At 38.9% G+C, this 72,089-nt stretch overlaps 1 protein-coding gene across 1 annotated transcript; it reads left to right on the top strand.

Moving 5' to 3' along the window:
• Window positions 1-47,476: 47,476 nt before the first annotated feature.
• On the top strand, window positions 47,477-48,247 carry LOC149168569 (uncharacterized). Its single transcript, XM_089424924.1, has one exon. The coding sequence runs from the start codon at window positions 47,477-47,479 to the stop codon at window positions 48,245-48,247; it is 771 nt and encodes a 256-aa protein (XP_089281050.1).
• Window positions 48,248-72,089: the final 23,842 nt, after the last annotated feature.

Below are 72,089 nucleotides of genomic sequence, written 5' to 3'. Positions count from 1 at the left end.
ACAGAATAATCCATACATGCATGCATAAGAAAACATATACATATACCATTTAGAGTAAACAAGATAGATGGAATACAATATGACACATGCATGAAAAGTCTTGGCTCTGTTATATTAAGAAGTGTAAGTTTAAGTCATACAATACATCCATTTCCAACCACTAGTTCCGATAGAGGAATGTTACAGCCACAACTTCCTACTCTTCCAAAGAGATATACTAGCTCTGCGCGGTGGAGAAGCCAAGGTGTGTTACACTATTGTCCAAGATTTCTCTAAGATACTCCTATCGAATCTTGGCTGACCAAAAGCCTATCCAATGAGTTGTGAGGGACTACTTATAGAAAAGGCTTGGGTGGCCCTTGACATTCCCCCTTGTGATAATTCATATACCCTCATGACTCTTCATCTACTTTATGACTGTTACATCCAACTATCGACACTTGAACTTACACTTGACAAGAAGTTATATTACAATGCACATGTACCCATGTGAGACAAAATGGCTTGAGCAAGCCATGCAAGACATCAATATGACTCGAACAACTGTTGGAAGACCAGCTCTTCGACATCCTCACGGTGGTTGATAGTAGTGAACTGATGCCAAGTTCGGTAGTCTGCGATGGTGTTTGTGTACTCTAAGGTGACATCTCTCTAGAACCTGACTCTTGCCTCCATAACATCTAGGTACACTGCTCAGGCTCCTCTGTCCAACTCGTCAGATAACATGTGCATCTTTGTCTTGAGTGCGGCTAGACCAACAACATACTTGTGCATGGTGTCTGCACTAATGGACAAGTCTGGGTTGGTGGCTATGTGCATCAACTGGTCAAAGTACGAGTCAAGCTCTAGTCGGACCTGTGCCTTTGTCTTTACCTGGGTGAGAGTCCCAAAAGAGGGGATCACATGTGCGTGCACAAAAACATCCATACTCTTGAATACACATGCATGGGAAGCCTGTAAACTAGTGATGAGCTGTGGGATCTCTTCGTAGTTCCAGATCTGACTCTGCATGCGTGCCTTCAACTCGACAGCTCTGGGCTTCATCATCTTAGGCAAGTGAAGTGGGGCTCCCTTGTATCTCATCGTCCATGTTTTCTTGTAATTTACAAGATACAAGCTCTTCTAACACATTTTTGCTGCCATCCATTGAGATGGACGACTACCTTATGCATGGTACCAAACTTGGAATACAACGCTCGCATAACTGTGTCAAGGGACAATACTTCATCTAGTATCTCCTTCTTCAATTCTACTCGAGCGGATGTTGTAGCCAATTATCCTCCCTGCTTGGCCATCTATATCTCCTTTGCCATTAGCTCGTTCTCAGCTATCAGAAAGCAAACACTCGAGCTAGTGACTTCGGCATATGCTCTGGTAGCATAGGCTAATGCTGCTAGATGTTTGAGCACGTCAGACACGATCACTCGTTCCTCGAACTACGCAGGATATGTATGATCATCAAGAGTTGACACTCTGCAAGATTAAACAACTATATGTTGAGACTCGTCGAATGAGATGTTGTGCATATCTCCTTCCAGTTGATCTCCAAGGATCTCAGTGTCTCCTTGGTTGCTTGGGATTTGCTCATCTTTTGGATGTGGTGAAGCTGGTGGGTTGATCTCTTGGTGGTGAGGCATGAGTTTGATGTCTTGCTCTAACTCTTGCTGCTCCATATCCATATCCATCTGTTCAAGTGCTCGCTCTATCTCATGAGTGAAGTCCTGCTCTTGCGATGGTTCACCCTGTATTCCTAATGCCAACTGTTCTAATGTGTCTACTACCTATAAAGGCGCAGTTTCATCTATCTGCACAATTTGTGCCCCCTGCTGTACTTGTTCTTGCTACGCTTCCTTCTCCTGTCTGTGCAGCTCCTGTTCCTTCCAGAGGTTCTCTTTCAACTCATGCAACTCATTCTCTATTTCATCCATTCTCCATTTCTCTCTCTACCTTTGTGTGTTTCTCTTGTTGCGTTGTTTCCTCTTCGCCTCTATTGCTTAAGCTTCTTTTTGCACAAGTGGATTTACTTGGAACTTGCATCTTTGCTCTTCCTCCATTCAATCGACAATATTCATTTTTCCCTTTTCACACACAGGTATGTTCACCTATGTTGTTGTTGCTGCTTCTGGTTCTCTTCAAAATGCTGCTTCACGTTGCTTTGCTATCCATTCCACTGTGAGGCTAACTGATTCATTGAGTCTGGAGGAGTTGTAACAATATCTCCATGGGTCTTCCTCCGCCCAATGACATGCCCCGTGGATCCAGTTGAACTGTACTCTCGCGTAGTGATCTTTCACAAGACAATGCGGGTCATACAGATTGTAACTTCAGAGGTCAAATGGATACTTCTTCATCTACTCTGCTTCGACATCCACATGCTTGAAACTCCGTATCTCGTATAACCCAATCTGAAATAGAAGAGCAGGCCAAGCTTCCTTCTTCTTCCAGTGCAGCCTAGCTGTTAATCCTGCCAAGATGTGATATGATACTTCCTGCATGACGAGTTTGTCCAAGGCAAACTTCGGTAGAACATGAGGAGGTTTCTCCATGCTGTACATCTGTATGAAGTTGTCGGATGGTGAGGCATACCAATCAGCTACGTCAATCAATGCCTCCATTGCTGCCTTCAACATGGAGGGTGGATCTTGTTCGAAGATCATTCTGTAAACCGGGGTGAGAAAATGATCAAACAGCTGTGTAATAACTCCTCTGAAGCTACATTTGGACAACATCTTACAATAAGTGTTCACAGAAGTCTTTGTTGGTGTCCATGCCCACTTCAATCCCGGTAACTCCTAACAGGCACAGATTGCATCCAATATGTAAGAAGACATGTAGATTTTTTCTTTCATACCTTTGGGCAGTTATCGAGCCCTTTCTACTTGTTCCTTCAGTTGGTGAGCCAACACGTCGAACTAGTTTTGAGCTTTGCCTTCTAGCCAGTTGGTCCAACGTGATCACCCAACTCCGTGGGAAGGTTTCAGTGCTTTCTTGGCCATACAATTGACATACAAAGATGACCAAGTATTGATACGGCTTCCTCATTATCTTCATCTTGTAGACTTGGTTGGGTGTCATCCCGGCTCATTCACCCAGTTCTTCAAAATGTCTCTGGAGTTGGAATTACTACTGAGTATGCTGAAGGGAGTCTCCATGATGATCATGGGCTCTAACATATGATACATCTCATCATAATCTTATGCCCTAAAGGTAGCAATCTCCACCCCACTTACATTGATCAATGTCATCATCTCAGGATCAGTGTGCGAGATGATCCAACGTATCATGTCGATGCATGGGAGCACAAGATATCTGCATCCAATCTAGTACAAGCCAGACTTGTGGATGTTCACATAGACTTGGCAGTCTTCGAGGTCTTCCCCAAATGTTCCTACAAATGCATCATTGACCTATTTCCATTTCAACTTGATTTCCTTATCTACAATTAGTTTGGTATCTTCATAGATCGACAGACTTGTAGATACTCGCTCAACTATTGCTCTAGTTGTACTTCCATCATTGTCCTCTGATCCTACTCTCTTGGAGGCCATTGATCCTGAACTACTAAGAGGTGAACAAGCTCCTGCTATATCTGGAGACAAAGAAACATGCATGACAAGAAATCTGTCAGTGAAAACCAAAGAAAATTTGAGAACGGCATGCAACATACCTGGGAATTGACTGGAAAGGATTGCACAATTTCTTCTGGGAGGCTGGCTGACTGGTTGCCAGAACTGTGCAAAAGGTAGTCTGGGCTATTTAGGGAGGCTGGCTAGCTATTGGATTTGTGCAATGTGCAATCCAGGCTAGCCTGCTGGCTACTAGAATTGCGCAATGTGCAATTTCAGCTGACAGTGGTTGTAGGTCCAGTGACTGCATTGCACAATTTTTTGGGCAAGTAGTCACTGTCCCTCAGAATTATGCAATGAAATACTGGAGGACAATCACTGGGCATAAATGCACATTTCCTGAGGGGAAGACAGAACCTTCCTTCTCAATATTGCGCAATGTTGTCTTGGTGAGGCAAGGTCTGGACCAAGGCTGCGCAAACCCGCCAACGGGAAATTGAAAGAAAATGTGAACATGAATGCATGTTGATACTGAATGTAAGAAAGAGTGAATGCTCATACATGCAAAAAATGAATGAAATATTAAGAAAACGAAACAACATGCATGTGGGTGAAGTGAGTCGCTGAATTGGCAATCGTTCGTGCAAAACAGTTTCATGCATGCGACAGCAATGAGATGCTAATGAAAACTGAAATTGTGCTAGTACAAGCTAGTATGCATGTAAACAACAACAAGCATTCACAGAAATCAAGAAAACAACACTCTCACAAGAGAAAACACAAAAAGAGACAGAAATGCTACAAAAGACAAGTTAAGTCGACTTACCCATGAATTGTTGAGCTGGATGTGTCGAAGACTCTTATATGTGTTGTGGGATGTCAGAGCTCCAAGATCTACATGAAGAAATGAGCTCTGATGTGTCGAATAAATACATTTGAAGCTCATGACGGGCATGCCACAAATCTAGGAAAAAACAACACTTGGAGGAAAGATTTTAAAACGATCTTTGCATGTAACCTCCAGCTGCTAAAAATAGCTCCTGAAAATCTAGGGATTCTTTTTGCATGTTTCTTTTTCTATTTCAGGAAAAATCATCCCATGCATGCAAGTCAAGTTTTCTTTGTCCTGGGAGGAAACGGTAAACTCAACTACCCATGCAACAATCTGCTCAGTTGGCAGGAAAAAATCTGCATTTCTGGGAGCGAGCTGAGCTAGTTTCCCAGAAGATTTGCACAATTTCTGGGCAGAGCAGTTAATTTCCGCCCAGGATTATGCAATTCCTAGGCTAAACAACCTTGCTGGGAGGAATTGCGCAATTTTCTCAAAGAAGCTTGACAGGCAGATTTACACAATTTTGGAGCCCAGTAGGCTGCCAGACAGAATTGCGCAATTTCTTGAGGGAGCTGATCAACCTAGGTGAAGGTGTACTTTGGCTAAAAATTCAAGGACCTCTTTTTATCATGTAACAATTTCTCAATTATCTTCATGGAAATTTTATTTGATGATTCAACTAGATCGTTTCGTTTTAGAGTGTCCTAACATTATTTTATGTCTCTAACAAAATGAAATTATAGCAATAGAGGAAAATCCTTTACAATAATAGTTGTGATATTCTTAGGATAACATAATCTTATCGTGATATTTTCCTCCAAAAACTCTATAACTACAATATCATTTGCATTCCTTATAGGAATTGCTTCTTCCCATTTACTAAAATGCTATATGGTTGTCAATATCCATCTGTATGTCAACTAAAAAGAGGATGAATTTCTCCAATTAAGTTTAAATCATTTAAATCCCACTATTGAAATCAAGACTAAACTTTAATGGGATTTAAAGGTAGGTATGCTTTCTACTTTCCAACAAATAATTGACATTGTATACATGTCCTTACATTTTTATTCACTTGGGTAAATAATGTAAGATAATAAAAACCAATACACATAATCTTTTGACTTGTAACTCTCCATGCATAATGACCTCCACATTATCCTTAGTGATATAATTCAATAGTTATAGCATCAATTTCCTCTTTGGTAATATAATTAACAAAAAAATTCCAATAAAAAAGTACTATCAAGGATAGAATACATGATAGATTTTAATGTCGAAGACCTGGCTTGATATTTCACTAAATGTGTAGGACATTGAAGGTTTTAAAAATAATAAGCAATAGCAACATACTATGATGACTTATTAAAATTTTTATCAATCTATTAAGAAGATCCAAGGGAATTGGTCAGTTTTAACTAGGAAATTTGGCCCTAAGGTTGACCAATGTATTGAAGGGAAACCTCAACCATTTCATTTATTCCCAAATTTTTACAGTTAGATCAATTTCACGAAACGTAACATTTGATAAGCTTAGTCATCTTAATTGCTAGGTCAAATTCTTAAAATTTTACAATACACTTTCCCCCTTCTTCCATCACATTCTTATTGTCTAAAAATATATTTAACAACAATGTGAGGGACAAAAGCTATCACATTAGAATGTAAAATATAATGACAAAAAAATTTCAATTATTTTACTAGAGAAAATTATAGTTTTTCCAACATATTATACTTCAATTATGCATCTCCTAATGCTCTACTAAAAAATGTGAAAGGTTTCTCAAAATCTTCTTTGTTTTTTTGTAAGACAAGTGCAACAATATTCTCTAAGGAAAATTAAGATACCATGAAATATTTGGTATAGTCGGGACTCACTAGCACTAGTGCCTCTCCTAAGGATATCTTAATTAGATGAAAAGAAGGCCCAGTGGCCTTTGACTGGTTAGCTTCATTTCACTTCTTCAACATATTGGTAATACCCCTAATGATTTTAGCAAAATAGGAGGCCAATCCTCTTAGGAAATTAATCTTACCAAGAAATTATTGTTCCTATGACTTCTAGAAATTTCAAGCATAAATAGAGTTCTACCATGATCTAAGGCCCATGCATGAATGACCAAGTGTTGATTTTTCAATAGTCCTCTAAGCTGATAATTGTTTCTTATGATATTTGTTATATTGATATTTTATCACATTTATTATTCATCATAAAAAAAAAAAAAAAAAACATAGAACTTCAACAATATAACAAAATGCTATAAGATCATAAAGAGACAACCAAAAAAGAACACAAGAGTTTGTCATGGGAAAATCCATATAACCTTTCCTTATATAAACAAGTCAAAAAGAGAGACATCCAAGTCAAGATAATAGACAAACTGACCAACAAGATGACAAGACAAACTTCCACCAAGAATCCGAGTCAACCCTCCAAAAACAACTGCTTGAAATCTAAATCAAACTTGGTCAAGATATGAAATCAAGTCTACAATTTCAGCCTTTCTCTTTCATAGAAAACTTAGACTTCACCACAAAATTTACCCACGGAAAAATTTGGACTTTTCTATCACACATGCAAGCAACAACAGAGAAAATATTTCACACGTGTGAGGTCTTCTCTCTCTTTTGACTTCCTTCTAGTCTTTGGCCTTCTTCTTTTGACTTTCCTCACTTAAGGGTGCAAAAATATACTTTATTTGATGAGTTGTGAGTTGCCTCTTGGAGGGAGGTTGAATGACCTACTTATAGACTTCTTGAAGGGTCTGAATAGTGCCTATTGGGGAAGAGATGACTTGATCATGGGAGAGCCAACTTGGCCATCTTGTGGAGCCAAAAATAAAAATCTAAAATTAATTTATCTTTTGGAAGGACTTGAAGAACAAGCCTTCTAATTTTCTTTGACAAATACAAATAATATCATTTTTCTTTTGAGCATGAAGAACATGCTTATAATAAATACATAACTAATGAAAATATACATTATGAAGACCAACAATAGTTAAAAAAATTCAATACTCCCTCTTAACTAGGGAGGTATTCATAATGATTATCAAGATGTTCTCAAGTTAACAATTCTATAAGGAAAAATCAATATGAAGATACGGATAATCATCAATAACATAATCACCATCATCAACATATTCAAGTTCACCATCAAACAACTATAGACATTGTCTAGGTGAAACACCTGAGGCCTCATCAAAGATAAAAAATAAATAAATAAATAAAAATTAAAAATTAAAAAAAAAAAATCTCACTCGAAAAAGAGATGTGAGCGTGATGTTGGGAGGCTCTTTCTCATCAAAGTGGCCTATAGGACTCTTCTCCAACCAAGGTGAAACTGACACAGGGAGAATATCCTCTACCGGACCATTCCTCAACGAAGGTTAGAGTGATATAGGGAGAACGGCTTCTACTGGATCATTCTGCTATCAAGGTCAAAGTGACACAGGAAGAATGTTAGTACTTCGTACCATTCTTCAACGAAGGTCATAAAGAAACAGGAAGAATGTTAGTCCATGATGCTATCTAATCTATCAAACCATTTTCCAACCAAGGTCATAATGACACAAGGAACTTCTCCAAACTATTGAATTTTGTAGCTATGGTCAATCTTCATAATTTATATTTTAGCCCTTGTAATGTATAAAGAATTTGCAAGACATGTTCTTCCTATCATTTTGGCTTTATATATCCCTTGAAATAATTTTTGTAAGACATGTTCTTCATGTCATTTTTGTTTTATTTATCCCTTGAAAGAATTTTTGTAAGACATGTTCTTCATGTCATATTTAAAAGAGAAAATTTTGAATTTTGAATTTTGAAAATTTGGCTCCAAAATAGTCAAGTCGGCCCTCCCTCAAGTTAATTCAGCCCCAGTGAAGAGACACACCCATTTGAGAAGGCAAAACACTATATAAAGGCATTCGATCTCCTCCACAAAGGTACCATTTGACCTCTCACAAGCAAGACAGTTTATGGGCAACCAAACAAAGGAAAAGAAAGACAAGAAGAGAAAAAAGAAGAATGAAGATCATCTTTCTCTCTCTCTAACTCACATCTCACTTTCTCTAGCTCGCACATGTAGTTTTGTGCATTTTTTCTAAGAAACATATTTTGGGCAGGCCGAATTTTTGGGCAGATTGGAATGCCAATTTTTGGGAAATAGAATTTTGGCCTAGGGACAATCAGATCAAGTTGAGTTGGAGGGCATATTGAAGGCTTGACTTGAGGGTTGGTGACTAGGTTTGACCATAAGATTTGTTGGTCAATTTGACCTCATGTTTGACTAGGCGAATTAGTTGTATCTCTTGTTTAATTGAATAAGTTCTCTAAGAAAAAGGTTGTTCCATTTTTCCCCTAAGTGGGTTTTCCCAGGGTAAATATTGTGTTATCTTTGTGCATTGTGATCTATATTGTTCTTATGGTTTTATGGTTGAATGCTTGAAGTGTAATTATTTAATGTTAATCTAGAATTGTTAAAAGAATATCTATATCATTAGAAGTAATTACTAGTATTTCAAAAATATTGTTCTTATATGTATTACACTTGAAAAGTCAACATGGTATCAGAGCTTTGATGACAAAAATTCATATCACTCTTGAAGAAGCCTTGGTAAGAGACCGCTCTTGAAGAAAACCCTATATCTACAACTTATATGCTTGTCCATGATTGTGGGTTCCCATATGAAGGTTGAAAACAAATTAGGAACTACAAACTTTAGGGCTTCAAAAACAAGGATTGATTTTCTTCTTGCAAAAGAGGATCTCTTGGGTATTGTGAAGGGCAATGTCACTAAACCTGAAAAAGATGAATATAAATTAAAATTTTAGAAAGATGATACTACAAGTAGAAATATCTTTGTAGACTCTATCATAGATCATTTGATCCCATATATTGCAATCTTGACTCTTCGAAGAAAATGTACGATGACCTAAATGGTTTGTACACTATCAACAATATTGATCAAGCAATGAGTTTGAAGAATGAGCCTTGTTATGTTAGAATGGCAAGGAATGATCTTATAGCCTCATATTTTATGAGGATTTCTCAATAAGAGATAAACTTTAAGTAACTGATGAAATCATTCTTGAAAAAGAACCAGTGACTAGAACACTTAATGGTCTAACTAAATCATGGGACTCATTTGCAAATATGTGCTAGAAAATATGTTCCAAAATTTGATGAACAATGGACTATGTGTACTCAATAAGAATAAAGACTCATATCAAGAGGTAAGATTCAGAGATATGAAGAAGGTGACTCTCAAGCATGTGCAACACGTATCAAGAAGGGTGGAGGAAGAAATAAGTTTGGCTTTCAAAAAATAAATGAAGGAAGAAGAGCTAAAGGAAAAAATCTACTCCTCAAGGAAAGAGAGACATGTCAAAAGTTCAATGCTATCATTGTCATAAATTTGGTCATTATAGAAGTGATTGTCTTGAAAGATTGAATGATAGGAGGAGGAAAGGAAACCAACATGCTACCACAGTAGACTTGGATAAACTTATAAAGAATCATAGGAATGATGATCTAGGTAATAAATGATTCTTCTATTTTTCTAGACTCACTGGTTCTATTGCAGATAGTGAAATCTTATGGCTAGTAGATAGCAGTGCCTCAAGGCACATGATAGGAGATAGATATAACCTCAAAAATATGATGGAAAGAAGATTATCACAAAAGGTGGAACTTGGAGACAAAAAAAATATACATTCAAAGGAATTCGAAAGACATCCATTGAGCTAGAATAAGGTGTTCCAGACTTGCAAGTAGAACATGATGAAGTATGAAAAGGATGTATGCTTAGGAAGAACATCAAGAAACCTTTTCCAAGTGGTAAAATTATATCTAAGGAAATCCTAGATCTAGTCCATTTTGATGTATGTGGTCTGATGTTAGTAAAATTCCTTGGAGGATCTTTATACTATGTGATATTTATAGATGATTTCTTCTGCAAAACATGGATTTACTTCATGACGACAAAGGATGAAGCCTTTGAAAAATTCCATGAATTGAAGGCTGAAGTATAAAACTTGAAGGGAAAGAAGATCAAGGTCCCGAGATATGATAATGGACAAGAATACACCTCCAAGGAGCTCGTTTCCTTTTGTAAAGAAGTTGGGATCGAGAGGGAGTTAATAGTCACTTACAATCCATAACAAAATGGAGTTATTGATTAGAAAGAAGAAATATATTGAAGAATTTGTGAAGGAAATGATGCACGATCAATATCTTCCTATGTTTCATGTAGTGGAGCATTGATGAAAACTACCTACATTCAAAATAGAATGTCATTGAATTTTGGAAGACAAGACTCCTGAAGAAGCATTCACCAGACAAAAACCTCAAGTTGGTTATTTGAAAATTTTTGGTTGCCTTGTTTATAATCATGTACCTAAAGATAAGAGAAGGAATTTAGAGCCTTCAAGAAAGAAAGGGATATTCATTGATATTAGAGAGTCATCAAAGGCCTATATAATATATGTTCCGGGATAAAAACTGGTTGAAGTTAGCAGGGATGTGACCTTTGATGAAAATGTGGCCTAATGAAAATCCAAAGAAGTTCCCATGGACTATTATGAGGATGAAGAACATGAATATACCAAGGAAGAAGAAGGTTTTGGCCCATCAAATACTTCAAAAATATTATTGATCATAAATAAGAGCCAGAAGGGCTTAATGATCCAGTCAACCTGATTGTTGCTCCTGAAATCATAAAGAGGCATGCTTGACTAAGATCCACTTTGCAGGAAGCAAAACGACATGCAACACCATGTGACACCTTCAAGGAATGCAAGAGGCCAAAGAGGTATTCTAGATATGTAGCTTTAATGATTAATCTTATTGATGCTAAGCCTTCCACCTTTGAAGGAGAAGCTAGCCAACAAGTTTGGAAGGATGTGATGTTGGAAGAATACTAATCGATTATGAAGAATGATATATGGGAAATTGTGCCTACACTTGAAAGAATATTTGAGGTGTCCTCCAAATGGATACACAAGATCAAGTATGTTGTGGATGGAAATTTTGACAAATATAAGGTGAGATTTGTGGCTAGAGGGTTCTCCCAAAAAGAGGGAGAAGACTATGATGATACTTTTGCTCTGGTTACCAAGTACACTACCATTACATCTATTATTTCCATTGCTTCATTTATGGGTTGGATTTTATATCAGAAGGATGTAAATATTGTCTTTCTTAATAGCGTGATTGAGGAGGAACTATACATTAAACAACCTCAAGGTTTTAAGGTTCATGGAAGAGAGTCTCACATACGTAGATTGCAGAAAGCCTTGTATGGAATTAAGCAAGCACCAAGAACCTAGTATACATGAATTGATTGTTATCTGACAAGACTTGTTTTCTCCAAGGGTGATGTTGATCCAAAATTGTACTTCAAGATTAAAAATGAACCTGTGATTCCATTACTATATGTTGATGACTTATTTTTGACAAATGTGGAGCATCTCATTATTTGGTGTAAAAGGGAGTTGGATTCTGAAATTGATATGAATGACCTTGGATTAATGCACTACTATTTGGGGCTAGAAGTATGGAAGAAGCTCGGTTAAGTCTTACTTGGTCAAGGAAAATATATTATCAAAGATCCAACAAAAGTTTGGAATGATGGACTATAAGTCTATGCCAAATCCCATGATTACAAATTTGAGAAAGCTGAGAGACTCTGAGTCTCATTTGGTAGATCCATGCATGTACTAGAAGTTGGTTGGTTCGCTGATGTATTTGGTTAATACTAGGTTAAACATTTTCTTTGTAGTGAACAAATTAATCCAGTTACAGGTGGAACCGAGACATGATCACCAGATTGCAACCAAGAACATATCGAGATATTTGTGTCATACATTTGATTATGGTTTGAGATATGTCTCAACTGATAATATATAAATGTAGGGATATACAAATGAATATTGGGCAGGGAGTGCTGAAGACAGAAAGAGTACCTATGGAGACTACTTTAGTTTGGGCTCTACTATGATTTTGTGGATTAGAAGGAAGTATTTGTTGCACTCAGCATTGCCAAAACAGGATATATGACAGCTAGTTTAGCAAGTTCTGAAACAACGTGGCTTTGGAAGCTACTCGCAGGACTGTTTGATCATGTGCTAAACTAATTGCCATATATTGTGATGGTTAGAGTTATATGAAGCTGATAGAGAATCCAATTTTCCATGATAGGTCAAAGCACATTCAGAGATCAAGTACGAATTCATTTGTAACATGGTGTATAAGGGAGTTGTGAAGCTCCAGTATGTTTCTATTGTTGAGCATATTGTTGATATTTACAAAGCCTCTGTCTAATGCGAAGTTTATATACTTCAAGGACAAGATTGGACTTGTTGAGAATACCTCTCTCATTGAGAAGGAGCATTGATCAGATAACATCATGGAATGACATTCTTCATATATCATATATGACCAGAATTAGGGAGAATGGTCTGGCAAAGGACAAACATTATTCTCGTGTCAAGTATATTGACCATAATTAGGAAGAATGGTCCTAGAGGCCCAAAATTACTCATATAGCATGTGGCCTTTCAGCATCAATTTCATTAGCATCAAGCCCAAAATTACTCAAATGCATTGTGGCCTTTTGAGATTCACCATGTGTCAGGTACTGATCAAAATAATGGTGAACCGAGATTAGTCTGTATATCACGTGATAGATAGAACAGAGTTGTGGTCACTAGTTGAAGATTAATGAAGTACCATGTGTCATAGTTATCAACCAAAGTTATTCTCGATCCACCATGTGTTAAGAGTACCAACCATAATTATGGTGAGAATGCACCATGTGTCAGAGGTACTGACCAGAATGTTGGTAGCCTATTGATGCTAATAAATCTACCATGTGTCAAACTTATTGACCATAATTATGGTAATTGAATGATGCTGATACTATTGATGATTTGTTATAACCTTTTCTTAGAGATTTTTTTTCACAAGAAGAACATATGTCTAGTCATTATGAATACCCCCTTAGCTAAGAGGGAGTGTTGAATTTTGTAGCTATGGTCAGCCTTCATAATTTATGTTTTAGCCCTCGTAATGTATAAATAATTTGTAATACATGTCATTCATGGAATTTTGAATATATATCCCTTGAAAGAATTATTGTAAGACATGTTCTTCCTTTCAAATTTAAAAGAGAAAACTTTGAAATTTGAATTTTGATTTTTGGCTCCAAAATAGTCAAGTCAGTCCTCCATCAAGTCAAATCGGTCCTAGTGAAGAGACACACCCATTCACAAAGGAAGAACACTATATAAAGGTATTTGACCTCCTTCACAAAGGTACCATTTGACTTCTCACAAGAAAGACAATTTCTTGGCATCCAAGCAAAGGACAAGAGGGACTGTAGAAATTAATGTGTAGATGCTAAACTACTTATTAAATTCACTAAATCACAAGGCTAGAAGCTAATCTACTAATCTGCAGAAGAAAATTCATGATCGAGAACACAAATCATTAGCATGCATCAAGATTTAACACACATACATGGATATTTATCAAGGGTAAAGAAACTGCTCAAAACCCCTTATTATATGTATTGCATTAATCAAAGAATTTGGATGAATACAATATGCTCTGACCGATATTGAGCTCAACGTACACCTGTATCTTCTATTCTATTCCTGACTAGTTGACCTTGGCCAATAATTATCCAAAATTTTGAGCCTCCAAGCCCCTATTTCCTTGCGCAGTTCCCTTGGGAGTTAGGCCCCTATTAATTAGGAAATTCCTCATTTTGGATTACACAATGCCTATAGGTCCTTCTCTAACGGAATGCATGACCTGTACAACTTGGAATGGTTTACAACTGATATTACACTGCCCTTGAACTACAATCTCAACTGGGTAACTCAAATTCTCTACATGCATGAGTTAATTTAGGTTGATTATTAATCAGTTAACTGGATGATCACTCAATGTGGAAAAAGTTACACACCCTTGTCACTCAATGTGAAAAAAGTTACACACCCTTAACTAAACCTCCACTAGTTCTATTAAGAGTGAGAACTAGTTACACTGACAATAACTCAAATTACCTAAAATATATTGCTACAAATTAGCAATGAATCATGTAGAATTGAACTCAAGTGTCTCCAACTCAAATTGACTAAGTTAACTAAGTGACAAGAGCCATGTCACCTTAATTAACTACCACCAAGTTTTCTGCTCAAATTGAAATTTGAATTTCTCATAATTTAATCAAGAAAATATTAAATTACGAATTTCTTGTTGCATTTTCAACATTCCCTCTCAGCAAGAAAAGGATTATCAGATACCTCAATCTAGCTTCTATGGAAATCGATTTTTCATCTTGACAAGGCCTCTGTCAAAATATTTGCATCTTGTTCCTCTGTTGGAATGTACTGCAACAACATAATCCACCTCTGCACATAATCTCGAAGATGGTGATATCAAATTTCGATATGCTTGGATCGATCAAGAAATATTGGATTCTCATAGAATTTGATAAAACTATGATTGTCACAATAAAACACTGTAGGATCCATCTTCTAACCAAATAAACCAATAATAATCTTTCTCATCTAGATAGCCTCACATGCTCCTTGACTTACATCCATGTACTTCACTTCTGCTGAGCTGAGTGCCACAGATCTTTACTTCCTACTGTACCAAGAAACTGTTGCTAACCCAACACTAAAAATTCCTCCTGAAGTGCTCTTCATGCCTGATGGACTCCCGACCCAATTTTCATCTGTGAAGCCTTGTAGCTTCACTCCCTCTATTCGTATGTACCTAAGACCAAACTGAGTAATGCCTCTGAGATATCTCAACACATCCTTTGTTTCCTTCCAACTCATTTTCCTTGGCTTAACCGTGGCTTGAATAAGTTGGTTAACTACATAACACTTGTCTAGTCATGTGTTCACCAAATATATGAGTGAACCCACAAGCTGTCTGTAAATGGTAGCCTCTACTTCTTCACCTGAAGTGACATCCTCTTTCCTCCAGTTACCTGCTAGAGGAGTGTCTATGGGTTTACTACTCTCCATGCAGAACTTCTTCAGTATCTCATTGGTATACTTGCCTTGATAGACAAAAAATTCTCCATCTCCTTTCCATACTTCTAAATTGAGGAACTAATGCATGAGTCCCATGTCCTTCATCTCGAACTCTCTTGTGAGGTCCTCCTTGCAAGATCTGATCAGTTGTTCATCACCAGTAAGGATCAAATCATCGACATATGAAAAAAATAATCAATAATTTACCTTCCACCATAATGTGATAATGGTTTTCGTCTGTTTTTATTTTGGTGAATCCCATATCGATGAGATAGCTATCGATCTTGGTATACCAAGCATGGGGTGCTTGCTTGAGTCTGCACACATGTCAAAATTCTCAAACCCCTCTTTCTACTCAATATTCCATTGAGGAATGATGCCTTCACATCCATCCGGTGGATCTTCCACCCCATATGCGCTGACAGTGCTAGAATTGACCTGATGGATGAGTACCTTGCTACAAGAGAAAAATTCTCCTCATAGTTAATTCCCTCCACCTAAGAGTACCCCTTGGCCACAAATCTGGGCTTTTGTTTCTCTATGCTCTCGGTTGCTACATGTTTTACCTTGTAAATCCATCTCGAACCAACTAGTGATTCATCTGTCGGTCTTGGGACCACTTCCCAAACATTGCTTCTAACAATGTGTTGACACCTAATCCTCATGATTGGGTGAATTCATGTAAATAATTAAATCAGGAATGTGGACAGTCATCAGAAGATGAACTGAACTGTCACATCCTTTTGTATATAACAATAACATGCCTGATGGAATAAGATGAATCAGTTTTCTGCCAAACTGGAGTTACTCCTGGCCTGACATGGTATCAGAGCCAGCTCCTTGTTTTAGCTATTATGCTCCTGTAACTCCTCTGTCCTGGCCTCTGCCTCTGCCTTATTCCCCTCTGTCCTGAAATAACCTAACTCTGCCAGCGCTGCCTCATAACGCATCTGTCCATTCCTGGAAGAGATTCTTTCTATGGTGGCATTAAATTATACATGGCGAGCATTTACAGTGTTTCCTTGCATTGTCTCTGTCCAAGATTTGTCTATTGAGACATAATGTCTGCGTCTGGTGCCCTTAGGTATGGTGATTTTCACTAAAGAAAAGTGTACTCAGAATAACTCCTCTGCAAATCCTCTGCCAGCTCTGCCCTTTCCACGCCAGTTTTCACTGTCTGTTTGCTTGTCTTGCTCATTACTCTGACGTGCCCTTTCCATGCCAATCTTGCCCGTTACTTTGCCACGCTCTTTCCACGACAGTCTCGCTTGTTGCTATGAATCGCTGACCTAGAACATGAAATTTGCAGCTTGACTCCTTCTCCTTGAATGATCCATCGAGCATTATTGTTAAGCCTCCTCCTAGAATGCTTGAATGTGGAAGGGTCTCTGTGTTTCTTCCTGATATCGACATTTGAATGTGGAAGGGTCTCTGCGTTTCTTCTTGGTATTAGATTCGGACCAGCATTGAATGTGGTATTGAAGGGCAACATTTTAACAATGTCCCATATTTAAATCATATCGATTGGTATGTGGTATCAATTGGTATCGATTGGTATATGGTATCGATTGGACAGCGCATTTTTAGTGTGTCTTTAAAATGTCTTTAATGTTGTCCCATATTTCAAACATTGTCCAGCACTTTAGCGCTGCCATATTTTTTAATACTGACTTTAACACAGCCATATTTTTTATTACTGGATTCTAGGTCTAGAGAATCAAAGGGATTTATGGTGTTTTTCTTTTCAGTGAGCTTTGAAATTGTGATGTCGTTGCTGCTCCAACTTTGTAGATCTTGCGGTTGATGTCGTTGCTGCTCCAACTTTGTAGAGCTCACGGAGAATGATTGATTATTGACGGTGATATGAATTAAACAACCAAAATTATTTCCCACAGAAATTTTTGAGTACATTGTTACTGTATATTGGCAGAAGTATTCTTTTCTATCAGCAAATTTTTTTTTACAGAATGCATTCAATCATATCCATGGTAGGAATAGTTCTCACTGGCAAGGAGAACTATCCTGAATGGTCCCGGATGATAAAACACACCCTCATCTTCAATGAGTTGTGGAAAGGAGTGTGTGTTAGAGAAGGAGACAATGACCCAGTACAGCCTACCTCAGACAAAGAGCTCGTCATTTGGGAAAACAAGAACACCAAAGCCTATGCATTATTCGCAGCATCTGTAAATGAAGAGGTGAGTCGCCATATTTCATCATATTCAACTGCCTTTGAAGATTTACAAAAGCTGAAAGAACTCTATGACTCACATTTTGCACTTGAAGTTGCCCAACTCATGATTAAACTCTTCACTCTTGAACTGCAAAATAATGATCCTCTTGCTCTTGCATCTGAAGCAAACTCTATAATGCATGATATCAAATCCACTAAGGTTGAGCTGGATATCCCTCTTATTGCTTTTTTCAAAGCACTTTATCCTACTTACTCCAATTATCTTGAGTCTTTGCAAGCAAATGGAAATCTCAAAGATATAACCTTTGACTCTCTTGTGAAAAAGTTTGCTGAAAGAGAGAAAGCTTTTGGAAAGAAGACAACCCCTGAGTCTTCTGAAGAGACTGTGTGCCTTGCTCATAAAGAAAAGCATCCTGCTCAAGATTCTACAAGAGGAAGAGGTGGATGAAGAGGAAGAGGAAGATATTTCAGAGGCAGGGGGGCAGACATTCTCAAGGAGAAAAGGCAGATTTACACTGTATTCGCTGCAAAAGAAATGGATCACATGATGCCTCTACATGCAAGCTACCATGGGAGAAAATTGAGCAGAAAAGAAACCAGCAGAAAGGTAAAACTAATGATACAGACAAAGGTAAAGCACCTGAATCCTCTCACTATATTGAGGCACAATGTAACATTGGAGTAAATGAAGATTTGTTTAATTCTTCACTTTCTTCTTGGAAAAATGATTGGTTGCTTGATTCAGGAGCAACCTGTCACATGACTCATAGAAAATATTTTTTTGAAGATTTCACTGACAATGTTGATGGAGCAGTATACTTTGCAGATCAATCAAAAATCAAGCCATCAGGGCTTGGCACAATCAAGCTTAAACTGCCTGGTCTTCCAAACTTTCTTCTGGATCATGTTCTATATCTCCCACAGCTCAAAAGAAACTTGTTGTCCTTGGTCCACATCTGCCAGCAAGGTCACTCCATTCATATGTTTGATGGCAAGCTTGAGGTAAGAAAAGCATCTGACCACTCACTTGTCATGAGGGGAATAGAAGAAGAAAGGCTTCTCAAACTACAAAGAACCTCTGCTCATGCACAACATTTCTCATATATTTCTCATCATGAAGAAGGTACACTTCCATCAAGTTTATTATGGCATGATAGATTTGGACATTTAAACTATGACAGTCTCCGCTTATTGAAGAAAAATGGTGTTGCTAGTTTTCCTACAATTCCTAGAAAACTTAATCAATGTGATGCTTGCATTCTAGGAAAGCATAGCAAACAATCTTTCCATGATTCACATTCAAGAGCACATAGGAAGCTTGAACTTATTCATTCAGATTTATGTGGTCCAATGCCTGTTCCTTCTACAAATGGAAATAAATATATCATGACATTTATTGATGACTACACCAGAATGTGTTGGGTTTATTTATTGAAGAACAAATCTGATGCTTTCCAAACATTCGAGAATTTTCATAAATGGATTGAAAATGATGCACAATCTCATATTGGGTCTATTCGCACTAATAATGGAAAAGAATATACATCAAATGAATTTGAAAACTATCTTCGCCAACATGGGATCAAACATCAAACAACTGTGCCTTATAATCCCCAACAGAATGGTGTAGCTGAAAGAATGAATAGAACAATCTTGAATATGGTACGATCCATGCTTTTCTTCAAAAATGTAAAGAGAATGTTTTGGGCTGATGTTGTTCTATGTGCTGCATATATAAAGAATAGATGTCCATCTAATGCTATAAGAAACAAGACTCCTTATGAATTGTGGTATGGACATGTTCCTTCGGTAAAACATCTCAGGGTCTTTGGTTCCACCTATTATGCTTTGATACCAAAGGTACATAGAAACAAACTTGGTGCTAGAAGTCGTAAGTGTATCTTCCTGTGGTATTCAAACACCTCCAAAGCATACCGCCTCTATGATGAAGTAAATAAAAAGTTTGTTGTATCTAGAGATGTAATTTTTCTTGAATCATCCAAATCTGACAATGTTGTTGAGCGGCAACTTGATCGCTTGGATAGATTCGCAAAAATGAAATCATTTCAAGAATTTGATAATCAGATTCCACATCTTGAAGGGGGGATTCCTATTCTAGATCAACATGTGGAATCTTCTTCTGAAGAACACTAACCCCCGAATGAAACTCCAACAACGGATGATGCTTTAAGTGATGTAATTGATAGAATTGGGAGACTCAATCTTGATTCAGTCCCAACTCAATCAACAGAACAGCCTGGACCATCTCAGAAAGGTCCCCCACAGTGGCTAACAAAGACACTTGAAAGTGTTCATCCTGATGAAATTGGAAAAACAGGAACCAGAAATTCAAACCGGCAAAATGGAGGTGATGTAGATGACTCTAATTCACCTGTTGATATGGATGTTTCTTATGATAGTGAATTGAACTTGTCTACAGATTTTGAACCAACTGCCTTTAAAGAAGTTGCTTCTCATGATGAATGGAAAGAAGTGATGCAAAAGGAGTATGATGCCCTCATAAAGAATGGCACTTGGAAGTTGGTTGATCCTCCATTTGGAACCAAACCAATTGGCTGCAAGTGGGTCTACAAGAACAAGTACAAAGCTGATGGCTCACTTGACAAGCACAAAGCTAGGCTTATAGCAGCACTGTTGGAAATACTGAGAGGGTGGTGAATCAGTATTTCTTTTTCTCACTATTGTTTTACTAGTTAAAACATATATGTTCAGAACACAAAATGAACAGCAGGAATAAATGCTTTTATTAATATAACTATGCAGTAAAATAAATACAATAAATAGATTGTCACAATTGGTTGCCAAGCTCCAACTTGGACTTTGGTGAGGCTCCAACCTCCTGAGCACCAACTCTATTTTGCCAAGACACCAATCTTGGACTTAGGAGCACCAACTCCCAAGGACTTCAATCCTGTTCAATTCTAAGGCTCCAACCTCTTTGGTATACACTGGTGTGCTGCTGCGCTCTTTTCAGATTCCACTGCTTCTGCTACCCCCTTTTCTTCTGCTGCTTTCACTATCTCATGCTCAAGTTATACCGTTCACAAACAACCACAACAGTTCTCTATTTTTTCTGCTTTTATATGCTCCATGCCCCTGTCCATTCGTTTCCTCTTACATGCTAGCTCTTTGGCTTCCTCCTCACTTGATCGCTTGACACTTCGGCTTCCATTCCTTTGCTTCTTCTGTCTATACAAGTGTTCCAAAATCTGAGTAGAAAAAAAAACCCAAACTCCCCTTTCTTAAATAAAACTCGGCCCTTGACCTGTGGTTAATACCTTACAGGCTTTATCGGAGGCGTTTAATCACCCATCGGAAGCCACCACCCGAGCGTTTTAATCAACCATCGGAAGCCACCACCCGAGCATTTTAATCACCCATCGGAAGCCACCACCTGAGCGTTTTATCAACCATCGGAAGCCACCAACCGAGCCTTTAATCAACCATCACCGAGCGCTTTAATCAACCATCACCAAGCGCTTTAATTGACCATCGGAAGCCACCTTTTATTCGGCGCTTTCTATCAATAATCAACCATCACACAGGTTTTAATATATATACCTTAACCCCGCGGCCATGTATCATATAATACACGGAAAACATTATAAACCCCCGCTCTAATTCAGATGTCGGACTTCAATTATTATGCACCCGCCTTTACAATTATCGACGGGTCTGGATTTCGACGGTCGCAATAACTCTTAAGCCCAGACCTCCGACGAGGTGCAGACCCGATATGGCTTTAGACTCCCTTTAATATTGTTTCGGGTCCGATGAACATCGGCGTTCGCTGTAAACAATAGACCCATTCCTCCGATGTAACGCGGACCCGATGCCTCCTTACATTTCTTCCTAAACTGAATTCGGATCCGTCATATCGGCGGATTCCTTATCGGTGAGTCTTGATGGGTTGCGGACCCGATCTCCTTTAGGCTGCTCCAAATATAATTTCAGCTCCGGATGATTTCGGCGATCGCTACCTCCGCTGCTCCGATGCGATACAAGAGTTCTGCGGACCCGATATGATTTTACACTTCACTTGATAATAGTTTCAGCTCCGGATTTCGCTGATGTGATAAGGATTCTCTGCTCCGTGGACCCAATATGCTTTCTATTTTGCTTGATAAGAGTTTCGGCTCCGGATTTCGGAGGTTGCACCTTGAACAGTTCCGACATTCTGGATGCGATATATTATAGACTGTTTTTAATAAGTCCATCGGGTCCATGCCTCTATCGCAATCGGCAGATTATAGCGCCATCCCTTATGACTTGCGATCACTGCGAATGCGATATGATATTAAGACACAGTCTATATTCCCGTCGGGTCCACAACCGTATATCGCAATCGGGGGTTTCGGGAGTGACTCCCGATAGTTCTTCCTTTGGCATTGTTGTTTGTAATATGTGCCCGCCGATATTGTTAAGGCATATATATATGGGTTTTCTCCTCCGATGGCCCTATTTGCTTGTAATATATATATGGATCCTCTTGGCTCCTCTTGCTCCATCTGCTCCTCTTGCTCCATCTGCTCCTCTCAGTCCACTCTGTTTGCTCCTATAGCTCCTCCGATGGCTCCTCTTGCTCTGACACTCCTTCGATATGGCTCCTCTTGGTCTGGAACTCCTCCGATATATGTGGCTCCTCTGGCTTGGTCCGCTCCTCTTGGCTCCTTTTGCTCCTCTTGGCTCCGATATGCTCTGTCTCCTCCTCTTGAATATTGCCATATTGACATCAATGACAATCTGTGTCCAACAATCTCCCCCTTTGTTATTGATGGCAATATTCTTCTGCTTTCTCCCCCTTTGACATCAATGGCAAAGGAATGCATACGAACTCCCCCTGTCGAACTGCTCCCCCTGTCCTGTTGCATCTTTATGAATGAACTTGAGTGATGATAAAGACATAACCCCCATCTTTTGTCGCAGATGTTCGAATGCTTCCCGAGGAAGAGGTTTTGTGAAAATATCAGCTATCTGCTCCTTAGTATTGATATATTCCAGGGCGATGTTTTGTTCAGCTACTTGCTCACGGAGGAAATGATACTTGATTGGTATGTGTTTGGTTCTTGAGTGCATCACTGGATTTTTGCTGAGACTGATAGCACTAGTGTTGTCACAATAGATGATAATCGGTTGATTTGTACATATGTCGAGATCTTTTAGCGCTTCCTTCATCCAAAGTATCTGAGAGCAACAGTCTGCTACAGCAATATACTCGGCTTCGGTTGTGGATAATGATATGGATGATTGTTTTTTGCTGAGCCAGGATACCAAACAGTCTCCTAGGAAGAATGCATTCCCACTAGTACTTTTCCGATCATCTATGTTTCCAGCCCAATCAGCATCGGTGTATGCAGTTACAGTCAATGTTGAACTCTTTGGGTACCAGAGACCAAAATCAGAAGTTCCCTTCAAATATCTGAGAATTCTTTTTACAACTAATAAATGAGATTGTTTGGGAGCCGATTGAAATCTTCCCACCATTCCTACTGCTTGCATTATGTCTGGTCGTGTGGCTGTTAAGTATAGAAGGGCTCCAATCATTGACCTGTAATGAGTTGCATCTACTAGAGGGGATTCATCATCTTTGCTCAGTTTGCAGTTTGTGGTCATGGGAGTGCTCATGGGTGCACAGTCCTCCATTCCATATTTTTTGAGCATGTCTTTTAGATATTTGGCTTGAGATATACACAATCCTGCTCTGGTTTGAGATACTTGAAGTCCAAGGAAGTGGGACCGTTCACCTATCATTGACATCTCAAATTCTTTTGCCATGCTTTGAGAAAATTCATGGCTCATTTCATCATTATTACTAGCAAAAATCAGATCATCGACATAAACAAGAGCAACTAGTAACTTACCTTGATCTGTCTTTATGTATAGATTGCTTCCAGCCACTCCCTTTTTGAAGCCTTGTTGTTGGAGATAGTTATCCAGTCTTGCATACCAAGCTCTAGGAGCTTGTTTCAACCCATACAAAGCCTTTTTCGACTTACAGACTAGGTCCTTTCCTACTGTTAGATCAAAACCTTCTGGCTACTCCATGTAGATTTCCTCCTTGAGTTCACCATTTAGAAATGCTGATTTCACGTCCATTTGATAGATTTTGAATCCTTTCGAGCAAGCAAATGCTAAGAACATCCTGATAGCTTCCATACGGGCCACTGGTGCAAATGTCTCTTCAAAGTCAACTCCTTCAATTTGTGAATAGCCTTTGCAGACAAGTCTTGCCTTGTTTCTGATAACCTGTCCTTCCTCATTCATTTTATTTTTAAACACCCATTTGGTTCCTATTATGTTTTTGTCCTTTGGATGAGGTACCAACTCCCATGTCTTGTTCTTCTCAATTTGGGACATTTCTTCTTCCATTGCTTTTACCCAATGAGGATCCTTACTTGCTTCTATGAATGTTTCTGGTTCTATCATAGATAGGAGGGCAATGGCTTTTCTCTTGGGTGAGGTTGTTATCCTTCTTCTAGTCTGCACACCTTCATCTTTATCGCCAATGATCTGTTCTTCTGGATGATATCTTTCTACATACTTCATCTTTGAAGGGGTATGAGGTGGTTCTCTTTCATCTTCTTCTTCGTCATCATCTATCTCTTCTTCTTTAGATTCTTCTTCTTCAATGAGAAAGTCATCTTCTTGTTCTTCAATTTCCTTTTCTGGAAGATCTTCATCAACCTTTACATCGATGCTTTCCACTATTTTCTTCAGTCGAAAATTGTAGCACTTGTAAGCCTTGCTCCGTGGAGAATATCCAAGAAATATCCCCTCATCAACCCGAGAATCAAATTTTCCAGGTGAACCATCATTTATTTTTATGAAGCACTTGCTTCCAAATATTTTGAAATACTTCACTGAAGCAGGTCTCCCTTTCCATAGCTCATAAGGAGTTTTGTCACAATTTGGTCTCAATTGAGTCCGATTCAATGTATAGACAGCTGTCCCTACTGCTTCCCTCCAGAATTTAGGTTGTAGGTTTGCTGCTAACAGCATGGTTCTTGCCATTTCTTGGACAGTTCGGTTTCGTCTTTCAACTACCCCATTTTGCTGAGGTGTTCTGGCAACCGAGTATTCCCTTCTAATTCCATGAATATTGCAGAACTCTCTGAACTCGTTTGATGTGAATTCTCCTCCTCGTTCTGTTCTGAGACACTTAATTTTTGAATCTTTTTCATTTTCTACAAGGGCTTTTAGATTCTTAAAACACTCAAAAGTTTTAGATTTATACTTTATGAAATATATCCACATCATTCTAGTATAATCATCAACAAATAATACAAAGTACCTTTCTCCTTGGAGTGCTTGATTTCTAGTTGGCCCACACACATCAGCATGTATGATCTCCAAGGGCTTTGATGTATAGTGTTCCTTTGTCTTGTGGCTGGTTCTGGTCTATTTTCCATGTTGACATGGACCACACACTGCTTGATTTGGTTTGGAAAACCTTGGGATGTCTTGTACAGCTTTGATCTTGCTGATATTGACACGATTTTTGAAGCTGGTATGTCCAAGTCTCTTGTGCCACAACCAACTCTCATTTGCCTGACTCAAGTAGCATTTGTTTTCCTGAATCTTGTTCAGAACATAAATGTTGTCTGGTGTTCTCACTCCTTTTTCCACAAGTTTCCCTGAGGCAGAGTTCCTTATTTCACAATCTTTGGTGTTGAAAACAACCTTATGTCCCTTATCACAAATTTGGCTGACACTCAGAAGGTTGTGTTTGAGTCCGTCAACCAGCAGAGCATCTTGAGCTTTTCCTTTTCCATTGATCAGAGTAACTGTTCCTCTTCCTGCAATTTTGCCTGTTCCGCTTCCAAAGGACACATTCCCTTCCTTTTTGCTCAGTGAGATAAATTTCCTTCTGTCTCCTGTCATGTGTCTGGAGCACCCACTATCCACAAACCACTGGTTTCCATTATTTTGCGCAAATAGAGCCAGGTCGCATTTGTCCATTGTAGAGATCTTGTTGCTCGTCTTTCTTCCTTTGAGTGGGAAGCTTTGTTCATAGTGTCCATTATTGTAGCAAAAAGAGCAAGTCAGATCAAATTTAGTCAAGGGATTGAATGAATTGAAGGTTTTGATTTGTCCCTGTCTTTTGGGAGCATATGAGTTGATTACTCGGTCCTTTTGCATTGTCTTCTCACTTCTGCGAGCCATACAGTGTCTAGCTTGGTGACCGAAGTTTTTACAGTTAAAACAGTGTCCAAGAAATATGGTTTTGAAGTAACCACGGTTTAATTCGCTTTCCTTTCTGAGAATTACTCCTCCCTCGTCCTTTGGATTTTTGATGGGCCCTTAGTGGGGTACAGATTTGTATTTGCTGTAGTTTCCATGATTCGACTCCACATCTTCTTTGGAGTAACTCTTTCTTTATTCTTGGAATCTGGGATGCACTTTTGATAAGATACTTTTTCATCTTTTGGGTTGCAGGAAAGTGCATCGGCATAGCTTTTCGCACTATTCTTAGTGCTTGAGGATTCTCCCTTGAAACCTATTCCAGACTTATCATGTTGAGGTTTTTGATTTTTCAGAATAGTATCAAGTATTTGAGAGCTTTTACAACCCTTTTTAATTTGCTCCAACTCCTTTCTCAAAGATACTACTTCGGCCTCACGTTCTTCACAAGTCTCTTCTTTTTCCTTAAGCTTTGTTTCCAAGAGATCTTCTCTCCTTCTTATTTCCTCGTTTTCCACTTTGAGAGAGATAATTTTGTTCCATAGTTTCTCGTTCTCTTCAATGGCACTTATTAACAGTTCATCCACATTTCCTTCTGGCCCCGAGTCATCATCATCTGTGAGTGCCATGAATAATGCTTCTTGGCTTTCATCATGATCGCTTTCCTCATCTGATTTCTTTTTGATGACCATAAACTCATCCTCATCAGACTCACCTTGCTTGGAGAGAAGGTTTTTCTTATTGAACCCTTTCTTTTTGTATGTCATTATTTTAGAATTTCTTTCATCATCACTGTCTTGTTTATGAGGACATTTTGCTGCATAATGACCTATTTTACCACATTTAAAACAGATAAGAGGATACTTGCCTTTAAGCTTAGATCCTCTCTTTAGCTTTCGTACATATTGAGCCAATTCGGATTCCACATCTGACTCATCACTACAGTCATTCCTTTCTTTCCCTTTCTTTGACTTTGAGGCCTTGAATGCTGCATCTTTGGAGCTAGGTCCACCTTTCCTCATTTCATAGGCAGTGAGAATTCCATGGAGTTCATACATTTTGAGGGTGTCAAGATCCTTTGATTCTTCTATAGCACTTATTTTGGAGTCAAATATGTCTGGAAGGGACCTTAATACCTTTTGTACAATAGTACTTTCTTCAACCTTTTCGTCCAATCCTTTCAGGGAATTTACCACTTCAGCTACTCGGAGGAGGTATGCTGCAATATCTTCTTCCTCTTCCATCTTCAAACTTTCAAATTGTCTTCTGTGAGTTTGAAGCTTTACCTTTTTGACTTTTGAGTCTCCATCGTACAAGCTAACTAGCTTCTCCCACATTTCTCTAGCAGAGTTACAGTGCATGATTTTTGTAAACTCGGAATCAGTGATTCCACTGGTGATAGAGTTCATGGCTTTTGAATTTGCAATGTAGGCTTTCCTCTCGTCTTGGTCTGTTGGAAGAGTGGAAGTCGCTCGGTATTCAGTTTGACAAAAATGCCAGACTTCAGGTCCAAGGGACATTAAATAGTAAGTCATTCTTTTCTTCCAAAACCCAAATTTAGTGCCATCAAATAGAGGAGGTTTTCCTGATGCTTCATGATTTCTCATCATGGTTGCTGATCCTTCTTCAAGCTGTTAGGCTAGAATGAAGAAGCCGGCTCTGATACCAATTGTTGGAAATACTGAGAGGGGGGTGAATCAGTATTTCTTTTTCTCACTATTGTTTTACTAGTTAAAACATATATGTTCAGAACACAAAATGAACAACAGGAATAAATGCTTTTATTAATATAACTGTGCGGTAAAATAAATACAATAAATAGATTGTCACAATTGGTTGCCAAGCTCCAACTTGGACTTTGGTGAGGCTCCAACCTCCTGAGCACCAACTCTATTTTGCCAAGACACCAATCTTGGACTTAGGAGCACCAACTCCCAAGGACTTCAATCCTGTTCAATTCTGAGGCTCCAACCTCTTTGGTATACACTAGTGTGCTTCTGCGCTCTTTTCAGCTTCCACTGCTTCTGTTGTTCCCTTTTCTTCTGCAGCTTTCACTATCTCATGCTCAGGTTATACCGTTCACGAACAACCACAACAGTTCTCTATTTTTGCTGCTTTTATATGCTCCATGCCCCTGTCCATTCGTTTCCTCTTACATGTTGGCTCTTTGGCTTCCTCCTCACTTGATCGCTTGACACTTCGGCTTCCATTCCTTTACTTCTTCTGTCTATACAAGTGTTCCAAAATCTGAGTAGAAAAAAAAACCCAAACTCCCCTTTCTTAAATAAAACTTGGCCCTTGACCTGTGGTTAATACCTTACAAGCTTTATCGGAGGCGTTTAATCACCCATCGGAAGCCACCACCCGAGCGTTTTAATCAACCATCGGAAGCCACCACCCGAGCGTTTTAATCACCCATCAGAAGCCACCACCCGAGCGTTTTATCAACCATCGGAAGCCACCAATCGAGCCTTTAATCAACCATCACCGAGCGCTTTAATCAACCATCACCGAGCGCTTTAATCGACCATCGGAAGCCACCTTTTATTCGGCGCTTTCTATCAATAATCAACCATCACACAGGTTTTAATATATATACCTTAACCCCACGGCCATGTATCATATAATACACGGAAAAAATTATAAACCCCCACTCTAATTCAAATGCCGGACTTCAATTATTATGCACCCGCCTTTACAATTATCGGCGGGTCCGGATTTTGGCGGTCGCAATAACTCTTAAGCCCAGACCTCCGATGAGGTGCGGACCCGATATGGCTTTAGACTCCCTTTAATATTGTTTCGGGTCCGATGAACATCGGCGTTCGCTGTAAACAATAGACCCATTCCTCCGATGTAACGCGGACCCAATGCCTCCTTACATTTCTTCCTAAACTGAATTTGGATCCGTCATATCGGCAGATTCCTTATCGGCGAGTCTTGATGGGTTGCAGACCCGATCTCCTTTAGGCTGCTCCAAATATAATTTCTGCTCCAGATGATTTCGGCTATCGCTACCTCCGCTGCTCCGATGTGATACAAGTGTTCTGCGGACCCGATATGATTTTACACTTCACTTGATAATAGTTTCGGCTCCGGATTTCGCTGATGCGATAAGGATTCTCTGCTCCGCGGACCCGATATTCTTTCTATTTTGCTTGATAAGAGTTTCAGCTCCGGATTTCGGAGGTTGCACCTTGAACAGTTCCGACATTCTGGATGCGATATATTATAGACTGTTTTTAATAATTCCATCGGGTCCATGCCTGTATCACAATCGGCAGATTATAGCGCCATCCCTTATGACTTGCGATCACTGCGGATGCGATATGATATTAAGCCACAGTCTATATTCCCGTCGGGTCCACAACCGTATATCGCAATCGGGGGTTTCGGGAGTGACTCCCGATAGTTCTTCCTTTGGCATTGTTGTTTGTAATATGTGCCCGCCGATATTGTTAAGGCATATATATATGGGTTTTCTCCTCCGATGGCCCTATTTGCTTGTAATATATATATGGCTCCTCTTGGCTCCTCTTGCTCCATCTGCTCCTCTCGGTCCATTTTCTCCATTTGCTCCATATATATTGCTCCTCTTGGCTCCTCTTGCTCCATCTGCTCCTCTCGGTCCACTCTGTTTGCTCCTGTAGCTCCTCCGATGGCTCCTCTTACTCTGACACTCCTTCGATATGGCTCCTCTTGCTCTGGCACTCCTCCAATATATGTGGCTCCTCTGGCTTGGTCCGCTCCTCTTGGCTCCTTTTGCTCCTCTTGGCTCCGATATGCTCTGTCTCCTCCTCTTGAATATTGCCATATTGACATCAATGACAATCTGTGTCCAACAAGCACAGAAATAAGGGGTCGATTATGAGGAGACTTTTGCCCCCACAGCAAAATGGGCCACGATTCGGACACTCTTTGCACTAGCAGCTCATAACAGTTGGAAAGTCCATCAAATGGATGTAAAAACTGCTTTCTTGAATGGAGAGCTAAAAGAGAATGTTTTTATGTCCCAGCCTGAAGGATTTGCTGCGAAAGGACATGAAAATAAAGTATGCAAACTTTTGAAGTCCTTGTATGGCCTCAAACAAGCACCACGAGCCTGGTATGAAAAACTAACTGAGCATCTTCTGAAACTCAATTTCAATCATTTTGATCTTGATGATGCAACTTTATTTGTCAAGAAAGTTGGAAAACAGTTGTATATCTTGTGGTATATGTAGATGATCTTTTAATGACAGGGAACAATGAAAGCTACATTGCATCCATAAAGAAGGAATTGGGAAAAAGTTTTGAAATGACTGATTTGGGCTATGTTCATTACTATCTTGTCATTGAAGTAACCCAACATCCAAAGTCCATATTTCTTTCTCAAAAGAAATACATTGGAGATTTTTTGAATAGGTTTGGCATGACAGAATGCAATCCTCTTACTACTCCAACGGAACAAAACTTGAAGCTCACGTCTATTGAAGGAAAGGAATTTGAGGATGCAACAAAGTATAGACAGCTTGTAGGAAGTCTCAACTACCTAACTACCACCAGACCAGACATTTCATTTGATGTTGGAATCCTCTCCAGGTTTATGCAAAAGCCTTGTGAGGGACATTGGTCTGCTGCAAAAAGAGTTCTAAAGTACTTGAAGGGAACTCAAGACTTTGGAATCAAGTACACACAGGTGGATGACTTCAGTTTGATCAGATACTTTGATTCAGACTTCGATGGAGACAAAGAAACTGGGGTATCTACTTCAGGATATGCTATGATTCTTGGATCAGGAGCTGTCTCCTGGATATCACGCAAAAAATCAGTTCCAGCAGATTCCACAACAGAAGCAGAATACGTGGCCGCAGCTGAAGCAACAAAAGAAATTGTGTGGCTCAGGAAAATTCTTGAAGATTTGCAGGTAAAACAAGTACAATCAACTCCACTAATGATTGACAACACCTCTGCAATAAAGTTGGCCAAGAACCCAAAATTCCATGATTGAACAAAGCACATTAATACTAAATATCATCTGATCCGACATCATGTTGAGGCCAAAACAATCCATCTCCGTCATTGTTCCACAAATGAGCAAATTGCAGACATCTTCACCAAAGCTCTTGGAAGGGAAAAGCTTGAAAGATTCAGAATGATGCTTAGACTCACCAACATCCCTTCAGATTAAGGGGGGAATGTTGACACCTAATCCTCACGATTGGGTGAATTCATGTAAATAATGTTGGCATTATGATTCTGGTATGGCTCTATGTTACAGATGTTGTACTTGATGGCAACACCCTCAAGTGGCAATGCTCTGATCAGGCTCTCAAAATGTTGGAAATTAAGAAGTACGCAGGAGAATAGTTCAAAAGGTGCGTACTCGCAGGTACGTCGTGAAGGGACTGCGGCCGCACACGCAGGTCACCCGTTCAGAAGGTGCGTACCCCCAGTTCACTTACTTCAAGGCAGAGAAGCGCGTTTACGTGGGGTTTATTATGTTTGGCCCATGTTATTTAGCCCGTCGTTCCTGATTCTATGGTTTTGGCCCGTGGTATTGTTTTATATTATTATTATTATTGAGCCCCATGTTTTGGGCCCCTTGTATTGGGTATTTATGGTATTGATCCATGATTTTAGGAAGAGCTTGCCTATATAAAGCAAAGGAGATCACTTGGCTAAGCATCTTTTGCAAATTGAATATCTGAAGATCTGAAATATTGGGTTATTGTTTTAAAAGCTTGATCTATATAAAAGTGAAGTTGAAAGCGAATCTATGAAGGGTGATCTCTCGAGCGCATGATCAGATCTGGGCATCTGACGATCTGTAGCACACTGGTGGACTGCCAATTCGGCCCTAACCAGAGGTACGCAGGTGATTAACTGTGCAAGTGCGTGGGTACGCAGAGCAGAAGAAGGAGAAGTGTGTGGGTACGCAGAGCAGAAGAAGGCACACTGCGTGGGTACGCAGAGCAGAAGAAGGTGCAGTGCGTGGGTACGCAGCGCGACAGAGGTTCAGGTGCGTAGGCACAGGGAAAGTACGTGGCGCTTCAGAAGCCGCAGGTGCGTGGGTACACGGCGCGATAGCATCTGTGGGTGCGTGGCTGCAATAGCAGTACGCGGCGCGATAGTATCTGTGGGTGCGTGCCTACAGTAACAGTACGCAGCGTGATTGAAGAAACAATGCGTGGGTATGCGGTGCGGCAGAAGGGTCTCTGCGGGTATACGCAGGGGAGCAGAAGGTGAAGTGCATACACTCGCAGGCCAGAGAAAGAAAAAAAACTGCGTATCTGTCTTAAGATCTTTTGTTGGCTGACTTTTCTCTGTTGATAAGGTGTTCTGGGTTTAGTTTACTATTATTGTTGATCTGGTTACTGCAGTTGACTGGGTGATTTACTTGTACTTGATGATCTCTTGATGTTTATGGATCTAGTTTGAAAATTTATGAAAAGTGATCCTTGAAAGAAAAGAAGTAGGGGGTTGTAGCTCCCTTCCAGGAGAGACTGGAAAACGAGAGAGAGTTGTAGCTCTCTGCAGGTTGCAGCCTGCATACTGGTAAAGGACTGCACCAGTACAAAACCATTGTAAAAGGAGTTTCTAATTTGAAAGAAGATAGAGACATATTGCAGCAGGTGGTTTTCACCCACATTGGGTTTCCACCTTACATCTGGTGTTCTTTGGTGTGACTATCTATTTTCTTTGTTCATGCTCATTATTTTATGGAACTGACATGCAAAAATAATTCAAAGTATAAATAAGGAAGATTTATTAAAAGAACTTGATAATACTGATTCACCCCCCCTCTCAGTATTATTTCCAACAATTGGTATCAGAGCAGGTCCTTCAGAGAAGCTTGATCGCTTGGAGGAAGATCATTCATCATGAGCAACTACGAGAGGGAAGCATCAATCAGGCCACCAATCTTTGATGGGAAAAACTTCAATTATTGGAAGGTAAGAGTTACTGCCTATCTTCAATCTCTTGGTACAGAAGTTTGGGATATCATAGATACAGGCTACACTTTTCCTTCAGCTACTCCTACAGATTCGGCTGAGAAGAAGAAATATGAAACAAATGCTAAAGCAGTCAATACTCTGCTAGGATGCTTATCTCAAACAGAATTCGTAAAGGTTATGCAATATAAATCCGCAAAGGAAATATGGGACAAGATTGTCTTGAGCTATGAAGGAGATGAACAGGTAAAGCGTGCTAAACTTCAAACCCTCAGGATTCAGTATGAGAATCTCAGAATGTATAATGATGAAAGTGTGGCTAACTATTTTCTTCGGGTAGATGAGATTGTTAATTGCATGAAAAACTTGGGTGAAGAAATAAAAGAGGCTATTGTGGTTGAAAAAGTTCTAAGATCATTGTCCCCCAAGTTTGAATCTAAAGTGTCTGCAATAGAAGAAAAGGAAAACCTATGAATTATTACTATGTCTCAGCTACACGGAATTCTAACTGCTTATGAAATGAGAAAGGGAGGTCCTTCAGACAGAAGAGAAGCTGCTTTCAAGGCTTCAGGAAAAGGAGACTATTATGAAGCAAGTCACGTGCCAGAAGAAGAAGAAGAAGAATCAAATTTTGTCAGAAATCTTCAAAGGGGTTCTGGAAGGTTCAGAGGTAAGTTACCTTTTAAATGCTTTGCTTGTGGAAGAGTATGTCATTATGCTGCGAAATTTCCTTATAAGGATAAAGGAAAGGAACCTGCTAGATGGAACAAGAAACAGATTGCAAATAAGAAAAGCTACTACACGCATGAAGATAGTGATGGTCTATCAAATAGTGATGAAGATGAACGAGGTAATGACTATAAACTTTTAATGGCATTTGAAGATGATGATTACATGGATGCTATAGATGTGGATAGCTTTTGCGAAGAAATTTCTAGACTCAAGACATGTATAGAAGAAAAGAATAGGATCATTGATACTCTACAACTTTAAATTGATGAAAAAGAAAAATATCTTGAAAAGTTAGAAGGTGAAATTGTTGGTCTTAGAAAAGAGATTGAGAAAAAAAAGGCTATTAATCTTAAGTTTGTCAAAGGATCTGAAACTCTGGATGAGATCATCAATGTACAGCGTTCTCCTCTAAACAAGACAGGTCTGGGATATAATGGAGAAACTTCTCAAGCATCCACCTCAAAAAGTTATCTTGATGCAGCAAGAAGGAATGAGCAAAAGCACAATGGAGATCACCAGGTAAAGCAGGGACCAATTACAAACAAAGACTATCAGGCAAATCAGGGGCAATCCGTCTTAAGGATGAACAAAAGCTACAACCAGCCACAGGTAAAATCCTCTCAATTTGCTTCAAGAATGAATGACAATAGAAATTACAATCGTTTGGCCGGAAGACTGGATAACCGCAGAAGTTTCTTCAATGGACAATGCTTTTCTTGCCATAACTTTGGTCACAAAGCAGCTCAATCTGTTGCATATAAAACGATCATGACTAGAGAAGCTCAAAAACAAAGAAGTATGACCGGGATTACAAAAAGGACCTATAACAACTTTTCGGTTCTTGAAAATGAAGTTGAATGTTCTATTTGCAATAACTTTGGTCATGAAGATTCTGAATGCAGGAGCAGGTTTCAGCAGACAAAAGAACAAGCCTCAAGCACCAAAACATGGAGAATAAAGGAACCACAAACAGAAAGATGTGGAATAGCATTTTATGCAGAGGGACAGGAAAATCTATGGTACATTGACAGTGGATGTTCGAAGCATATGACAGGTGATAAAGAAAAACTTGAATCATATTCTGCTCTAGAAAAGGGAAAGAAAGTTTCTTTTGGAAATGATACTCCTGCAACTATAAAAGGAAAAGGCACTGCTCAGTTAAAAGAAAAGGTCAAAGCTGGAAATGTTTTGTATGTTGATGGATTGAAGCATAATCTTCTGAGTGTCAGCCAGATGTGTGATCAAGGAACCGAGGTGATATTTAGATCAAATGGATATCTTGTTCGTGATCTTGATACAGGTAAAACGGTGATCAAAGGTAAAATAACTCCAAATAATCTATTCATATTTGAAGAAGGACAACAACAATGCTATCTAAGCAAGGATGATGAACACTGGTTATGGCACCGGAGGTTGGGGCACCTAAGCTTTTCACAAATAAGGAAAGCATGCAGATATCAGGCAGTTCGCGGTCTTCCAGATATCAAAATTCTAGACAACACCATATGCAAATCATGTCAGTTTGGAAAGCAAACCAGAACTAACTTTCCAGAGAAGGAAGGATCAGCTAGCATACCTCTTGAGCTTGTACATACAGATGTATGTGGACCATTCAGGAAAAGGACACCTCGAGGAGAAGAATACTTGATATTATTCATTGATGATTTCTCCAGGTTTGTCTGGTTAGGACTTATGAAGCACAAAGATGAAGCATTCGAAAAATTCAAATCCTTTAAAGCCTTGGTTGAAAATGAATCAGGATACAAAATTAAGTGCCTCAGATCCGACAGAGGTGGGGAGTTTACCTCAAATGAATTTTTCGATTTCTGTGAAGAACATGGGATAAGAAGAGAATTCTCTACAGCTAGAACTCCTCAGCAAAATGGAGTAGTGGAAAGAATGAACAGAACAGTCCAACAAATGGCTCGTGCTATGCTTGATGAGTCTGGAACTCCCGCAACTTTCTGGGGTGAAGCTGCACATGCTGCGGTTGTTATTCTCAACAAAACAAATGTCCGGGTGAACAGCACTCAAACTCCTCATGAGCTCTGGTATGGTGAGACTCCTTCGGTAAAGCACTTCAAAATCTTTGGGATCAAATGCTATATTAAGAATACTGATGAGCAACTTGGAAAACTTGAACCTAGAGCAGATGAAGGCATTCTTCTTGGTTATTCTCCACACAGCAAAGCATACAAGTGCTACAATAAAAGACTTGGAAGAATTGTTGACAGCATTGATGTAGTGGTTGATGAGAAGGGATACATTCCTAGGCAAGTAAATCATGAAGATATCGAAGAAGATGAAGACTACCCTCAAAGACAGAATGATGAAGAAGAAGAACCTCAAGAAGAACCAGAAGAGCAGATAAGGATAGAAGAGAAGACTCCATCCAGATATGTTCAGAAGAATCATCCAGAATCTCAGATTTTGGGGCAGAAAGAAGCAGGTGTACAAACAAGAAGAACAGTTGCAGAAGCTTCAAGCTATTTGGCATTACTCTCTTCCACTGAACCACAAAATGTGAAAGAGGCATGCAAAGATGAATGTTGGGTGAAAGCAATGGATGAAGAACTTGAGCAGATCGAAAAGAACAACACTTGGGAGCTGGTTCATAGACCAAAGGATAAGAATGTTATAGGGACAAAATGGGTCTTCAAAAATAAATTGAATGAAAATGAAGTAATTAGAAACAAGGCCAGACTTGTTTGTAAAGGGTATGCGCAGCAAGAAGGAATAGATTTTGAAGAAACCTTTGCTCCTGTTGCAAGACTTGAGGCCATCTGAATGTTCCTTGCTCTCTCAAGCTTTCAAAACTTCAAAGTATTTCAAATAGACATGAAATCAGCCTTTCTGAATGGAGACTTGGAAGAAGAAGTTTACATTGAGCAGCCAGATGGTTTCATTCTTGGAAATGATCCAAATCTTGTATGCAGATTGAAAAAGGCTCTCTATGGTCTCAAACAAGCTCCAAGGGCTTGGTACTATCGTTTGGACAAATATCTTCATCAACAAGGTTTTTCAAAAGGATCAACAGACAACAATATTTATATAAAAGTTGAAAGTGACAAATTGCTAATACTTGTTGTGTATGTAGATGACATTATCTTTGGCAGCAATGAAGAAGCTATGAGTCAAAGCTTTGCCTTGGTGATGCAGAAAGAATTCGAAATGTCCTTGCTGGGAGAACTGACATATTTTCTTGGTTTGCAAATCCAACAAAAAGAAGGAGGGATCTTTTTGTCTCAAACCAAGTATCTCAAGCAGATTTTGAAGAAATATGGCATGGAAGATGCAAAACCAGTATGTACACCCATGGTCACAGGATGTAGCCTCAGTGCAAATGATGACTCAGCAGCAGTGTATCAACCAACCTACAGATCTATGATTGGAAGTCTACTTTATTTGATAGGTACCCGACCAGACATCATGCATGCAATGGGAATAGTTGGAAGATTTCAAGCAAATCCGAAGGAAACTCATCTTCAGGCAGTGAAGAGAATCTTTAAATATCTTCAAGGGACTCAAAATTATGGCTTATGGTATCCTAGAGATACAGATCTCACACTTCATGCTTATACAGATGCAGATTGGGCAGGAAGCGTGGATGACAGGAAGAGCACAAGTGGTGGTACGTTATTTATGGGTTCCAGATTAGTATCTTGGTTCAGCAAGAAACAGAGTTCGATTGCCTTGTCTACAGCTGAAGCAGAATATGTTGTTGCTGCATCTTGCTGCACTCAACTCCTTTGGATGATGCAGACCTTGCAGGACTTTCAAATCACTTGTACACCACCTATCTCCATCTTATGTGATAACACAAGTGCAATCAGCATTTCAAAGAACCCAGTCATGCATTCAAAGACCAAGCACATACCGATCAAGTATCATTTTCTCCGGGAACAAGTACTAGAACAAAAGGTCAAGTTGGAGTATGTTCCTTCTAAGGAACAAGTTGTTGATATACTCACCAAACCATTGCCCAGGGAGACCTTTGAATACCTCAGGCAAAAGCTTGGGGTTGTTGATGCATCATCTTGTTGAATCTCTTCTGATGGTTGGTTGTACGCAAGGTTCATTTGGGGTATATGCGAACATTTGTTGGGTTGCGGATTGGTTGAAGATCAAATGGCACAGGTTCAGGGGGAGCATATAATGCATTGTTGGCATTATGGAGGAAGTACACCATGGATGCTGGTCTGAATATTGCTGCAATATGTCTCTATCTCTTTCATGGTCATTTATGGTGTTTTGGTGGCTTATGGTTCTTATTTGCAGATCTGGTTTATAGTCAAGGGGAGCATGTTCTTAGGGGGAGCATAACCCTTTGCCCTTGATGTCAAAGGGGGAGAATGACGTTGAAGATTTTGAGATTTTGAGGTTGCCATCAAGTCCAAAGGGGGAGATTGCTGGCATTATGATTCTGGTATGGCTCTATGTTATAGATGTTGTACTTGATGGCAACACCCTCAAGTGGAAATGCTCTGATCAGGCTCTCAAAATGTTGGAAATTAAGAAGTACGCAGGAGAATAGTTCAAAAGGTGCATACCCACAGGTACGCCGTGAAGGGACTGCGGCCGCACATGCAGGTCACCCGTTCAGAAGGTGCGTACCCCCAGTTCACTTACTTCAAGGAAGAGAAGCGCGTTCACGTGGGGTTTCCTATGTTTTTCCCGTGGTATTTAGCCCGTCGTTCCTGATTCTATGGTTTTGGCCCGTGGTATTGTTTTATATTATTATTATTATTGAGCCCCATGTTTTGGGCCCCTTGTATTGGGTATCTATGGTATTGATCCATTATTTTAGGAAGAGCTTGCCTATATAAAGCAAAGGAGATCACTTGGCTAAGCATCTTTTGCAAATTGAATATCTGAAAATCTGAAATATTGGGTTATTGTTTTAAAAGCTTGATCTATATAAAAGTGAAGTTGAAAGCGAATCTATGAAGGGTGATCTCTCGAGCGCATGATCAGATTTGGGCATCTGACGATCTATAGCACACTGGTGGACTGCCAATTCGCCCCTAACCAGAGGTACGCAGGTGATTAACTGTGCAAGTGCGTGGGTACGCAGAGCAGAAGAAGGAGAAGTGCGTGGGTACGCAGAGCAGAAGAAGGCGCACTGCGTGGGTACGAAGAGCAGAAGAAGGCACAGTGCGTGGGTACGCAACGCGACAGAGGTTCAGGTGCGTAGGCACAGGGAAAGTACGTGGCGCTTCAGAAGCCGCAGGTGCGTGGGTACGCGGCGCGATAGCATCTGTGGGTGCGTGGCTGCAGTTGCAGTACGTGACGCGATAGTATCTGTGGGTGCGTGCCTACAGTAATAGTACGTAGTGTGATTGAAGAAACAATGCGTGGGTATGCGGTGCGGCAGAAGGGTCTCTGCGGGTATACGCAGGGGAGCAGAAGGTGAAGTGCGTACGCTCGCAGGACAGAGAAAGAAAAAACTGTGTATCTGTCTTAAGATCTTTTGTTGGCTGACTTTTCTCTGTTGATAAGGTGTTATGGGTTTATTTTACTATTATTGTTGATCTGGTTAATGCAGTTGACTGGGTGATTTACTTGTACTTGATGATCTCTTGATGTTTATGGATCTAGTTTGAAAATTTATGAAAAGTGATCCTTGAAAGAAAAGAAGTAGGGGGTTGTAGCTCCCTTCCAGGAGAGACTGGAAAACGAGAGAGAGTTGTAGCTCTCTGCAGGTTGCAGCCTGCGTACTGGTAAAGGACTGCACCAGTAAAAAACCATTGTAAAAGGAGTTTCTAATTTGAAAGAAGATACAGACATATTGCTACAGGTGGTTTTCACCCACATTGGGTTTCCACCTTACATCTGGTGTTCTTTGGTGTGACTATCTATTTTCTTTGTTCATGCTCATTATTTTATGGTACTGACATGCAAAAATAATTCAAAGTATAAATAAGGAAGATTTATTAAAAGAACTTGATAATACTGATTCACACCCCCTCTCAGTATTATTTCCAACAAATAATTAAATCAGGAATGTGGACAGTCATCAGAAGATGAACTGAACTGTCACATCCTTTTGTATATAACAATAACATGCGTGATGGAATAAGATGAATCAGTTTTCTGCCAAACTGGAGTTACTCATGGCCTGACACAATGGAATCATTTTCTCTACCGTAACATCAACCCATACTAGTTTTTGCATTGCTTCCTCAAATGAGGATGGTTTTGTCTCAACTAGCTCACTCATCATAGCCATGTACCTAGTGTACCAATCCGGTAACCTCCTCTACTTACATTGTGGTGTGGGAGCTCCCACATTCTCTAGCATCCTACAATAATCTGTCAGCTTCCCTGGTCCACTTCCTTCCTTATCTGGATGTTTCTTCTTGATTGGATCTCTCTTCTCCCTCCTCCTTTGCTTGTGGCTGCTCCAAAACTTCCTGAGGTTCTTCCTTTAGAGCCAAAAGCCCTCAATCAGGCTACAACTAAAGCTCCCTCTCAAGAGAACACCTCATTGTTTTATCCTCATCAAATTTCACATCCTGTGCAACCACTGTCATCCTAGGGATGGAAAGTACACCCTATAGTTATGAGGTGTAAAAGTGTACCCCAACAATATGCCCAACTCTATTGTCGGCTCTAGATTTTTCCTTACTTCCTTGGAAACATGATAGTAAACTGATGATCCAAAGATCCTGAAGTGTGACACATCTGGTTTCTTCCCTGAAAAATCTTCCTCTGGTGTACTCATGCCAAGAATATTGTGAGGACTCTTCTTCCGCAAATAGATTGTTGTGTTGTATGTTTCAACCCACAAGTGTAGAGGTAGGCTTTGGTCATGAAACATTGCATGTGTTGCTTACACAATACTTATGTTCTTCCTCTCAACCACCCCATCCTATTGTGGGTTATGACATGTTTTCAACTCCCATTGAATGCCTTCCTTTGCACATAAATTTAAAATCATTTTACATGTACTCACCACCGTTATCACTCCTAAGAACCTTCACTTTCCTACCAATCTCGTTCTCAACAAGTGTTGTAAACTCAACAAATTTGGAGAATGTCTAGTATTTCTTCTATATGAAGTATATCCAACACTTCCATGAGAAATCATCTACAAATATAACATAATACATGTGCTTGGCAGTGGAGGTTGTCGAGAAAGGTCCACATACATCAGAGTGGATCCTTTCAAGGATTGCATGCACCCTAATGTCCCAGTCATTGAAGGTGGATTTTGTGTAATTCCCTAATGTACACCCTTTGCATGCATCTTGTTGTTCAAGTGCTCCATTGGGGAGGCCTGTAGAAATCTGTTGCATGATCAAAGCACCATGACACAAATGGCCAAGTATTCTATGCCATAATTCACCAACATCTCGTCTATGCACCTTCTCTGCTTTTGTACTCAATGTTGCATAGTCTTCCACATCTAATTTGTAGAGGTTCTTCACTTCAATCCCAGTCTACTTCACTATTCTTGTGGAAATGTGTCTTAAGAAAGCCTTTCTTTTTCTTAATATCACATCGTATCCATGGTCTTCCAACACCGTGACGAAAACTAGATTCTTCTTCAAAATCGATACATACATCATATCCTTGAACCTGAGAGGGGAGTTAGATTCCCTCTGAAAAGTAACGGTACCAATGACGGTCATGTTATACCTTCCATCATCTCCCATCTCAATGTGCATCTAGAGATCCTTCTCCAAGTCGCTGAAAAATTCTTTGTTGCATGTCATGTGGAATGAAGCATCGCTATCGAGATATCACACACTACCTATCACTGTGATTGTCATGCATGCAATGAGGGTAAAATCAAGTTCGAACTATGAAGCCAAGGCTTCACCATCTTCTCCTCCCGTGTTCTTCTTGCTTTCCTTCTTGTGTGGAAATTTCATCGCATAATGTACCAATTCATGACAGTGAAAGCACTTGATTTTGGACAAGTCTTTCTTCTTACCCCCTTGACTCAATTCTACTTTGGATTGGGATTTATTCCCTTTCCCTTTCTTTTCCTTTCCAGCCAAGGGATAGTTCTATTCATCCTCACCCTTGGATGAGGTATCATCTCTGTTGCTCCTCCTCGTTTCTTCCTGCACTAAATCAGACCATAAATACTCCCATCTTGGTAGTTTATCTCTACCATTTATTGAATATTGATAACTATGCCAACTCTTGGGAAGGCCTAAGAGGGATAGAGCTATTATATCTTCTTCAAGGACAGTAATACCAACCCCGCCAAGTTCATCATGGCATTGTGTAAACCTACTTAGTTACTGCAGAATTGTTTCATTCATTTTCATCTTAATACTTCGAAGCTTGTCCTTGAGTGCCAGCTTCATGTGGTCACTATTGTTCTCAAACAACGCGGTCAGTGTTTTCCACATTGTGAACAAAGTCTCCTTCCCATGGAGATTCAAGACAATATGATCCCGAACTCCCTCCGATATGATCCTCCTCACTTTAGCCACATCCTTCTTCCACTGAGCAAGATCCTGGGCATCAGATGTTGAGGGTTTTACTACATCTGTCTTGATGTATTGTAGTAGCCCATTATCATCCAATACTACCTCCATTCAAATATTCAATGCCACAAAATATGTGGTACCTTCCAAAGCGTACTCGAGCCTCATTCCATTGAAAGGCATATTCTTAGTCCTCGAGAAACCTGTAACATTGATCTCCAGATTCAAACCTCCTGCAATGACAATTTTGAAATCTCTTCTCTACTATGAATCTAGCTCTAATAACATGTAGAAATTAATGTGTAGATTCTAAAATTCTCATGAAATTTATTAAATCACAAGACTAGAAGCTACTCTACTGATATGTGGAAGAAAATTCACGATTGAGAACACAACTCATTAACATGTATCAAGATTTAACACACATACACAGATATTTATCTAGGGGAAAGAAACTGCTCAAAATCCCTTGTTATCTGTATTGTATTGATCAAAGAATTTGGATGAATACAATATGCTCTTATAAAGCTTGAGCTCAACCTACTCCTATATCTTCTATACTCTACCTAACTGATTGACCTTGGCCAATACTTAGCAAAAAATTCGATCCTCCAAGCCCTTATTTCCTTGCATTATTCCCTTGGGCATTAGGCCCCTATTAATTAGGGAATTCCTCAATTTGGATTGTGTAATTCCTATAGGTCCTTCTCTAAATGTATGTATGACTTGTACAACTTGGAATAATTTACAGCTGATAGTACATTGCCCTTGAACTCCAATCTCAACTGGGTAACTCGAATTCTCTACATGCATGAGTTAATTTAGGCTTATTGATTAGTTAACTGGATGATCACTCAGTGGTGTGAAAAAATCTACACACCCTTGACTGAACCTCCATTAGTTCTACTAATAGTAAGAACTAGTTACACTGACAATAACTCAAATTAACTGAAATAGATTACTACAAATTAAAAATTAATCATGTATAAATAAACTCAAGTGTCTCCAACTCGAATTAACTAAGTTAACTGAGTGACAAGAGCCATGTCACCTTAGTTAACTACCTCCAAATATTCTGCTGAAATTGAAATTGAAATTTCTCCTAATTTAATTAAGGCAAACTTAAAATTAGGAATTTCTTGTTGCATTTTCAACAGGGACAAGAAGGATGAAAAGAAGGACAAAGATCATCTTTATATCTCTCTCTAACTCACATCTCTCTTTCTCTAGCTCGCACATGTGTTTCCAGGCAACATATTCTAGGTAGGCCGAAATTTTGGGCAGACTTGGAGGGAAAAATTTTGTGTTTCTAGACAGTTTCTGGGAAGACGAATTTTGGTCTAGGGAACAATTCAGGCCTAGTTGCAGGGAATATTGAAGGCTTGACTTGATGGTTGGAGACTAGGTTTGACCATAACCTTTGCTATTAGTTTGAACTCATGTTTGACTAGCAACATTAAGTGTATCTCTTGTTGAACTGAAGAATTTCTCTAAGAAAAAGGTTATCTGGTTTTTCCCCTAAGTGGGTTTTGCTAGGGTAAATATTGTGTTCTCTTTGTGCATTGTGATCTCTATTTCTCTTATGGTTTTATGGTTGAATTTCTGAAGTGTAATTACTTAAAGATGAACTGAAATTGTTAAAAGAATATCTATATCATTAGAATTAATTATTCATATTTCAAAAATATTGTGCTTATATCTATTGCACTTGAAAACTCAATACAACCAAGGTCATAATGACACAAGGAGAATATCAAACCATTCTCCAACCAAGGTTGTGATAATGTCCATTGATAATGATGTTTTATCAGCTCTCCCTTTAATAAGAGAGGTATTCTCCACAAACCCAGGCATGTCCCAGAAGTACACAAACTTCCCTCTAGAAATAGGCTTTGTAAGAATATCACCAATCTTCTCATCAATGGAGATGTAAACATAGTTACCAATCAAAAGAGAACTGTACTGAGTTCTCACGTTTTAGAGGTAACAAAAATCATCCGATTTTGAAAAGTGTTGATTCAGAATACACCTTTTTTAAGAGAATAGTTTTGAGACTTAAAACTTTTTTATGTATTAAGTATGCATTAGAGGAAATTTCAATCTAAAAGCAGCCATGAAATTTCCATGTCATAATATGTAAACCAATCAAAATCCTTTAAATTTAAAAAGAGGTACATCTAAATATTTTGGAGGGAAAAGAAGAGAAAACACATTTTAAATTGTATTTTTGGTTTATCTCCTTATAGGTTTAGTCAAATTTCAAGTTTAGACACTCATTGGATGCAAAATTAAATTCTACATCTAAGAAGTACTGATTATGCATACTTTCGAGATGACCCACATTGATAAAATTTGAAGATACATTAAAAAACATGTGAACACACATTTTTAATGTATCTTCAAATTTTATCAATGTAGATCATCTCAAAAGTATCCATAATAGGTACCTGTTGGATGTGAAATTTAAATCTGTATCTAATGGGTGTCTACACTTGAAATTTGAGTAAACCCATAAGGAGATGAGCCAAAAATACAATTTAAAAAAAAATAGTTTTTTTATTTTCTCTCAAAAATTCATAACCCTTGTTTTATTATCTTAACTAATATTTTATTATTTTTCTTTACGATGCCACTTTTAGGCTGATTTTTTTTTTAAATGTTAATGATTTTCATGTCAATTCGAAAAGTGTTGATACAACATCAACCCCATTTTTTTTAGCTTATTTTGATACTTTAGATTTTTGGATATATTAAGCATGGATAATTTTTTTTAAACGTTGGTGATTTTCTAATTTTGAAAGCATCAACATTTTCTTAGGGGTATTTTTGCCACTTTAAAATTTCTTTTGTCCCAACTATGCACAATTTTCCTTTAAATATTGATTATATAAGCATTTTTCAGGTTGTTTTATTCCTCTTCGTGTTTTTCATCTAAGATGTTTATTTCTTAAGGGGAGTCCAAACTTTTGTCTTTTGTTTTTCTTTGCAATGATTTTTTATAATGCTGAAGTTAAGATTTTTTAATATATTTATATATTGTTAATTAATACTTCAATACACATAAAATAATTGTCACTAAAAAATAATATTCTTAACCACTCGACAAAAAATACATGTTTTTCATATAGATATAATTAAAAAAAAAACGTATTTCAAGACCTTTTCACTAAAAATGACATGTTAAATAAAAGATTTTTAATGAAAAAATTGAATATAAAAAAGTTAGAAAAATAGAAAATTTTAATTAATTTTTTATGAATTTTATATTAAAAGATAATGACATTTGAAGTTATTTTTTTCGAAAAAAAAAGTTCAAATAATATTTTAAGTAGAAATAAATAAAAACAATTTTAAAAATTTCCTTAAAAATAAAAGCTAAAATTACATTTTAAAAAAATGAAAAATATTAAAAATATATATTTAAAAAACAATACAATATTTTTTATGTAAAAAAAACATTAAAAATTAAATTGAAAAAGTAAAAAACAAAAAACATTATTTATTTTCAATTAAAAAACAAAATAAAAAAAATTTTAAACTAATTGTTCATTGTCAAAATCGCACGCGCTCTGCTCTGCTCTACGGCGTTGTGATTAGGTCTGCAGCCGCCGTCGAGATTTGACGCCGCCATGAGCGGTCCCACCCCACCATCATCTTCTGTAGACGCATTCCGTAGCCTATCAACGCAGAAAGGGAAGAAACGCCAGATCTTTGAAGTGCCGAAATTCATAAAAAAGCTCGAAGAAATACCAGAGATTGCACTTCCAGAGGAACAATCGATTAAAATTGCTCTTGCTCTGGCTGACAGAGGCTTGGTAGGGCAGTTTATGGGCCACTGGCCTTCCACAAAAACCACGGACGATTGGATTCAGCGAAACTGGAGACCTCAGCTGAAAAATAACATGATTTGTTATGCTGTGGGAAGAGGCTATTTCATTTTTGAATTTACCTCCAAAGAAGATCGTGATCTGGTGTTCAGAAATGGGTCGTATTTTATGGGAAATCAGGGACTATATCTTAACAAATGGAGCCCCGACTTCGATCCCTCTGTCGATGTCCCTAAGGAGGCGCCGGTCTGGGTTCGCCTACCTAACCTCCCGATACACTACTGGAGCTATCAATCCCTGCAGAAGATTGGTAATGGGCTGGGTCGTTTCATTGACAAAGCTGATCACAAGGGCCAATATACCTGCGCTAGAATCTGCGTGGAAGTCGATCTGGAAGCCGGTCTGCCAGAAGTGGTCAAACTTACAGTTGGAGAATGGCAGCATTACCAGAAGCTGGACTATGAGCAGTTGCCTTTCAAATGCCGAACCTGTCATGAGCATGGACACTTCCAGCGAAACTACCCAAAAGCTCCAACAGGGAACAAGGTTGAAGAAGAAGGATGGAAAGAAATTAAAAAGGGAAAGGCTGTTCCAAAGCCCCCGGGGCAGAATAACTCCGTTCCATTGGGGAAGCCACAAACTAATACAAAGGCCACTGCTACTTCTAAAGATGGCTCCTCCTCAGGAGAAAAGGTGGATGTCATGGAGACCCAAGAGGATACAGAAAATAAGTTGAAGCAAGTGAACTGTTCCACCAGTTGATGATGGTCAGAGGGGAAACGAAGGCAACGAAGAGCACATCAGTCTCGCCTCCGATTCTGAGGGAGAATCAGAAGAGAGAGATTCCGAAACTGACAATTCGCAAGTCACTCCTATCAAGACGACTAGGGGTCGGAAATCCAAGAAGAAACAGAGAGAGGAAAAAACTTATCTAGATGTCCTCCAAGGTTCCCAAAAAACCCTCAAAGGAATGATGAATACCAGATCTGGGTGCAAGAGTAATAGGGTTCCAAAAGGAGCCTCAATCCCCCAAGTCAGTAAATAATGAAATACATCTCCTGGAATTGCAGAGGTTTAGGTAGCAAGTTGAAAGAGGAAGCCTTGAAAGACATAGTGAGAATATATTCGCCTGAAATCCTCCTCATCCAGGAGACAAAGCTAGAGGATCTTCTTCTCCTCCAATCTAGTAAAGTTTTTTGGCAAAAAGGTCATGGAAGAGCGGTAAGTGCTAGAGGCGCTTCTGGTGGAATAGCCACCTTTTGGAACAGCACCATATATGATCTTATTCAAGAAAAAAGTAGCCCCCATTGGCTTTTCACTCAGCTCCTCCACAAAGATTCTGGTCAACAAGTAAGTATGTTTAATCTTTATGCTCCGGTATTGCCAGGCGAGAAAAAAATTTGTTGGAACTCACTTCAATCCTTTCTTTCAGAGCAAAATCCAGGAAATATCATTATTGCAGGTGACCTGAATGTCACCCTTGCTGTTGATGAGAAAAAGGGAGGCTCCATTGTCAGGGACCCTGCTAGAGAATGGGTTGAAGATATTATGTTGGGCTGGGATCTGGAGGATATTAAACCTTCTTCAAGGAAATACACCTGGTCCAACAAAAGATTAGCCCCCAATCACATTGCTGCCCATTTGGACAGATTCCTTGTCCACTCTTCTTTCCTGACATGCGGTCTTATGGCCACTTCTAAAATTCTACCAAATCTCACTTCTGATCATAAGCCCATCCTCCTCGAGCTTTCCCTGGATGGTAATCTAGGCCCCATCCCTTTTCATTTCAGTCCTCTATGGATTCAGCAAGAAGGATTCCAAGAGATGGTTTCTGAAGCCTGGAATAGGCCTGTAAATGGTTCTCCATTCTTTGTGTGGGAAGAGAAAATCAGGGGCCTAAAAAGAATTCTTAAGGAGTGGGCTAAAAGATTGAAAACCCCTTCTGCCAAAACAAAAGAATCTCTTAATAGTCTTGCTGCTCATCAATTAGCTATGGAGCACAGTCCTGTAACACAAAGTCTTCTCCAAAAAGAAGTCGAGCTGCAAAAAGAGGTTCACAGATCTAGCAGGGAGGAGGAAGAATTCTGGAGACAGAAGTCTAGGAATCTATGGTTACAATCCGGAGATAAAAACACCAGCTTCTTTCATAAGCAATCCGAAGCTCGAAAGCATTTCAAATCAGTTTCTAAGATACATTACCAAAACACTGTGGTTAAGGATTTCGATGGCATTAAGAGAGCTGCTTACTCCTTCTTCAAAGATCTTTATTCGGCTCCTGAAGAACCCCCTATTGATCCTCATGCCTACCCGATTGACTTAATTCCCAAGTGCGTTCAGGAATCGGATAATGCTATGTTGACTGCTCCGATCAGTATGGAGAAAGTTCTGGATTGCATGGAGCCTGATAAAGCCCCAGGCCCTGATGGGTTCTCTGTCAGGTTTCTCTTGACTTGCTAGTCAACAATCAAAAAAGATTCCAGAATTGTGCAAAGCTGGGCAGTGGCATCAATTCAGCCTTTCGCGCCTTGATCCCAAAAGAGAAAGGCGCCTCCGACTTCAGCAGATTTAGGCCCATTTCCTTGTGCAATTCCAGTTACAAGCTGGTCTCCAAAATAATTTCCAACTGGCTTAAGAATATATTGCCAGCCATCATCCCTGAAAATCAAGGCAGCTTCATAAAAGGAAGAAAGATATTGGACAACATTGTGCTGGTGCAAGAAGTAGTTCACTCTAGCTACCAAAGAAACGAGAAAGGAATGGTGATTAAGCTTGATCTGGCTAACGCATTTGATAGGATGAGACATGAATTTTTGTTCATTGTGATGAAGAAGTTAGGCTTCTCATCAGCCTTCATAAATTAGGTGAATGCCTATATCGCCTCGCCATGGATCGCGCCACTGGTCAATGGCCGTTCTACTGACTTCTTCTAAGCCTCTAGGGGCCTTAGACAAGGATGTCCTTTGTCTCCACTCCTCTATGCTGTTCAGGCCTCGGTGCTTAGTTTCCAACTCGATCATAACCAGCAGATTCAAACCCTGCCTGGCCTCAGAATGACTCACAAGGTGAATGACATTAATCATGCCCAGTTCGCCAACGACACCTTGTTGCTTGGAGGAGCTAGCATAAACTCTACCAGATCCTTCAAGAAGGTCTGGACATTTACAGGTTGTTCTCGGGCAGCAAGATTAACTATCGAAAATGCTCTATCTATGGCTGGAACTGCTCGATCAAGGAGCTGTCAGATATTGCAAGGCTCTTAGAAATGGACGGAATTCGAAATTGGGAGTCATTTAAATATCTCGGGATCCCAATCTTCAAATCCAAGCCTAAAGTTGCTCATTGGCTGCCACTGCTCGACAAGCTAAAGATCAGAATCCAAGCTTGGGGAGCCTCTTGGCTGAATAATGCAGGGAAAGTCATCCTTATGAAATCGGTCCTTATAAGTATGCCTCTATATCAACACTCCATTCTCCTTGCCCCCAAAACCTTTCTCAGTAAAATGGACAGTCTGTTGAGAAGATTTCTGTGGGAAGGTGGGAACAACAATGATAGAAGGCTCCACTTAGTGAATTGGGAGACTCTCAAGAGACCTCTTCTGGAAGGAGGCCTCCACCTGCGTAACTTGGCTGCTCAAAACCTTGCTTTGGGATCCAAGATCCTGTGGAATTTAGTCTCTGGAAACTCTAGCTGGAGTAAAAGAGTCATTTGGAAGAAATATTTCCAAGGGCAACGCTTGAGATGCTTGGATAAGCCCCCAAGATCTTTAAAAGGATCTCCGATCTTCAATCTTTGCAGTTCTACTATGGAGCAATTCAGCCATTATCTCTACTGGATCCCTGGTAATGGGAGAAAAATCAAAATCTGGGAAGACTCGATTCTGGGTGATCAACCTTTGATTCAAGTGGAAGGTCTAGCAAATATCAAAGCTTGGCTTCAGTCCTGCAATTTGTACACTCTGTGGGATATATCTAACTGGAAGGATGATCCCGGTAGACTCTGGGATTGTTGGAATCTGGGGGACATTCCCCTTATGTTCCAGGGGGAAGCTTCATTACTGTTAGATCTACTTCAAGGCAAATCTCCCTCAAAGGCCACTTCTAAGGACAAAAGAGGCTGGGGCTCCCTTTCAGGCTCTTACACTGCTTCCGAAGGTTATAAAAGAATGATGGTTGTTCCATATGCTCCTCCTGACCCAGCTCAATGGAAATTTATATGGGATTTCCCCTCACTCCCCAAAATTGACTTCTTCTGTTGGACTGTAGCGCACCAAAGCATTCTTACCAGAGATAATTTGCGTAGACGAGGGATGGAAGGGCCTTCCAGGTGCCCCCTTTGCTTGTCTGATGAAGAAACTGCCAATCATCTGTTGTTGCTTTGCCCCTTTGCTCTGGTAGTCTGGAGGGGAGTACTGATGTTAGGTCCAGCTAAACTTGACCTCCCAGGCAACATTCCTTCTCTGCTCCGAACTTGGGCCAGTTTATCTCCCTTTTGCCTTACAAAAAAAAGTCTTCTTAAAACAAGCTGGATGTGGATCCCTAAATTCATCTGCTGGAAGCTGTGGTTGGAGAGGAATAATAGAATTTTCAGAGGAGAAAGCTGCACTTCTACAAGAGTTATTTCTAAAATCAAAGCTTTGCTGGGTGAGGCCTTGGAAGCCAATACTTCCTCAAGGAATGAAATGAGTCTGGTCAAAGAGGAGGAGCAATGGCTTAAAGAACTGGTTCCGAATCTGAAGGAAAGGTCCATTCCTCCTGCATTTGCCCATGCCAACTGGGAGATTAGGCTGGAGGAACTGGAGTTTATCAAGTGGAGATCGGCCTTGGATGATCACTGTTTATTCTTCGATGGGGCCTCTAAAGGAAACCCTGGGGTTGCTGGCAGTGGTGGGGTTCTTCTGCGTCCTGGAGGTTCATCGGAATTGCGGTTCCATTGGGGTCTGGGTATCGAATCCAATAACAGAGCGGAGGCTCTCGCACTGTGGCAGGGGCTGAATCTGGCGATTAATAGAAATATCCTCTCTCTCTCTGTCTTTGGAGATTCCAGACTTATCATCCAGGCGTTGACCTCTCATAAGACCCCCCATCAGGTTCATTTAGCCACTATTATCAAAAAAATCCGGCTCTTATTGCCCAAGTTCAGTAAAATCTCCTTCTTCCACATATTAAGGAATCTCAACTCTCAAGCTGATATGGAGGCCAATCTTGGCTCCCTCTGTAAACGGAGATCTCTGGTGGTCAATTCGATTGAATCTTCCTGTTCCATTCCTTAATGTTCCTGCTGATCGGACTTCCTTTCCTAATTGATCCTAGGGCTATCATTCTACTCCTCAGTACCCTGCTCTTCGGGATCTCACCTCATTGTATTATCAAACTATTTAAAACTGTGGTCTCAGGCCTGTTCTCATCTCCTGTTAGTCTTCCTTTCAATGGCCTCTGTTTCCTGTCGGCGCCCTATGTTTCAAGCGTCCACAAAGGACCTTCAAGATGCCAACTCAGTTCCAGTATTGACTTTTACTCTGCTCTCAAATCTGAAGCCCATTAACATCATTATCAAAGTTTCTCATCTCCGAAAGGCTGCAATCTCGACTTGTATATCTGTGCGATGCAAAAATTGGGCCCTGCGTTGGAGCTTCTCCTTTTCAACAGCAGCATCTCCAAAGTAGAAGCGGATAATCACTACTTTCCACCAATCAATTGCATCGTTGCTCCTATGTATTGCACGAAGGAGGTCGCCACAAACATGAAATGCCCAGGGAAGTCTTATGGCCCTTGTGCGATGCTTCGCCCATTTCCCTACAGCACCTCACTCAGCTTTGAGGGACATTCTCTTGTCAAAGTAGGCGAAGCAAACAACCCATTGAACCCGATCACTTGTCTACCTGGTAATATCCCTAAAGTGAGGCGAACCTTTCTCGGTGATCTGTCTTCTGGTTTCTTTGACAGCAATTCCAAATAGCTATCCACGAGAATCTATCTCTGCCATTGCTGTAATGTAAGAGCATGTGGCAGCTAGTTTGCTGCCCTATATAAAAATATCCGTTATTGTCAAACAAAAAAAAAAAAACCAAAAAAAAAAAAAAAATTCAAATACCCCAACAGAGGGAAGGTCATTTGATTTTTTTTTTTTCGATAATTTTTTATTTTTCTTTTTAAATTATTTTAGTTTAATTTTTTGTTTTTTTAAATTTTTTTATTCATTTGTTTTCTAATTGTTTTTTATTTTAATGACTTTTTATTTAATTTATTTTTTGTTAATTTTTTTCATTATTTTTTAAATTTATTTTGATATTTTATTTATTTGTTTGTTTTTTATATTTTTTATTTTTTTAATGTTTTTTGTTAAGGGTTTATTATTATTATTATTATTATTATTATTATTATTATTATTATTATTATTATTATTCAGTTTTATTTCTTTGTTTTATATTTTTTATTGTTTTGTTTTTCTTGGTGTTAATTTCTTTTATTTTATTTTTTAAATTATGTATTTTTTTGAAATATTTTCTTGGTTTTTCATTTTTTTTTATAATCCTTATTTTTTTATTTTTATCATTTATGAATTATTATTATTATTTTACAATTTTTTTATGTTGGTTTCTTTTTTCATATTTTTTTATATGTTTTTTATTTATTTTCTTCTTTTGGGCTTATTCTATATTTTAATATATTTTTTTATTTTATTTCTTTAATGTTTGACTTTTTGTTTTGTTTTGTATTTTTTATTTTTATTTATTATTTGGTTTTATTTTATATTTTCTGCAATGTCTGTGTCGATAATCGACCAGCAAACCAACCCCATTATGTGTCAATTGAATGAATGATTTTAATGATGTCCACGAGGCTGAACAACCTAAGGTACCAAGAGAATAACAACCTTAACTCATCTTCATATTATTTTCGATGTTGAATCTTCTGCTATGAGTCTTGACTAGAAGACTAGTAATCTAATTGAACTCACCTTCGTCAAATAGATGGTGCGTGTTGTCAACCTTCATATTGTTTTCATACTGACAGCAGATATCCTCATAGGTTGCACACTCCATGACAAAGTGGCATTCCGTCTCCAGCACACCCGTATCACAAAAAATGCAAGTTCTCTCTTCCCAAACTTGATAGTTGAAATTTAAAGTATTTGTTATAATGGATCAAGTTCGCCCTCACAATGTGTCAATTTCGTAAATGATTTTTTAGTTTTCATTGTAATGCGTCGAGTTCGCCTACATTGCATGTCAATTTTATGGTTAATTTTTAAATTTTTGTTGTAATGTGTTAAGTTGTCATAGACTAAGATTTTAAAATATTTATACTTCTAGCATTTAAAAAAGAAAATATTTTTGGTATAATGACTCTTTCAATCAAGTGTTCATTTTTAAAGTTTTTTTAGACATAATTTTTCCATAATGCCACGGTTGAAATATGTTGTAAGCGTAAGGTTTTATATAGTCATGATATTTGGTTTTAATTCCATGGTTGAAAAATTGTCAAATTTTTAAGGTTTTTATGAGTCATGATATTTTATCTTTAATGTTATGGTTGAAAACAGTCATAAGTATTTTATCTTTAACACCATGGCTAAAAATTGTTGAAATTTTAAGGCTTTTTCAAAGAAGTGATATTTTATCTTTAATGTCACACCTGCAAATCATTGGAATTTTAAGGTTTTCAAAGTCATGATATTTTATTTAACATCATTGCTAAAAAAATGTTGAAATTTACACCCCCTCCCCCAAAAAAAAAAAAAAATAAAAATAATTCCAGCATCAACACTTTTCATTTTCAGGCTTTTTTTTTGCACAAAAAAAAATTGTTTTCACCTCCATTTTTAAAAAATGTTGAAAATTTAATCAAAAAAAAAGTGGTGATGCAACATCAACACTTTTCATTTTTTGGTTGTTTTTCATGTTTTTTGGGTTTTTTTGCTAGAGTTCTCATTTTGAGTTCACAATTCTCATTTGATCGGTAACTTTGTTTGTATTGGACCTGTTAGCGCTTGAAATTTCACCTAAGGCTGAGAAAGGTAAACTCCAAGGCAACATCAAACCACTTAGCCTCGTAGCTAGCCCTACGGGGCAGGAGAGGGCTCTCTCCGGTCTATCTCGGTAGAGATCTTCAACGGGCAAGATAACCAATAAAGAAACACTGATTTTAGGCTAGTAAACTGATAAAAGGTTTGATTTGAGATTTTTAGGATTTTGGTGGAAAATCGGGAAAAGGCAATTTTGGGTGCGGGGTTTGGACACAGTTTTTGCAGGAGGTTCTTTGGGGCAAGATAGGAGACTGTATTGATTCCTTTGAAAGAGTCAGATGGATGAGAATGACTGGTGAGGAGCTAAGGAGAGCAAGCAATCACTTTGAATTCTCCTTAAACAGATGAAAACATTGATATTAAGCAAACTTAAAAGCAGAGCATGGCAATCATGAATTCTACTTTAACACTTCATTTGCCTAATTTGCAGAAGGAAAAGTAAGGAGATGATTCACATAACAAACTTACAAGTACAAAGAGAAACACACCATCAATACATGTAACCACAGGAATCCCAAAAAGGAAACACACCATCAATACATGTAACCACAGGAATCCCAAAAAGGACTGCAAAACCCTGGTCTTCCTTTGCCAAAAATTGCAGAGATATAATGAGTAATACAATAGAAGCTTTCTCCCTCAAGAGTCCAACCATGAAAATGACCAAGAAAGTACATAATATAGGCAATCTAACATCTTTCCTTGCCTCTAGGGGTCGAGCTCACTATCCTAGGAGCTGTTTCAACCAATTCTAAACTGAGCACTGAAAACTAGGCAGTCAAAACAACTTGTCTCTATAAGCTAGGAAACCAATTCATTCATTAAATTTTTGCCTATCTCATGAATGAATCTTCTAGAAGAGATAAATAAGTGTCAAAATATCATAAAATTACATCATTTACAACAAGGAAGATCAAAATCTACTCCAAAAAGTCAAATCCAGTCAAAACTGCGTTTTGCTGAGCTGTAGGTGCATTTCTGTGAAAACTATCCAACACGTCGCGCCCTGATCTTGAACACGTCGCGCCCTGATCCTGAACGCGTCGCGCGCCTTTGGAGCTGCTTTTGAGGCACTTCCAGGTGTCCAAATGAGGAAAAAGTGGGCTTGTTGGAAAGTTCTGTATGTCTACTTTCCAACCTAAGTGGAATTTCTGAATTTGGTGGCCATTTGCCCCTCCAAAATTGCAATCTCCCAAGACTGCTTCATGTGTGTCAAAAAGGTGGCAGAAAGTCATTTTTTGCTTGTTTTTTTACTTTCTGGAGGCCCAAAACTTGGTGAAATTTCTTGGCAATTGCTGAGAAAGTGTATCTTTGCATGAAAAATCCAAAAATGCTGAGTTTTCCTGAAAAGGAGTTGCCCATCGAAAGGGTCGCGCGCGGCGCGCGACGTGTTGGTGGAGAAAACCTGGTTTTGCCCAAAAATTCACAAGTGACCAAAAATGCTCAAATTTTTTTGAAATTTGTGCTGGAGTTAATTCATTTAGCATCATGCTCCTTCAAGGAAGCCTCAGCCAAGATGTGGAGGGGATCGGGCCTTTTCCTTCGTTTTAGTGCTTTGGCCAACCTCCTTGGATCTGGCGATTGTAATTTTGACATTTCTCTAAAACCATGATACCTGTGCAAAAAGTGAAGGAGGTTTTTCTTCTTTGGCATGTTGTGGACAAAAACCTCTCTCAGTTTTCCCAAATTCATCTTTGATTGCTCTGAAACATCTTTTGAGTGAAACTGATCCCGATGTGTGAAACAAGGAATTTCGTGGAAATGAAGCGAAATGAAGGGGATAGGGGACTTCTAAATTCTTGGGGAAATTTTTGGGAGTGGGGAGGGATGTTAGGAAGCAGGGGAAAGTGGAATCTCAGAGATTGAGTGAGGGAAAGGGGTCCAAAAGGGAAAAATACAGGCCAAACCTAGAAAATTGCCAAGTTGTAGCTAGAAACTAGGGTTTGTGCGAAAATGAGGAATTTGGGGGATCTCAGAGATGGAAAGTGTTTGATAAGGTACTTTAAGGATAGGGGAATGTGTATGAACATCAGGCTACAAGTTTTTCCGATGATTTGACCATTCAAGAGAAATTAGCTTTCAAAACCCTAGGAGAGGGAAATGACCTTGCCTATGTGCAACTGAAGCATGAACAAGGTGTAAAATGACTCATTAGACACTGACATGATAATGAAAACCCTATGAATGATGATAAACTCAGAAGAATGATGACATGGACCGACATTTGGACAATTTTGAAAGGAGTGAAAGCAAACCCTAGACCTAATGCCTAGTGACCAAATTTTGCTTGAAGACTCACTGAAATGACAAAATTTGACCTTGACACTCTGAGACCACTTTGTAAGAGCATATTTGATCACTGGAGGAAGGCTGGAAAGACTGACACTAACAGGACCTTCACAGCGCTCTTCAGTACAATGTCTCAAATGAAGTGGTATTTGATCCCAATGTGCTTCGACTTATCATCGTGGTCATCACCAGAACTTGATCTAGATAATCTTGCATGTAACCTTTGAAGTCATACTGCTTCTCAACCTTCCAATCAAGCTATAATGTACTCAACATATACCATACTAAGTACGATAAATGATTGCTTCATGCTAATCCAAGAAATGATAACAAAGCCTAAACTGAAGCAACATCTTGATGAATTCTTTGTCTTCAACACTCTCTACACAAACTAAATTTGCATTTGTACTTCTCAAACCATCCATGACTAATTGTACCATGTTGGTACTCCAATACGTGTTGAGCAACATACCTTAGATCAACTATAAATTGTTTTTCTCCCTTCATTGGAGCAAAGATGCTTTTTGGTTACCCAAACTGGGTGCTCCCTCTTACAATGAAACATATCCTTCTATGGTAATTTAGATTGCTTTGTCTACCATTTTTTTCTTTCAGCATATTAGCTATCAATGAAAATCCATCATCTCGAACTCAAAGGTCAACTCCCTCTAAAGTTAAAACAACGTTCCTAAGGAAGTCTTGACTGCTCCTTCAATGATCTCTTCTACTTTCGTCAAAAAAACAAATCATATAGGATCATCCTTGGTCCATCAATTCAAGTGTATTAAGTCTGAGGAGTTTGTGCAAAGCCTTCTTTTTTCTTACAAGTATAAGACAACTTCATGTACCTCACAAGCTTGAGGTAGCTCTTATGTACACTTTTCTCAATTATTGAGGTAAATAATCTCTGCATCAACCTAGTGCAATCTTCAAAACAATGATAATAAAAGTTTACCTCACAATTAAGACAAATGTCTCGTCATGATCCTCTCCCTCTTACTGGGAGAACCTTCTATTCAATTCTTACTTTGTATTTGTCTAAGCTACCATATACTATAGGTATACTTCAAACTTGTTGATATACTAGCTCCCTATGAGCTTGGATTCCATTTAGTATAATATTTCTTAACTCATGATTTAGGAAGAGTCTTCTCATCACACACTTTGCTTCATTCTTCCATTCTTCCATCCATTGTCAAAGCCTTAGCAACATGTACTATGTATGTGCAATCCTCATTAGGAGGTCATTGATGAACAATTGCAACCAAGCACACAATATAAATATAAGAGACTAAATACTAATAAAAACAACAATAGTAATAATCCAAGAACAAAGATACAAAATACATATCTTTTGAGAAGAAAGTAAGCTCCCTCTTGTTCTTAGCTTCCTTGCATCCATTGCCACTTATGATCCTCATCTTCATTATGATGTCATTCCCTCCTTGCTATGGTTAGGGATTCTTCTTTGAGCAGAAATGTCCAATCATAGGGTTTTGTCCATGAATCCTAGGATTTCTTCTCCAAGCCCTTTTTTCCAACTAGGTTTTCAAACCCCAGATCAATGTCTAAATGTAAAAACCCTAGAGATGATATTCTCTTTGCATGTGAGATGAACTTTATCATTTTCATCAATCAACCATAAGATGACCTTATCAATAATTATCCTTAGTCTCTTCAAACCAAGTAGCCCTGCATTCTCAGAATCAATGTAGCAGCAACAATATCTTGACCTTAGATACTTAGAATTTATTTCAATGGACTCCATCATTCTGGACTTAAGCATTTGATCTCAAAATTGAAGATTTTTCCACAACAATGTATATTACATCAATTCTTATAGAAACAAATGCATTCAAGAATATGTCTTCATATATTAATATCCTTGTTGACTCCTTCCTTGTTTGCAAATGACTCATTTTTCTTAGGAGAATTCCATCCTTCAACCTTGAAGAGGAACTCTCATAACAAACACAATTCATCAATGTATGCTTTCTTCAAGTATACAATAATGAGAGTGATTTTGGACACTCATATTTCAGTTAGACTTTTGATCCAGGTGGATCTTCAGATACAATGGCATGGAAAAGCTCAGAAATCAAAGTTCTCAGAATAAGTCAACTCAGGACCAGAGCGTAGATATCGTCATCCTAATTCCAACGGTGTGAACAGTACTTCAATTCGAGTCTAGATGGTGGAGTTATCGCGAGAAGAAGGTTGCTTTGTTTCTTAAGAAAATGAGGAATTTTCCTTTAAAAATGGGTTTAAGCCTTAAAAGGCCAAAAATCGCAATCGGAGGATTTATGGAGGTGGACTTAGGAAGGGCACAGAGAAAACCCCGATCACCGATCTCCGATTAAATCGGATCGGCGGATCGGAAGGCAATCGGATCGGAGGGCTATATATATATGTATATATCAGCGATGGCAGGGGCCGCCTTGCGATGCGGCGATAAAGCACTGAGCCGAAATGTGAGCGGGATGCCGATGCGATCGACCGACGCCGATATCGGCGATCAGCGGTTGATCATCCCCGGGTAATAGGACTGTTGCGCCCCAATATGCCGATTGCGATGTTGGGCCCGGACCCGATAAGGAATATACGCCCGATTTAACAAATTTTGAAGTCCGAGTAAATGGTTTTTTTTGTCGGATTTTAGTGTTTTTCAGGATTTCTCGATATTTATTGTTACAATGATAAAGAGGCTTTTTTAAGGGTCGGTTGTGCCTACCAATCCTTCCACACCGCCGACCTCTATTTGGAACCAAGACAGCCTCGATTTAAATGGGATTTTGTCAAAAAAACCCATTATAAAAGCACGATGGTTGGAAGAGTACAGGGGGAGGATTTTGTAGCACGCTCTCTCATTTGGCAGGAGGCCGATAATGCATTTTTGTCTGTTGGGACAAGTTCAGATGTTTTCAGGCCCCTTTCAGCGCCACGGACGCTTTGATGCTACCCACTTCTCCATTTGAGGTCTCCATTTCACAGCCACTTGTCAGAATGGAGGGATAAGCCTCTTGTATACAGTTGATGATTGTAATTCTCTTCTTTCATGCCATTTAATGTAGAGGCCTCCCCATTGTTGAGCTAGGCTTAGAGACATAGTCCGAATTGGATGAACTCCATTATCAAGTCTTGGTGTCTCTTTTTGTGCCTTTGTGTGCTTTCTTCTTCTTTTCTCGAGTGTACATTGAATTTCTGTGTTAAGCTGCAATTTTGCATGTGATTCGTTTCATACATCTATAAGCGAAAGTATCCTAGATCAAGTGGTATCATAACAGGGCTTTTTAGATGTGAATTACATGTTTGCATGCTAACAAGAAACAAGCTTCAAAGAGGCGAAGGGGAACTAGAACCTTTCGATCCAGAGGCAGGGTGTGCTCTTCGAAGAAGAAACATGGCTGAAGATGAAGCTCATATTGAAGAGGAGCGTAATTTCGGAAAGACTTTCTAGTCAATGGCAGAGAATATTAGTCAGCTGGTTTTAAGGCTGGAGAAAGCAGAAGAGAGGAACCCAGAAGGACAAGGTTCAGCACATGGGAATGGTGGAGAAGAACCCCCTCCTTCTCCTTATTGGAGTGAAGGTTCTTCTTCCTCTCACTACCATAATCGTAGAAATTCAAAGGATGCATCTAAGAAACCCTTCCTTAAATTAGATGTTAAATTTGATCTTCCTATTTTTAGTGGTGAAAGTAACGCAGAGAAACTTAATAATTGGATTAGGCACATTGAGGTCTATTGCAGGATTCAGCAGATCGTGGAGGACGAGGCAAAGATCCAGCTAGCCTCTCTACAGCTGAGTAGTACTGCTCTCATTTTGTGGGAGAGCAAATTGCAGAGAAGTAAGAATGTGGGTAAGCTCTTTTCCTCATGGCCTGATTTCACTTTTGCGTTAAAGGAACAGTTTTATCCCTTAGGATACAAGCAAAAGCTTTGATGAATTGGCAATATTTAAGGCAAGGAAAAGGGCAGGATGTTCAGAGTTTTACAGAAGAATTTAGGAAGCAAGCACTGAATTTGGGTATTGCACTTGATACCCCTGAAGTTGTAACTAAGTATATTGGCTCACTGCATAGTTATATTAGACATTCATTATTGTTGTTTGAACCAACCACTATTGATTCGGTTAGCGTAAAAGCAATTCATATTGAGAACAAGGGCAAGAATGAAAGAGATGATCAGTCCAGAAAGCCATTGTTCAAACCTCCCAATGGCAAATCCAAAGCGAAATGGAAAGGGAAGGAGAAGAAAACAACAGCAGCCAAAGAAGGAGAGCGGCCTTATTGCAATCACTGTAAGAAGGAAGGCCAAAATGATGAACATTGTTGGAAGCAGCACTCAGAAAAGCGTCCAAAGAAGTATGGAGGAAAAGGGAAGCAGAAGACAGTGGCAGCGGCCCAGCAAGACCTTGGATCGGATTCGGGAGATGAAGCACTGATCACAGCAGCAGGAACAAAAGGTACTCTTACACCTCCTGTTAATTCTAAATCGCATGAAGGCACCAGTTCTGTAGATGAGTCCCTTTCGAATGACCGAAAAAGAATTGAATTATTTCATATCAGAGTTGTTGTAAATCATACCAAAGTTGAAACTCTGTTTGATACTGGGTCCCAAGCAAACTTAATTGCAGAATCCCTGGTAAAGAAACTCGGCTTAGAGACAAAACCACACCCGAAACCTTACCCGCTGGGATGGATACATGATAAAGCGAAATTGAATGTAACCCAGCAGTGCAAGGTCAAATTTGTGATTGCGTCTAAGCTAGTAGATGAAGTAGAATTGGATGTAATACCAGCCTTAATAAAATTAATGCCAGCCTTGTAAGCATTGGACAAATGAAAAGACTGGTGAATTCCAGTAAAGGATGCATGCTTATGGTTGTAAGGGAAAAAGAGGTATAATTCGCTGATGCGTTCCAGGGCTGCGATCGGGAGCATAAACCGGAATTAACTGAATTGATTTCTAATTATGATGAGTTGTTTCAAGAACCAAAGGGATTACCTCCAAAGAGGGAAAACCAACATGAAATCCATCTACAACATGAAACCCCTCTGCCAATATTGGCATGTACAGGATGTTGGCGATTAAGATGGAGGAAATCAAGAGACAAGTGCAGGAATTGCTAGACCAAGGCGTCATCAGGCCGAGCACCTCTCCGTGTGGTTTTTCGATTGTTTTAGTGCCAAAGAAAGACAACACCTGGAGGATGTGCATGGATTACCGCATGCTCAACAAGATAACGATGAAAAATCACTATCCCATTCCACGCATAGATGATTTATTAGACCAATTAAAGAGTGTTGTTTATTTCACAAAGTTGTATTTGTGTAGTGGCTATCACCAAGTTAGAATTTCGGAGCAGGATGTGTGGAAAACCGCTTTCAAGACCAAGCAAGGGTTGTTCGAATGGATGGTGATGCCATTTGAGCTTTGCAACGCTTCAGCCACCTTTATGCGGGTTCTGAATGATATATTTCAGCCTTTCATTGAAGATTTTGTTCTTGTATATTTAGATGATATACTTGTATTTAGTAAGTGTTGGTCTGAACACATGTAAGGAAATTGTTTGATGTACTAAAAAAAGAAAAACTCTTTGTAAAATTGTCAAAGTGTGAGTTCGGGAAAACCTCTTTGGGTTACCTAGGTCATATTGTTGGTCATGGTCGATTAAAAATTGATCCCTCTAAAGTTGAAGCAATTGCAAATTGGCCTAAGCCTACTAGTGTAACCGAGGTTCGTAGCTTTCTAGGTGCAGTCCAGTATTGGAGGAGATTTATTGCTAATTTTTTTGTTATTGCAACACCTTTGCACACCTTGACAAGTGTGAAACAGGTCTTCCAATGGGGTGGAAGACAACAGAAGTCCTTCGAAACATTGAAGGAAAAGATCAGCACCGCACCAATCTTAGCCTTACCCGATCTCCAACAGCCACTTGAGATCAAAACTGATGCCAACAGATATGCCATGGGAGTTGTACTAATGCAGCAAAAGAAGCTGATTTGTTACCATTCTGGAAAGTTTTCTCAAGCTGTGATAAACTATCCCACCTATGACAAGGAACTTTATGCCTTGGTGTAGAGTGTGAAAAAGTGGAAACACTACCTGATCGGCAAGGAGACCATTATTCATACAGATCATCAGCCCTTGCAATACCTTTAGTCACAAACCAAGTTGCAGCAATCTCGTCATTTCAGGTGGATGGGCTTTCTGCAACAATTTCATTTGGTAATAAAGTATAAGAAGGGCACTAGCAATAAAGTGGTTGATATGTTATCTTGCCCTCCTATTTCTGCTTCTGTTATTTTGCATAATGATTCGTTATATTTTGAGAGTTATGTTGAACAATATGCTAATGATGATGACTTTAAGGAGGTTTATGCAAAACTAACCCATGGTTCACAGGTGGACAACTATCACTTGCAAGGGAAATTGTTGTATCACCTTGGTAAATTGTGTATTCCCGCAAGGGAAAAAGTACATGTAATTCGAGAGGCCCACACCTCTCTTGTGTCTGGACACTTTGGTGTCGAAAAGACTTTATGTCATGTACAAAGATTTTGTTTTTGGCCTCATATGAAAAACATTGTGACTCGCTATGTAAAGTGTTGTGTGATGTGTTCTGTTTCAAAGCGCTCTAATAGAAAACTTGGGCTCTACACACCACTCTCTATTCTAAGTCGTCAATGGAAAAGTGTGTCAATGGACTTTGTAGGAGGTTTACCTTTGCCCAGGAAGAGTCACGACTATTTGTATGTCGTCATTGACTGATTTAGCAAGATGTGTATTCTTATGCCTTGTAAAAAGTAGATTACTGCAGAGCAGACTGCTTCTCTTTTCTTTCAGCATGTTCGGGTCCACTTTGGATTACCCACATCAATTGTGTCAGATCGGGACTCTCACTTTCTTGGAGAGTTTTGGACCAGCTTGTGGAGAATGATGGACACCAAATTGAAAAGAAGCGCAGCATTTCACCCACAGACTGATGGACAGATAGAGGTTGTAAACCGTACTGTGGTACACTTATTACGAGGCTGTTGTGGGAAACATCCCAAATTGTGGGATGAACATCTCCCCTATGTACAACATTCCTACAACCGAGCAGTGCATTTATCTACACAGCGTTCACCATTCGATACATGTTTTGGTTACCTACCAAAGGACCATTTTGATATGGTCTTTGGAAGGGAAGATGGCTCCAGTGGACGTAATGATAGGGACAAAGCTCAACAGTTCATTCAGTGAATCCAATTGATTCACCAAACAGTGCAAGAGCAGTTGGAGAAAAGTCAAAATCGTTAGAAGGACATGATAAACACTGAGTCAACCATCAATTCCAAGTGGGCGACAAAGTGTGGTTCCACATTAGCAAAGACAGAATGAAGGGGGAAGGAAAGAAGTTGTGACCAATCCGGTATGGACCATTCACTATTTTGGAGAAGATTGGGAATAATGCCTTTCATCTTGACTTGTCGGTATATATGCAGATGTACTCAGTAGTGAATGTGGAGAACCTAAAGCTATATGAACCACCTTTGATCATGGACACTGATGAGGTGGGCACAGTTCCTACAGTCGATGATTTTGCACCAGAATATCTCGATGAGTTGCCCGAAGACATCATCCTCGATAGAAGAACCAGGTATTCACGGCGAGGAGATGTAAAATACCTTCGTGTTGGTTTCAAGGGAATGCACCCCAACAAGGCCAGGTGGATGGAGAAAGAGAAAGTGAGGGAAAAACTCCCTCACTTGCTAATTGACTAATGAAAAGCTTTTGGCGGTCCAAAAGCTCCTCAATGGGGAGGATTAATCTAGGTGGATCTTCAGATACAATGGCATGGAAAAGCTCAGAAATCAAAGTGCTCAGAATAAAGTCAACTTAGGACCAGAGCATAGATCTCATCATCCTGATTCCAATGGCGCGAATGGTACTTCAATCCGAGTCTAGATGGTGGAGTTATCACGAGAATAAGGTTGCTTTGTTTCTTAAGAAAATGAGGAATTTTCCTTTAAAAATGGGTTTAAGCCTTAAAAGGCCAAAAATCACAATCGGAAGATTTATGGAGGCGGACTTAGGAAGGGCGCAGAGAAAACCCCAATCGCCGATCTTTGATTAAATTGGATCGGCGGATTGGAAGGAAATCGGATCGGAGCGCTATATATATATATATATATATATATATATATATATATATATATATATATATATATATATATCGGGTATGGCAGGGGCCGACTTGCGATGCGGAAATAAAGCATCGGGCCGATATGTGAGCGGGATGTCGATGTGATCGCCCAACGCCGATATCGGCGATCAGCGGTCGGTCAAGCCCAGACCCGATTGCGCCTTGATATGCCGATTGCAATGTCAAGCCCAGACCCGATAAGGAATATACGCCCAATTTAACAAATTTTAAAGTCCAGGTAAATGGTTTTTTTCGCCGGATTTTAGTGTTTTTCTAGATTTCTTGGTATTGATCATTACAATGATAAAGAGGCTTTTTTAAGGGTTAGTTGTGCCTACCGATCCTTCCACGCCGCTGGCCTCTATTTGGAACCAAGACAACCCCGATTTAAACGAGATTTTGTCCAAAAAACCCATTATAAAAGCACGATGGTTGGAAGAGTACAGGGGGAGGATTTTGCAGCATGTTGTCTCGTTTGGCAGGAGGCCAATAGTGCATTTTTTTCTGTTGGGACAAGTTCCAAATGTTTTCAGGCCCCTTTCAACGCCACAGATGCTTTGATGCTACCCACTTTTCCATTTTAGGTCTCCATTTCACAGCCACTTGTCAGAATGGAGGTATAAGCCTCTTGTATGCAGCTGATGATTGTAATTCTCTTCTTTCATGCCATTTAATATAAAGGCCTCCCCATTGTTGAGCTGGGCCCAAAGACGTAGTCCAAATTGGACGAACTCCGTTATCAAGACTTAGTGTCTTCTTTCTGTGCCTTTCTGTGCTTTCTTCTTATTTTCTTGAGTGTACATTGAATTTCTGTGTTAAGCTGCAATTTTTCATGTGATTCTTTTCATACATCTATAAGCGAAAGTATCCTGGATCAACTTTGCACCTTCAACACTTTCTTGATTTCTGGCTTGGTTGGTCTTTCAACCCTTTGGACAAGAAGGATTTCAAATTTCTTCTTGACTTCTTCCTTCTAGACGACACCATTTCGGCTACCATGATGACTTCTTAAGAAATCTAAATATTGTTTAAGACTTCTTTAACCTGAGATATGATCCAACACAAATAGTATGGCGTTTTCAATTCACAAAGCCAAATCATAATTTTTTGAGATCATTTGAGAATTTATTCCGCCTTTATCATTAACTATGAGGTCTTCAGACCTTTTGATAGATTATTTGAGGAGTTTTGATCTATATGAGGCAGACCTTAGGGCTTTTCAAACCTTCTTTAAAAAATATCTTTGTCCTTCTTCAGAATTTTGGATTTAGTACTTATGTGATATGAACTAAGGATGATTTAGTTCTAAGACACTTGATATATTGGAGCAGATGAACTAAGGATCTAAGATAGGACTTCAGTCCTCTTCATGTAATCAAAAACATGCCTTACCAAACATTCAAACTTAATAGATTGGGTATAAATTTCCTTCAAACAAGAAAGGCAAACCTTGGCACTTCTTTTATGATGAGATTATGAGAATAGGGCATCTTGGGTTAGTTGAAAAATTAAGCCCTAGATGAGGACTTGAACCATAGAAGACTTCTACTTCAAGGGCTACTCTTTCACCATAGCTCTGATACCATGTTGATTTTTCAATAGTCCTCTAAGTTGATAATTGTTTCTTATGATTTTTCTTAGATTGATCTTTTCTCACATATATTATTCATCATAAAACAATTACGAAAGGAACTTCAAAAATATAACAAAATGCTAGAGGATCATAAAGAGACAACCACACAAGAACACAAGAGTTTACCCTGGGAAAACCCACATGGGGGAAAAACCCAACAAACTTTCTTTATAGAATCAAGTCAACAATAGAGACATCCAAGTCAAGATGATAGGAAAACTAACTAGCAATATGACAAGACAAACTTCACCAAGAAGCCAAGTCAACCCTCCTCAAATAGTTGCTTGAAATCTCAATCAAACTTGGTCAAGATCTACAACTAGGTCTATAGTTTCAACCTCTCTCTTTCACAGAAAACGTAAACTTCACCATAGAATTTACCCACAAAAAAATTCGAACCATTTTGTCACATGTGCAAGCAACAACAATGATAATCTTTCAAACGTGCGAGGTATTCCCTCTCTTTTTGTCTTCCTTATAGTCTTCGACCTTATTCTTCTGTCTTTCTTTGCTTGAGGGAGTAGAAATATACTTTATTTGATGAGATGCAAATTGCCTATTGGAGGGAGGTCGAATGACCTACTTATAGACTTCTTGAATGGTCTGAATAGGTGCCTCTTAGGGTAGAGCCAACTTGATTATGGGAGGGCTGACTTGGTCATCTTGGGGAGCCAAAAACAAAAAAACTGAAATTCAAAATTTATTTTGGAATGTCTTTAAGAACAATCCTTCTAATTTTCTTCGACAAATACAAATAATATAATTTTTCTTTTGAGCATGAAAAACATGCTTATAATAAATACATAACTGATGAAAATATACATTATGAAAACCAACCACAGTTACAAAAATTCAACACTAAGATTGTCAAAAATTTGATTACAATTTAGATCAATGGCAACTCTAACTTTCTCCATTGTCAAACTCCAATATTAAAGGAAAGTTTGCTACAAAATTAGATGACCCCATAATCATGCATGTCTAGATCAATAAGATGGTAAAACATTATTCACAAATATTGATATTGTTAAACTTTGTTTGATCCAATAATGTATTTTCATACTTTCACATGGTCACCAAACAAATAGTTGAAGCCATAGACCATACCTCAATGGAAATGAACAACCCACAATTTTCTTTGCCATAATGGGAGAATTATTGCACCCAAATTGCAATCAAATATAGGGAACCCTAATTGTCTATAGAGAAACATACTAGAGTCTCAAGTCCACAAATATAGAGTTTCAATGCAGACAAAGTCAAATTTAAGGTCACAAATATCTACTTGAATGTATGCCCAATGTAGCCCACAAAACCATGAAATTTAGAGGCAAATTTACCATTTGGTTTATTGGGAAAGTGTTTGAAAATAATTTAACCCAATTCAGATGTTTAATCTTGCTAAAAAGAAGTAAGGTATCATTTATTTAACAACAATGAATTGCCCAACACTTTAGAGAAGCTTTTTTTTATCAATGTTCCACCAAAATTCCAAGATGTGGGATCACATGCGTGAGAAAATGCACATGGGAAAGGTGTGGAGACCCCTAAATTTTAGGATAACTAATGGGGATGGGAATATGTAGGTGCCCCTAGCATAGGGGGACTTGTATCTAAAATTAAAAAAAATGTCCCAACATAACAATTAATCCCATGTAAATTCATCAGTGCAAAAAGATTATTTTGTCATAGGCCTTTTTTTCTTGGGTGGGGTGGCACAACAAAACACACTCCTACCAACCATTTTGTGAAAAATATCACACATTGGAAAAATGTTTTACTGCACCCTCCATCTCGGGGGAGAACCCATGACCTTGTCAAAGATGCCCATGTGGAACACTACTTTTTATTACTCATCAAGGTTTAATTATTTCAATATTAAGCATCATGTTATCAAAGGAACTCTGCAATTAAAAAGAACAATAATCCACATCATAACAAAGTATATATTACTATATTTCAAAAAAGACTTTGATTATGGTATAACTAGAATTAAATTCAACATATGATTCATTAAAATCTATTATGCATCAAGATTCTAATATGTTGAATAACAAAGACAAAACCCTTCTAATACACAGGTTTGAAAATTCTTTCAAGAATAAACATTGGTAGGCCATTTAATTTTCCAATTGAAGAATGGATATGAACCTATCATCACAGTGTAAAATTTAAAATTGTGTGATATAAATCATGGCAAGCAAATAATATCTCTAAGCTTTGAAGTCCAACAATCCCTCCAGATGTACTTGAATGAGAAATGATGAATGACACAAAGTTAGTAATTTGTAAGACTAGCTTGCGGTCTAATAAATCATGACTTTGGGGTATCTAAGCTATCAAAATCACTTAAAGATTGCACCTGTCTTGGGCCACACCAACTCTTAATATGGTTGGAGTCTTTTGTTGGTGTCTCCCCCCTAACTACCATGAGTTTCAAACCTTGCTCGCATTCCAAAACAAAACCCTCAAAATCCAATTGTGCTAGGGAGATTTGACTTGTAAAATGGGTCATGAGACCATTAACATAATTTCTTTGGGTGCACCTATATGTTTGACCACTATCTCAAGCTTTCCTCATTGTTTACAAGGTAAGTGGCCCTCAAGAGAATTGAATTTTGTGCAACGGTGAAAAACTCCATTCGATCCAACCCCTTTAAGCTTTTATAGGGGGTGGGATTTGATCCACTTACGTGTGTATGGGTCATGAGACCATTAATATATCTCTCTAGGTGCAACTGCAGGTTCAACCACTACTTGAAGTTGCCCGCACAACTTTTAGGGTAAGTGACCCTCATGAGAATTGAGCATTTCCCATTGGTGGAAAACTCTTTGCTTTTCACCATTGGATCCAACCACTTTGGGCTTTTTTAAAACAAGTACATGGGACTCATCTTTAATCCACTTATGTGTGCATAGTCATAAGGGAATTAATATAATCTCCGCATGCAACCACACATTTGACCATTATCTCAAGGTGTCCCATGGCTTTTAGGGTAAGCGGTATTCACAATAATTAAATCTTGCCAATGATGGTTTTCTAGTTTCTACTTTAATTGCTTACATCAAGATGAAATGTTACAACTGATGTGTAGAGATATCAATGCAAGCAGATTAGGGTTTGATTTCTCTCTCTTGATAATTGCTTGTGAGTTGTGTTAACTTCTTTTACTTCTTTATTATCTTATCTTTCATCAAGCAATTACCATATTATGTGTGTATAAAGATCACAAAAACACAAGACACAAGATGTAGGCATTATGCCAAGGCAAAACCCCCCTCGAGGGGAAAACCCAGTAAAAAATTCTCTTCCTTCAATAGTTTTTCTTTGAGACTCTTCAACCTAGATATAGACCAAACCTTCCCTCCACACCAAGTCAGCCCTTCTCGACCTTGGACCCCTTTGCAACAACACTTCCACCCTAGCAACTTCGACTATGCAACAACTTACAACATCAGGAAGTAACTGGTAGCAACAACACTTGAAAGACTTCGATCTCCCAAACTAAGGCACAAAAAAGAGAGAGAGTACCACCAAAACTTTGATTTTCCTTTTCTCTTTGACCTTGACCCAACTCGCACTTCTTTTAACTTCCTTGAACCACGTTGCACTTTTTCCAGCTTCACTAGAGATATCGAACTTGCTTGAGATGAGCTACTCCAAATGAATTCGATCTCCCTCTATTTATAGGCTTCAGGTGAGGTCGAATTGGTGTCCCTTAGGACGACTTGATCTCCTTTGGGTCGACTTGGTGTGGAGGTTACATAAATCACATTTTACTCAATAATAAACCTTTTTACATGATTCCAAAGCCCAAGAAGGGTCTCTTTAATTGTACAATGACTCTATTGACTCAATATTAATCCCAGGATTCCACAATGGGGACTTTGGCTAATATAATGATGACCCAGGCATGAAACTCATGCTTTAATAAGTCATTGATACAATAATACAAATTTTCTCTTTATTCTGTTGACAAGCACATTACATAATGACTCAAATACATTTATGAAGGCCAAACCTAGTTACATTCTTCAACACTCCCTCTTAACTAGGGAGGTATGCATAATATACAAATATAATGGAGGATCTCAAACTATATGAACAATGAAGAGTTTAGGCACCGCAATGTGATAGACTAGATTCTCGATCAGGGCAATCTATCCAAGTGGGACTAAGGTGGACTCAAGCTTTTAGCCTCTCTGGGTACCATCAGGCTTACTTTCTAACCACCAACCCAGGGACCTATGTGCATATCCGAGGTCGAAGCTCTACGACCAACGCCACCCTCCCTACTTTGGGACCTAGACATCAACATAGAGTGTCAGTCAGATGTCCTCCCAGGCAATGCTTCACTTGGAAAACCTCAACAATGCTCTCCCGATCAAACTCATCGGTAACCAACATGCTATCAAAACTTCAAGAGATTTACTCGTACAAACACAACCCTAATCAATAATACAATTTCAAATGTACATAATCAAATACAAACCTCTGGGGTCTTCTAGACAACTTGATGTTGCTTCTCAACTTTCCATAGTAGGACTTAGAGCTTTCCCAATGAATATTGACAAAATATTCCTCAACCATGCAACTTCCTTTCCTACTTCTCATGCAACAACATATTTCATAAATCAATCTGAGCTTTCTTATCTTAGCAGCCATTCAAAATGCATTCTCCAATTTTCTTCTCTCACTCATGGCCTTCACTAAAACTTATGGTTGTTAGTCTTGGTCTAGTGCATGACACATGAAATAGAGAACCATATGTCACTCCCCCTTAATCAGATAGGATCTAATCATTCTTGTACAAGGAGTATTCTCAACCATCCTCTTATCCTAAGGAGATTCCTTTCATTCAAGCTCCCTCTTAACCTAGGGAGTTATACTTCTTCTTTACGACGTCACAGAATCCTTTGTGGCTTCCATCCTTTTACCATTACCATCACCATTCACATCATGCTTATCACATCAATTTTTCTTTACGAGCATCTTCATTATCTTGAATATTAGGTACCTGCACAACTTAGATAACAAGTACAACCAAATCTATAGAAGCATGAATTTAACCATATCAAAATCACGGAAGCATTCAACTTTATATAGACCAGATGCCCAAACTTACAAACAAGAGACACATAGTCTTCAACATCTTGCTAGGGACTTTATCATAAACCTTAAACTACTTCATCATAACAACTTTCATTACATCTAGGGTTTCAGTGTTTCTTCCAAAGGTATGACATACCCTATTACAACATATAGAAAACCCTAAAAACAATTCAAGCAAATATAGATCTACAAAGTATATAAAAATTTTTAGAATTCACATGTTAGACTTCCCACTAGGGTTTCATACAAACCTTAGATTTCATACATGAGATTTGACAATCAAAACCAATCACAACTCAATCAATAACATGAATAGATTCCACTAGGGTTTGTTGCAAACCCTATAATTTCTCAAACAATTAAACATCAATCATAACTAAGACTCAAATTGCAACAATCTTACACAAATCTTAAATTATCACATTGTCATCATATACCAGAGATTTTACTTCTACTAAGGTTTAACTTCAAAACCATAGAATGCACAAATACTATCATCCTAGAGAAACAAACTTTGATTAGGGCTTAGTTCCAAACCCTAGGATTCATGACCACTGACAAATAGGTCAACTCATACATCTAGGACTTCATCATCATGCATAGGCATTTCATATCATGTGTTAGTCAAACCCAACTTCACCAATAAGAGTTAGACATATAACAAACTTGATTAGACTAGGGTTTGATCGGACAAACACACACATCCCAAGGAAATCATTTTTAAGACATTATAAGGGTCTTGCTTACACACTCCACCACACCCTAATGAGCTAGGGTTTCAATATATGGACATAGCAAACCCTAAAGTACCAATACTTCAAAAGTTCGTGATTTTAGACATTATCATTCAACCCTCACAAGTTAGGGTTTCCATAATAATACCAAAACTCCAAATAAGACATCATCAAAGCATCAACCAGTTATTTTAGACTTCTTCAAAACATCATACATTTTCTTTTAATAACCCTAAGTAGTCTGCGTATTAGGGTTTCACACATTATTATTAGCGTACCCTTAAGTTAGGGTTTCCCATAGAACCTTTCTAGGGTTC

Source organism: Pinus tabuliformis, chromosome 4_2, assembly GCF_031772625.1.
Source record: "Pinus tabuliformis cultivar Carrire ecotype Pingquan chromosome 4_2, CPIR1, whole genome shotgun sequence".
In the NCBI taxonomy this organism is placed as follows: domain Eukaryota; kingdom Viridiplantae; phylum Streptophyta; class Pinopsida; order Pinales; family Pinaceae; genus Pinus; species Pinus tabuliformis.
Note: the sequence above shows the minus strand (reverse complement) of the source record. Positions and strands in the feature narration are given on the sequence as shown.

What these genes read in the sequence shown, in the direction of transcription:
- LOC149168569 (XM_089424924.1), top strand. Translation starts at nt 47,477, where the DNA reads ATGGCCACTTCTAAAATTCTACCAAATCTCACTTCTGATCATAAGCCC.